We start from the raw sequence: 60948 nt of genomic DNA, 5'->3' as shown, positions 1-60948 counted from the left end.
AAACAATAAATTACTCAATTTTCTTCCCATTAAAAAAACTATCAGCTTTTTTTTCACTGACTTTTCTTTTGGTCTTTATAACTTTTTTTTGGTTGGGAATATACAGACTGCATATTTTTTATATTCCTGAATATCTATCTTTTAAAATCCTCACGTTATTTGATCAAAACCTTTAGATAGAGACTTAACTACAGGTCCTTTGAAATGTCACATCCACTGTCATTCACCCTTTTTTCTTGCTCAATTCTGCTGTAATCTTTTCCCCACTTACTGTCTACAGTAAGGGTTCTCTGTCCAGTGCCTTTGGGGTAGGGCCTCATAGCATCGCCCTGCAGCATTTTCTTTTGGCTGCAACACATGCCTCAGGTTTATAATACTTAAGATCTAGCCTGATCTATCTGCACTCACATGTATTTTGTCTTGTGGCCTTCTCTTTTTACTCAAATATATGTTATTCACAGATTTCCATAGTATTGACTTTAGTTTCTGTATAGGAGGTGGAAGTTTTTGGTATCTATTTTGAACATTTCTTTTAAAGAAGTTGTGTCAATTTACACTATTATTATTATCAATGTATGAGTTTCTAGTTTCTCACATCGTTGTCCATAATAAATCATCATTTGTAAAAAACTTTGGTAATTGATTAAATAAAAAGTACCCCAATGTTATTTGTGTTTCTTTAATTACTAGTGATAGGTTTGCTTTTCATGATTATTGACTATTAGGATTTCTTTTGTCATTAGTCTGTATATGTTTTGCTCATTTTCAAATTGGTATCCCACACGTTTTTTGTCTATTGTTTTATTTGGAAAACTAACTTTATTGAAAAATTTTAGTAATTTTTCTGATGGCTTGCAACTACTTTCTACACACATATAAAATATGACATATTTTAATATTTTGGATACTTTTCCAATTATTTTCTCCATTATTTGTGAAAATGGTATATGCTTAGATTGAATTTTCCAACTTAATATTTGCCTAAATGTCCCTATATTTTCTTTTCACTTATAACATTTAAATATTCATTTAAAATGTCATGAAGTTTGTGTTAAGAGGCAAAGATCTATGTTTGTCCTAGTTTTATTCATTGTGTAAACATCACTGGTTGAATAATTTACCCTGTCACATTGATGTGGTGTATTTTATCAGGGGTCTCCTGCTACATCACTTTAAGTCACTCTAGTGTTTTTATTTCATTCTTTATTTCAGCTTTTTTTGACACTTTGAAAATAAAACTATGATCAAGCCACTGCTTAAAATTCTCAGTATTTTTCTATTGCCCTTAGAATGAGAAGAAAAGTTCTTATGGATGCAAGATTCCATCAGCTCTAAGCTATTACTCCAGCCTCCTCTCAGTGGTTCACTCTCTTGTCTCACAGACCTCCCTGTCCCAGCATCTTTGCACAGAGCATTTCCAATGTCTGGATCACTCTACCTACTCTCTAGTAGTAACTCCCTATAGTAGAGTCTGAGCAGACACCTCTGTGATGAGTCAGTTTTACTCATAGTACTGTGTTCTTTTTCTTCATATTAATTATCAGATTTAATTTGCATTTGAAGCTATAGGTTTGTGCAAAAGTTATTCTGGAAATTTACCATTTGATGCCAGAATACATTGTTAAATGTGATTATGTTATACATCTTTTTTTTTTTTTTTTTTTTGGCTGAGGCCAGATTTGAACCAACCACCTCTGGTAAATGGGGCTGGTACTCCTTGTTATACATCATTTTAATGCATATTTCTCACTTTATTATTATTTTTTTACTAATGCTTTATTACTTGCTGTTTATTTTATGTTTATTTTGGACTATGGAAATGGTGTCAAACAAAAAGCAAATTTGAGCAATTTTCTTATTCAAGTTCAAAATGGGTTGAAAAGCAGCAGAAACAACTCACAAAATCAACAACACGTTTGGCCCAGGAACAGATAACAAACATACAGGGCAGTGGTGGTTCATGAAGTTTTGCAAAAGAGATGAGAGCTTTGAAGACGAGAAAAGTTGTCAATGACCGATGGAGGGCAATCATTGAAGCTGATCCCCTGACAACTACACAAGACGTTGTGGAAGAACTTAGTGTTGACCATTCTATGGCCCTTCTGTATTTGAAGCCAATTGGAATGTTGAAAAAGTTCAATTAGCAGATGCCTTGTGACCCAACCAAAAAATCAGAGCAATCATCATTTCCACGTATTGTGTTCTCCCCTATGCAATGATTATGAACCATATCTCAATCAGCTTTTGATGTGAGATGTACATTTGGCTTCATACAACAACTGGTGATGACCAGCTTGGTGGTTGGACCAGGAAGAATCTCCAAAGCACTTCCCAAAGCCAAACTTGTGCAAAAAAATGGGTCACAGTCATTTGGTGGGTGGTTGTCTGCTGGACTGATACACTACAGCTTTCTGAATCCTAGTGAAACCATCCCATCTGAGAAGTATGCTAAGCAAAACACTGAGATGCATCTAAAACTGCAATGCCTATAGCTGGCATTGATCAACAGAAAGGGCCCAATACTTCTCCACAACAATGCCTGACCACACATCACACAACCAAAGCTTCAAAAGTTGAAATTGGGCTGTGAAGTTTTGCCTCACCTGCCATATTCACCTGACCTCCTGCCAACTGACTAGCACTTCCTCTAACATCTGGCAACTTTTTGCTGGAAAACACTTCCACAAACAGTAGGATGCAAGAAAATGCTTTTCAAGAGTTCATGGACTCCCAAAGTATGGATTTTTTTTTTTTTTTTTTGAGATAGAGTTTCACTATGTTGCCCTTGGTAGAGTGCCATGTCACAGCTCATAGCAACCTCCAACTCTTGGGCTTAAGTGATTCTTTTGCCTCAGCTCCTATGTAGCTGGGACTACAGGTGCCCAACTCAATGTGTGGCTATTTATAGAGACGAGTTCTTGCTCTGGCTAAGAGTAGTCTGAGATATGGATTTTTACTCTACACGAAGAAACAAACTTATTTCTTGTTGGCAAGAATGTGTTGATTAGAGGGGTGGAGACAAGATGGCTGACTAAAGCCAGCTTTCCACAGAGGTTCCTGTCCAGAAGGAGAGTTAAAGGACAGAAATTTAGCAAGTAACCTGGTGGGTTAGAGCTGCACCAAGAGAGAAGGTTGAAGAACGCACATCAACCCCTCAGAGGTGAGCTATGACCCCAAGGATACAAACAAAAAGTACAAAATCCATCACCAAGTGGATGGGAGTCCCCTCCCCCATGAGAATGGCTCAAAGTGCCTCACAAACAAATGAGCAGAGTTCAAAGGTCCTCCCACTACACTCCACAGGAGAGACCCTCTAAAAACTGGACCTACCTCCCCTACTAGGGTGCCATGGGGTTCTCCTGTCAGGCATAAAACTGTATAAAACTGTATATATTCTTCACCTGCAATTCTGAGATCCCAGCACTCCCCTCTACTTGCACTCTGAGGTCTGGAGGCCTGTCCCTCAGGAGGCCAGATTCTTGTGTGATTCCTTGAAGAGTGTGGACAGGACCAGGATTGCAGCTAGTCAGTGCTGATTCTGTGGCATGGGGGTGAGGAGAAGACGGTCAGCTAGGAGGGAACCATGCTGGAGCGGAAGTACCCTGAGGCACAGAGCAGCAGCCATTTATGGCAACAATAGGGCTCAACCCTGGATATTCTGAAGCCACACCCCCTGTCTCCCTGGGCAACCAGAGGAGGCCGGGCATCTTCTCAGGTGGCAACCACCGCAGAACAGATCTGGGACTGAAACACAGGCCCCATGAGTAAAGGGTTTGCCTGAGGCGGTACTGGCTTAGGTGGAGCACGGGGACTAGAAAACACACGTGCACAGCTGTGAAATTCCCAGGGCAGGGCTGACCCAGAGGACTACTTTTCTGAGCCTAAGATGCACCTGGCCCTTAGGAGATCGTCAGCCTATAGACAAAGGAAGGCAGGAGGCTAGAACTGACAGCTAATGGGGCTACGAACACAAACCTGCAAGAGCAAAGACAGGGCCTAAGGTACAGGTTCTGGGAACTCAAAACAGCTTCTCTTCTGCAGGGGAATTTAGCAGGGACAGAAACAAATTCTCGCAACATTGTTCTGTTCTGTCAGTGACATCAATCAGGGGCAGGGCTAGAACTGAATGAACATCCCCCAGCCTCCAGCAAGCACCAGAGGTTGTCAGGTCTCACCTCCCCCTGCTGGATAGAGGCAGATAGCAGTGGCCTGGCTGAGCAGATATACATTTCCTTGTGATTCAGGCAGGTGCAAACCCCTGGAGTATCTGCTCATAGGAGGGAACTGGGTCAAACCCTGTGGGGCTATCAGTGACTGGGTGTGACAGAGGTGCAAGGTGGGGAAGGAGGCACCAACCTTCCCAGACTAATCTATTTGCTGAGTGGGTCCTCCTGACTTCACGGAGCACCGGAGCAAGTCATATTTGAGTTGTCAGCAGACCCCTGTGATCCAGTTTCCAGAGACCTTTTAAACTCTTCCACCTGAGACAGGTGCTGACTGACACAATTGATTTGGACCATTTGAACTGAGCCAATTGCCTTGTGTGTGTAGTTATAGGAAGGTTTGATTTTCCTTTTCCAATTGTTGCCTGTGGGGGTGGGGTGACTTAATTGCTGGTATTTCTCCACAGCTGAGACTTCAACCCAGAGTAACTGTTTCACTAGGGTCAGACAGAGACCAGCTGAAAACGAGACAGAACCACTTAGCCCCACCACACCGAACAGGTCCCCAGTTTCTCAGGCCATAGCACTGTATGGGTCATTTACAAAGCTCCAGAGGAAAAGTCAAACAGTGTAAAATAATCATGGGGTGCAATCAGTGGAAAAACTCTGGTAACATGAATAACCAGAATAGATCAACCCCCCCAAGGAAAGATATGCCAGATGTAACTGAAGATCCCATTCATAAACAGCTGGCTGAGATTTCAGAAATCAAATTCAGAATTTGGATTGTAAACAAGATTAATAGAAAGGAGGAAAATTTTATTTTTTATTTTATTATTATTATTTTTTCTTTGGCCGGGGCTGGGTTTGAACCTGCCACCTCCAGCATATGGGGCCGGCGCCCTACTCACTTGACCACAGGTGCCGCCCAGGAGGAAAATTTTAAATTAGAAATTTTAGGAGCAATTCAAAAGTCAGAATTAGAAATTCAAAAAGAAGCTCAAAAGTTGTCTCAATAATTTAAAGAATTTAAAGACAAAACCATCAAAGATTTTGATGCACTGAAGCAAGAATTTGCAGCCCTCAAAGATCTGAAAAATACAGTAGAATCCCTCAGTAACAGAGTGGAGCAAGCAGAAGAAAGGATTTCTGACATTGAAGACAAAGCTTTTGAACGCTCCCAACTCTCAAAGAGGAAGAGAAATGGAGAGTAAAAATGGATCATTCTCTCAGAGAGCTCTGGGATGATTCAAAGAAGGGTAATATCTGCCTCATTGGAATCCCTGAAAGTGATGAAGTGGCCTTGCAAGCTACAGAGGCCCTTCTCCATGAAATTATGAAAAAGAATTTTCCAGACATGCCAAGAGATTCTGAAATTCAGATAGCAGACAATTTCAGAACCCCAGCACAACTCAATCTGAATAAAACATCCCCCGGGCATATCATAATTAACTTCACTAAAGTTAATATGAAGGAGAAAATTCTGAAAGCAGCCAGACCTAAGAAATGCATTACCTACAAATGGAAGAATATTAGAATGACTGCAGATCTCTCTGCTGAAACCTTTCAAGCCAGAAGTGGATGGTCATCAACTTTTAATCTCCTAAAGCGATATAACTTTCAACCCCAGAACCTGTATCCAGATAAACTGAGTTTAATTTATGATGGAGAAATTAAATACTTAATGACATTCATATGTTGAAGAAATTTGCCATAACCAAACCAGCACTTCAGGATATTCTCAGACCTATCCTCCATAATGACCAGCCTAATCCTCTATCACAAAAGTAAACTCACTCAGAAACTTTTGATCAAATTCCAACTTCCACAGTGGCGAAAGGATTAAAAATGTCCACTGGACTTTCGAAAAACTCGATACCCAAAATTGTACCATACTGATCAATATTCTCCATTAATGTGAATGGCTTAAACTGTCCTCTAAAGAGGCACAGGTTAGCTGACTGGATACAAAAACTCAGGCCAGATATTTGCTGCATACAAGAGTCACATCTTACCTTAAAAGATAAATATAGACTCAGGGTGAAAGGATGGTCATCCATATTTCAGGCAAATGGTAATCAGAAAAAGCAGGTGCTGCACTTCTATTTTCAGGCATAATAGGCTTTAAACCAACAAAAGTAAGGAAGGATAAGAATGGTCACTTCATATTTGTTAAGGGTAATACTCAATATGATAAGATTTCAATTATTAATATTTATGCACCCAACCAGAATGAACCTTAATTTATAAGAGAAACTCTAACAGACATGAGCAACTTGATTTCTTCCAACTCCATAATAGTCAGAGATTTCAACACTCCTTTGGGATTGTTGGATAGATCCTCCAATAAGAACCTGAGGTGGCTGGAATTGACCGCTATCCCCGCAAAGTGACAGCTGCCATGGGCAAGAAGAAGATTGCCAAGCGTTCAAAGATCAAGTCTTTTGTAAAAGTTTATAACTACAATCACCTCATGCCCACAAGGTACTCTGTGGATATTCCCTTGGACAAAACTGTCGTCAACAAGGATGTCTTCAGAGACCCTGCTCTTAAATGCAAGGCCCGACGGGAGGCCAAGGTCAAGTTTGAAGAGAGGTACAAGACGGGCAAGAATAAGTGGTTTTTCCAGAAATTGAGGTTTTAGGTGTTTTTGTCTCAGTCATTAAAAATATATTAAAAAAAAAAAAGAAATTTTAGATTGAAACCTAACCATCCAACATTTGGATTTAGCAGACATCTACAGAACATTTTATCCCAACAAAACTGAATACACATACTTCTCATCAGCCCACGAAACATACTTCAAATAGATCACATCTTAGGTCACAAGTCTAACCTCAGTAAATTTAAAGGAATAGAAATTATTCCTTGCATCTTCTTGGATCACTATGGAATAAAAGTTGAACTCATAAACAATAGGAATCTGCATACTCATACAAAAATATGGAAGTTAAATAACCTTATGCTAAATGATAGCTGGGTCAGAGATGAGATTAAGAAGGAAATTGTCAAATTTTTGGAACAAAATGACACTGAAGACACAAATTATCCTAAACGCTGGGATACTGCAAAGGCAGTTCTAAGAGGGAAATTTTTAGCACTGCAAGCCTTCCTCAAGAGAACGTAAAGAGAGGAAGTTAACAACTTAATGGGACATCTCAAGCAACTGGAAAAGGAAGAACATTCCAACCCCGAAACCAGTAGAAGAAAAGAAATAACCCAAATTAGAGCAGAATTAAATGAAATTGAAAGCAAAAGGATTATACAACAGATCAATAAATCAAAAGTTGATTTTTTGAAAAGGTCAATAAAATAGATAAACCTTTGGCTAACCTAACCAGGAAAGAAAGAGTAAAATCTCTATCTCATCAATCAGAAACGAGAAAGATGAAATAACAACAGACTCCTTAGCAATTCAAAAAATCCTTTATTAATATTACAAGAAACTTTATTCTCAGAAATATGAAAATATGAAGGAAATTGACCAATACTTGGAAGCATGTCACCTTCCAAGACTTAGCCAGAATCAAGTAGAAAAGTTTAACAGGCCAATATCAAGTTATGAAATAGCATCAACCATATAAAATCTTCCTAAAAAGAAAAGCCCGGGACCAGATGGCTTCACTTCAGAATTCTACCAAACCTTTAAAGAGTAATTAGTACCTATATTACTCAACCTGTTCCAAATTAAAAGAAGGAAGACTACCCAACACGTTCTATGAAGCAAACATCACCCTGATCCCCAAACCAAGAAAAGACCCAAAAAGAAAAGAAAATTATAGACCAATATCACTAATGAATATAGATGCAAAAATATCCAACAAGATCCTGACAAACAGAATCTAGCAACACATTGAACATTTATACATGATGACCAAGTCGGTTTTATGCCAGGGTCTCAAGGCTGGTTCAATATATGTAAATCTATAAGTATAATTCAGCACATAAACAAATTAAGAAACAAAGACCATATGATTCTCTCAATTGAAGCAGAAAAAGCTTTTGATAACATCCAACATCCATTCATGATTAGAACACTTAAGAAAATTGGTATAGAAGGGACATTTCTTAAACTGATAGAGGCCATCTACAGCAAACCCACAGCCAATATCGTATTGAATGGAGTTAAATTGAAATCATTTCCACTCAGTTCAGGAACCAAGCAAGGCTGCCCACTGTTTCCACTGCTCTTTAACAATGTAATGGAAGTTTTAGCCACCACAATTAGGGAAGAAAAGTTGATTAAGGGTATCCATATAGAGTCAGAAGAGATCAAACTTTCACTCTTCGCAGATGATATGATTGTATATCTGGAAAACACCAGGGATTCTACTACAAAACTCTTAGAAGTGATCTAAGAATACAGCAGTGTCTCAGGTTACAAAATCAACATTCATAAATCGGTAACTTTTATATATACCAACAATAATCAAGCTGAAAAAAGAGTTCAGGACTGTATTCCATTCACAGTAGTGCCAAAGAAGATGAAATACTTGGGAGTTTATCTAACAAAGGACATGAAAGATCTCTATAAAGAGAACTATGAAACTCTAAGAAAAGAAATAGCTGAAAATGTGAACAAATGGAAAAACATACCATGCTCATGGCTGGGAAGAATCAACATTGTTAAAATGTCCATACTACCCAAAGTAATATACAAGTTTAATGCAATCCCTAATAAAGCTCCACTGTCATACTTTAAAGATCTTGAAAAAACAATAGCTCATTTTATATGGAATCAGAAAAATCCTTGAATAGCCAGGACATTACTCAGAAATAAAAACAAAGTGGGAGGAATCACGCTACCAGACCTCAGACTATACTAAAAATTGATAGTGATCAAAACTGCATGGTACTGGCACAAAAACAGAGAAGTAGATGTCTGGAATGGAATAGAAAACCAAGAGATGAATTAGCTACTTCCCGTTATTTGATCTTTGACAAGCCAATTAAAAACATTCAGTGGGGAAAAGATTCCTATTTAACAAATGATGCTGCGTGAACTGGCTGGCAACCTGTAGAAGACTGAAACTGGACCCACACCTTTCACCATTAACTAAGATAGACTCTCACTGGATTAAAGATTTAAACTTAAGACATGAAACTATAAAAATACTAGAGGAAAGTGCAGGGAAAACCCTTGAAGAAATCGGTCTGGGCGAGTATTTTATGAGGAGGACCCTCCGGGCAATTGAAGCAGCTTCAAAAATACACTACTGGGACCTGATCAAACTAAAAAGCCTCTGCACAGCCAAGAACACAGTAAGTAAAGTAAGCAGATAGCCCTCAGAATGGGAGAAGATATTTACAGGTTATGTCTCTGACAAAGTTTTAATAACTAGAATCCACAGAGAACTCAAACTTATAAGCAAGAAAAGAACAAGTGATCCCATCGCAAGCTGGGCAAAGGACTTGAAGAGAGACTTTTGTGAAGAGGATAGGCGCACAGCCTACAGACATATGAGAAAATGCTCATCATCTTTAATCATCAGAGAAATGCAAATCAAAACTACTTTGAGGTATCGTCTAACTTTAGTAAGATTAGCTCATATCACAAAATCCGAAGACCAGAGATGTTGGCGTGGATGTGGAGAAAAGGGAACACTTCTACACTGCTGGTGGGAATGCAAATTAACACATTCCTTTTGGAAAGATATTTGGAGAACACTTAGAGATATAAAAATAGATCTGCCATTCCATCCTACAATTCCTCTACTAGGTATATACCCAGAATACCAAAAGTCATATTATAACAAAGATATTTGTACCAGAATGTTTATTGCAGCCCTATTCATAATTGCTAAGTCATGGAAAAAGCCCAAGTGCCTATCGATCCACGAATGGATTAATAAATTGTGGTATATGTACACCAGGGAATATTATGCAGCCTTAAAGAAAGATGGAGACTTTACCTCTCTCATGCTTACATGGATGGAGCTGGAACATATTTTTCTTAGTAAAGTATCTCAAGAATGGAAGAAAAAGTACCCAATGTACTCAGCCCTACTATGAAATTAATTTAGGGCTTTCACATTAAAGCTATAACCCAGTTACAACCTAAGAATAGGGGGAAGGGGGAAAAGGAGGGGTGGGAGGGAGGAGGTGGGTAGAGGGAGGGGGATTGGTGGGATTACACCTGCGGTGCATTTTACGAGGGTATATGTGAAACTTGGTAAATGTGGAATGTAAGTGTCTTGACACAGTAACTGAGAGAATGCCAGGAAGGCTGTGTTAACCAGTGTGATGAAAGTATGTCAAACGGTCTGTGAAGCTAGTGTATGATGCCCCATGATCATATCAATGTACACAGCTATGATTTAATTAAAAAAAAACTTGACATAATTCCTGGCACATAGTAAATACTCCTTAGAAATATTCACTGAATGAATAAATGAATGCCTAAAATTTTCAAAACATCATATGGCTACTCATGAAGATTTTCTTTTTCTAATAACATATTTAAAAGCACTTTAAATCATTTCTTTTAGATGAATTCCTTTGTTCTTATTTTGTTTGTGGTCTTTTAGGTCACACGGGACAAAAACCAATGTATGAAGCAAATTACTCTGAGGTGTCTGAATTTGTATTGCTGGGACTTTCAACTTACGGACCAGTACAGCATTTCCTCCTGCCATCTTGACAGTGTTTTATGTAATAATTGTTGTGGGAAACATTCTTGTTCTGTTTACAGTGACTTTTGACCTTCATTTATATTCTCTTATGTACTTCCTGTTAGGAAATCTTTCATTTATGGCTTTCTACCCTAACAATTCCTAAGATGATTTCTGACCTGTCCTCTGGGTATAATACCATATCATTCCAAGGATGTGTCATCCAGATATTTGTCCTTCATGTCCTGGGTGGATCTGAGATGGTGCTGCTCATAGTCACGGCACTGGACAGATATGTGGCCATATGCAGGCCGCTCCACTACTTGACCATCATGAGCCCATGGTTATGTGTTTTGCTTCTGTCTGGTGCTTGGGCTATTGGTCTCATTCACTCAGTGGCCCAGTTGGCTTTTGTTGTCTATTTGCCTTTTTGTGGTCCCAATGAGATAGATAGCTTTTACTGTGATCTTCCTTGGTTCATCAAACTTGCTTGCACAGATACCTACAGAACAGAGTTCGTAGTTACTGCCAACAGTGGGTTCATATCCACAGGCACCTTCTTCTTACTGATCATTTCCTATATCTTCATTAGTTACTGTACAGAAACGTTCTTCAGCTGGTTTGTCCAAGGCTCTCTCAACTCTTTCAGCTCACATTATTGTGGTAATCTTATTTTTTGGACCATGTATCTTTATTTATAAGTGGCCATTTCCCCCAGTACCACGGGATAAGTTTGTTGCCATTTTGGACTTTCTGATTACGCCCATTCTGAATCCTGCCATTTACACTCTGAGGAACAAAGACATGAAGATGGCAATGAGGAGACTGAGTGTTCAAGTCCTGAGTCTGAGGAAGATCTAAATAACTTCTTTGATAGAAGGCACAGGTGGTACCTTCAGTAAGCACCACTGTAAACACAACTGTTTAAAAGGTTATGCTGTCTAAAGACAATTTGTTGTCCTTAATCCAGGAGCTCAGAAACTCTGGGTAGTTCTTTCCAAATTAATAACCAGTAACATGCTTGTATATTCAATAGCTTTTTATAGAGAATTTTACATAGTTATAAAACTTTGCATTACACTTTTTGTGTGGACCACATTTTGACTAGTGCATAGAACACCATAAATTTCTTTTTGTGAATTCCAATCCCCAAGAATATTTACAAATACATTGGTATACATGGGTATTTTCCTCTCACTTTGAGTTGAAAAATATTTTTGTTCTTATCATAGTCACTCTTTCAAAGCACATTCACATTCTTTGTTGATTCAGGTTTATTGTTCTTTCTTTTCCTTTATTTTACTAATTTTGTTAATAAATGTACTGTTACATAAATATAAATTTTGAAGGAAAAATTAAATATTGTTTAACAGTCACATAATAAGAAAATAATAAAATTAATAAAGAATATTTGAACAATTAGTAGTGCTGTGAATGCCATTTTGGGATCTGTTCACCAAGAGGGAAAGTTGTTCTTCTTCCTCCCAAACTTAGGTTACCCATGCTCTTTAAATGTGTAGAGGCAATAAAAAGTTATGAATTTTGAACAAACATTTATTCAAAAAATGTAGAAGTGAACCGAGATTGAAAAAATGTTAATGGCATTACCTCAGCTTTAATCTTGTTTAACAATGGATCCAGTTCAAGTATAGGCACCATTCTATGTTCAGCCAAACAAGCAATCTGTCCTTTTAGACTTCAAGGCCTGGAAAGTTGACCATCACATACAGCAACACAATGTTTTGTAAACCTTACCTGTTCTAATTGAAATTGTATTCTTATATTGAAATGAAATTCACTTCCCTATAACTTTCATGTTGTATTTCTCATATATATCAGGAATTGTGCATAATAAAATGACATTTATGTTACCCCTCCTCTCATGTTTAAAAATAAATATGATCCTATTATATCTTCCAGTTTTAAGGATAGCTATTTTCTTCTGAGGTCAAACATATTGAATCTTAAATCTTTTTAGGAAAATTCCCCATCTTGAAATTTTCATGATAGAATGTTTTTAATTATAAGACAATTGGAATATCAGTTTAATTTTCTAATACCCAGTAAAGTCTTTAGCAACTGCTTCATAGTATTATTCATTTTTTTCAAAAGTTGAAAGAAGGGTACATAGAGATTACAGAAGTTGTTTAGTCATGTGACCTGATATATCAGATGGCCCAGATTCACATTAATGAACTAGAAGAAAATTTACAGAACATTTTTGAGGGTACTATAGACTATGTTACAATTTGTGGATGTTTTGAATATATTTTCTGAGAGGATACTGATGGGATACTTTTGAGGTGGTAACCAAAAACGTTAAGCAGTACATTTATGGCTGTAATCTGTACCCAAGGGTAATAGCAGTTGGAAATTCTGCTATGGAATTTAGTTCTCTAGTGACAAAGGAATAAAACTCTGGAATAGCCAAGGGCAGAGAGTAGCACTTAATCATCACATTCAAAGTAGTCATAATTGTTTTAACAATTGCCGTAATAGTCTGAATCATATCCCAACCCTCTTCCAAATTCATCCTGGAAACATGGTGTGTCTAATAGATAGATACCTAGGAAAGTAGGGGGTTTCTTGTTTTCTAGAACCAGATAGAAAACTGCTGTATATATTTTTAGACATTACTAGATTCAATTTGCTAATACAGCATTGCATTTACATTCATGAGTGATATTAGTGCATAGTTTTCCTTTCTTATATTATCTTTCCCTGGTGTTGGTATGGGGGAAATCCTAGCTTCATATGAGTTAGGAAGGATCCTCTCTGCTTCTGCTTTCTGGAAGAAATTGTAAAGAATTGGTATCATTTCTTCCATAAATGTTTGGTAGAATTCATCAGTGAACTCTTCAGGGCCTGGTGCTTTCTGTTTTGGAGGGCTGCTAATCACGTATTTAATTTATTTAATAGATATAGGTCTGTTAATAAGATTACCTGTTTCTTTTTATGTGCATTGTGGCAGATTACATCTTTAAAGAGATTTGTTCATGTCATGTGGGTTATCAAATTTGTGAGCATAGACTTTTTAATAATATTCCTTTATTATCTTTTAATGTCCAGGTGTTATATAGTGGCATCTCTGTTTTATTTCTAATGTTAATAATTTGTTTCTTCTTTTGCTTTTCCTTAGTCTGGCTAGAAACATACTTGTTTTATCAATCTTTTCTAAGAAACAGCTTTTGGCTTTGTTGACTTTCTCTATTATAATGTTTCATTTTAATTGATTTCTGCTCTACTTTTTATTGTTTCTTTTCTTCTGATTATTTTGATTTAATGTTCCCTTTTATTCCCTAGCTTCCTAAAGTGGGACCTCAGATAATTGATTTTAGACATTACTTCATTTCTAATGAGTGTATATACACTCAATGCTATAAATTTCTTTCTAAGCACTATTTTTGATGCATGCCATGAATTTCAATAATTTGTATTCTCTTTTTAATTTAGTTAAAATATTTTATATATAGTTTTTCTTGGGATTTTTTTCCTTGGCCCACGTGTTATTTAGAAGTGGGATTTTTAAATCTCCAAATAGTTTGAAAATTTTCAGCTATATTTTGTTATTTTGGTATAAAAATGATCTATTAAGTATAGAGTGTAAATATCGTAACAGAATAAGTAAATGAGATTAGGGATATATTAATTAGTTCAATGTAAGCATTCCAAATTGTATATGAAATCAGCACATTGTACTCCATAAATGCATTAATGCATACATGATTTATGTGTTTGTGACCCTCGGCATATGGGGCGCCCTACTCACTGAGCCACAGGAGCCCCCCTACAGTGTGTTTCTTGTGGATGAAATGTAGTTGGGTCTGTGTGTGTTTCTTATCAATGAAATGTAGTTGGGACTAGTTTTTGATCCACCCTATCTCTATTTTTTAAATAGTGTATTTATACCATCATTTAAATTAATTACTGATGTAGCTGAATAAAATTTCATACAAGTTAATGTTTTCTATTCACTGCCCTTTTTTGCTTTCTGCTAGCTTATGTGGCCCTAACTGAACCTTTTATAATTCTATTTTCTCTCCTTTGTTAGCAAATCAATTATACTTTTTTTAAACTTAAATTTTTTTTCCTTTGGAGTTTGTAATATACATTTACAACTAATCCAAGTCTACTTTCAAATAACATTATACCACTTCACAGGTTGTACAAGTATGTAATAACAAGGTACTCCTAATTCCTTACTCCTATCCCTGGTATCATTGCTGGCATTCATTTCACTTATTCATAGCTATAATCCTGCATATAGCACATAAACATAATAATAGAATACACAGCTATTATTATTATATAAACAGACTGTTATATGTTATATTGATTAAGAATAAGAAAAATAAGTTTTTATTTAACTTTTATTTATTCTTTATCTAATTCTTTTTCTTTATGTAGATCTAAGTTTCTGACCTATATTATTTTCCTTCTCTCTGAAGAACTTCTTTTAACCTTCCATGCTGGACAATTCTACTGGCAACAAATTCTCTCAGTTTTCATTTGTCTAAGAAAGCCATTTTATTTGTCTAATAAAGTCTCACTGCATCACCCTGGGTAAAATGCTGTGGCATCATAACCCATAGCAACCTCAAACACTTGAGCTCAAGCAATCAGCTTGCCTCAGCCTCCAGAGTAGCTAGGACTCCAGGCATCAGCCACCACGCCTGGCAAGTTTTTCTAATTTTAGTAGAGATGAAGATCTTGCTTAAGAGCTGAGCTCAGGCAATCCACTCACCTGAGCTCAGGCAATCCACTCACCTGAGCTCAGGCAATCCATTCACCTCAACCTCCAAGGTACTGGGATTACAAACATGAGCCAGCGTGCCTAGCCTAAGAAAGTTTTTATTACTTCTTCACTTTTATAGGATAATTTTGCAGGACATGGAATTTGGAGTTCATGGATTTAATTTCTACATCTGAGTCTTATTTTCTCATTTATAATTTTTTGGTAATTCTAAAAGAATTTAGGGCAAAGCATATAATATAATGGCATAGACTAGGCAGTCAAGTTAAAAATATCTGCAATATTTTTATTTTGTCACTTGTGTAAATATTTTGTTCTCATATTAAGAAAAATAAAAACTGTATACATTCCATCCTTTTGGTTTATGATTTTTATTGTTTATTCTCATAAGTGAATTTTAATCATAATTTATAATTCTGGAGAAAGAAAAGAAATATTATTTAAAATGTAGAATAATTTTTAATGCCAGAAAAACTTACTTATGTATACCTTGGTAAATAAATGTTAGACATTTGAATGAAAAAAATGACTTCTATTGATATATTAAAATATTTTGAATGTTTATCATATATTAACTGGTATACCATGTATTATAGTGTTAATAATGAACCAAGTAAAGCATGGTCTCTACCTCAGGGGATTACATTTTTAAAATTTTACAAAAACGGTTAATAATATAAAGTATAAATAATAGTCTCTAAGAATGAGATAACTAAAGGGAATATCACTATAATTTATTTTATTTTATTTTTAACTTTTATTAAGTTAGTTAAAACCAAGCAGAGAATAACCTCTACTATTATGCCTTACGTTTTTTTTTTTTTTTACCATTTTATATCATCTTTTATTTACTTTTTCTCCATTAGTATTTGGGTAAGAAGCTAGAATAAGAAAAAAATAATAATGTTTTACTTTTGGAGAAAAGGCAAGTGAGGATTAGGAGAAGGTGTCAATACTACAGAAACATTATTTGTTTCCCAATGGGGTTTAGAGAAAATTCAAAATAATAGTTCATTAAGGTGCAATCCATTAGAATGGATACATGGATTTGTTGAGTGAATTACAGGAATTTGTTTAATTTTGTTAATGTTATAGGCAGACTAAGTAATTTTCTCATAATGAAGGATTATTAGTGTTTATAGTTTAGAAAAATATTTCATGGTGTTCTGTCAGTTGACTAAGAAATGCTGAAATTCCCTGAATTTTATTAACTCCATTTGTGTATGTGGAGCCAAAAATAACATGCAGTCATAAATCAAATATCCTGAATTCCCCATCTATTTTACAAGGTAAACATAGTCAACATCAAGTACTCCCATTGAAGCTTCTGAGCATTAAATATTAACATTAGAACCAGTGTAGTAGCTTCTGAATCTCTTCATAGCATTTTTCATCTCTTTATTTCTCAGGGTATAAATGGCTGGATTTAGGAGAGGTGTAATAACAGAGTAGAACACAGCAAGAAATTTGTCCACCCAGGTAATGCTGAGTGGCCATACGTAGATGAAGATGCAGGGTCCAAAGAAGAGCACCACTACTATGATGTGAGCAGTGCAGGTAGACAGTGCCTTAGATGCCCCAGCTTTAGAGCTTTGTTGGACAGTCAGAAGAATATATGTGTAGGATATCAGCAGCAGAATAAAGCAGGTCATTGCAACAACCCCACTGTCACCGTTCATTAATATTTCCAAGTTAGAGGAGTCTATGCAGGCAAGCTTGATGACCAGTGGTATATCACAGAAGAAGCTGTCTATGTCCCTAGGACCACAGAAGGGCAGCTGAACAATTACAACCATTTGACTCATGGCATGCACAAAGCCAATGGTCCAGGAAGTCACCACCAGCCCAATACACTTTTGCAGACTCATAATGGTGGAGTAGTGGAGTGGTTTGCAGATTGCCACATAGCGGTCATATGCCATTATCACTAGAAGCACCATTTCACCCCCTCCAACAAAATGCACAAAGAGTATCTGGCACATGCAACCTTCAAAGGAAATGGTCTTATTCTCTCTGAGAAAGTCTGTGATCATCTTAGGAGTGGTGACTGAAGAAAGCCACATATCAATGAAGGACAGGTTGGCCAAAAAGAAGTACATGGGAGAATGGAGATGGGAATCAGTGATGATTAAGAGTACAATGACAATATTTCCAGATACAATGATCAGATAAAGCATAAAAAATATTATTAAAAATAAGACCTGAATATCCCAAGAGTGGCAAAGTCCCAGAAGCACAAAATCTGACACTGCAGATTGATTTCCTCTATCCATTTTTATTCAGTGTCTCCTCTAAAATTACCTAGAGAGAAGATCAGGTTATCTGTTAGTGAGATGAGAAAGGATGCTTAATTTTTAGAATTACATGTTCACTTTGAAATTTAGCATTTATATCTGAGAGTAAAATGTATACACGTAATATGTGAAGAAAGATATTGGCCCTATGTACATGGTACTATGCCTCAGAGAGGATAACTGCCTACAACTGGCCTTTCAAGAAGTGAGCCCCATGTTTATTGCAGCTCAATTCACAATTACCAAGATGTGGATGTAACCCAAGTGCCCATCAACCTATGAATGAATTAATAAACTGTGCTATATGTACACCATGGAATACTATTCAGCCATAAAAAGATAGAGACTTTACATCTTTTGTATTTACTTGGGTGGAATTGAAGCCCATTCTTCCTAGTAAAGTAACACAAGTATGGAAAAGCAAGTATCCAATGTGCTCAATACTAATATGAAACCAACAGAAAACAACTACATATCCATACAAGACAAAAACACAAGTATATTCAAGTTTGGGGGGGGCAGAGGGAGGGGCAAAAGGGTAGGAAGAGCGGGAAAGGTGAGCTATCACCTCATGTGCGCAATGTGGGGGTACACAACACACCCCCTAGATGAGGGGCTTAACTACAACTTGAACTATACCTTAGAAAGGCAAAACGGTATATCCTAATCATTTGTACCATCATATTAATCTGAAATAAAAAGGAAGACGTATGCCCGAGTGGGATTTTTATGCAAATTATGTATTTACTGAGAGGGTACTCTCACAAAAAGACAATGAGGAAATCAGGACAATGAAGTGAAAGGCTAAAAATACTGTTGCATCACCCGAAAGGTAGCCATTCCACTGGTTCTGTAAAATGAATATGAGTGGGGAGCCACTACCAACCGTTACATTAAATAACTAGTAATTAGGTAATACAATTAGAAAGATGATGACAAAGTGATATTGAAATTCAATATAAATGACATGATACAACATTATAATTTCTCTATATTTCTTCCATAAGGCATCATAACATTGAAGTTTTTTTAGCTTATCATTCTAAACTATTTGTTGGGAGAATCTTTTAGAAAGAAACTACATAGAATGAATATCTGGCGTGATGATTTGGATGCAAAACCAGGCACAGAACTTACATAATTAATATCAATAATTACATGAAATTCATTTAGTAAACTTAAAGTATTAGAAAAAAAATCTAGAAATCTAAAAAAAAAATTCTTCTCTCTGAAGGAAAAGGACATTAGAGTGCCACAAAAAACCCCAAAAGCATAAATCTCATTGATAAAAGTAAGTATGCCGACAAATTTAGAATGTGCTAATAATGTAATTGTGCTTAAACTTCTCATAAATTTACTATGAGGACCAAGAGGCAGCACTATTAAACATAGAAATAAGCACGATAATTTGTTAAGTAATAAGCAATATGCAATTTGAGACATCAAAATGTAAGTGTGTGAAGTTAAAATGTAGATTTTTTTTTTTTTTTTAGACAAGAATCTCACTTTGTCACCCTTGGTAGTGTGCTGTGGCATCTTAGCTCACAGCAACCTCAAACTCTTGGGCTCAAGCAAGTCTCTTGCCTCGGCCTTCCAAGTAGCTGGGACTACAGGCACCGCCACAATGCCTGGCTATTTTTACAGATGAGGTCTTGCTCTGGCCCTGGCTCAGGCTGGTCTCAAATTTGTGAGCTCAGGCAATCCACCCGCCTCAGCCTCCCAGACTGCTAGGATTACAGGCATAAGTCATCTCGTCTGGCCACTTGTAGACTTAGTTTTGACTTGTTTCTTTTATGATCAAAGTTAAGTTCTTCTCAGTTTAAAATTACTTATTAGAACTGTAAAATATTTTTTGTATGCTTTGTGGTAACCACAAAGGAAAAACTTATAACTCGAAACAAAAAGCAAGGAATTAAAGCATGATATCAGAGAATAGAATCAACCTAAATGCTTATCCAGATGAATGGGTAAAGAAAATGTGGTGTATAGATGTAATGAAATAGTATTCAGCCATAAAAGAGAATGAAATTTTGTACTTTGCAGTTACATCAATGAACCTGGAGGATTATTATGTTAAGTGAAATAGACCAGTCACAGAAAGACAACACCACATGGTCTCACTCATAAGTGGATCTAAAATAATTGATTTTATAGAAGTGAAGAATAGAACAGAAAATGGGGAGGATTGAGGGAGGGGGAGGATTGGGAGAGGTTAATAAAGGGGTACAAAGTTACATTTGACAGGAAGAATAAGTTTTGCACAGAGTGTGCAAATAGAAATTATTAATTAAGAAAATGAAGAGAGTCACATATGATCTGGATTTCATGGTGTAGTATCTCTCTTCTTTTTCACAGAGTAATCTTTTCCTTTAAGTAACATGATGATAATAACCCTATGTAATTTCACTGAAAACTGTTAAGTTCATATGTGTTTTGTATAGAAACAGATCTGGGCCATTGGCTAGCCAGCTAAAATGTTAAGGGTAGAATTCTGTCTTCAGCATTGACAAGCTGTGTAGTTTTGGACAAGTTAGTTACCCTCTCTGAATCTCAATTTCTTCGTTTGTAAAGGGGAATAGTATCAGCACCTCCTTTAAAAGGTTGGTTGTTCTGAGAATCCAAGCACATTTTTACTTGTGTAAAATACTAACAACGGTACTTTGCAAAATGCTATAAAATGTGTTTGTTCAATAAATAATAATGATATTAATACTAAAATTCAAGTTTGTTACTATAAATTATAGGCAAGGAAACTAAATAATTTCATAAAAAATTTTAAAAAGAATGAGTTCTGGTGTACTATTAAACACAGTAGGATGCCTGTAGCAAGTAGCAATGTGGTGTATATTTCAAGATAGCTAAAAGAGAAGATTTTGAGTCTTATGACCACAAAGAAATGATAAATATCTAAAGTGATAGATGTGGTAATGATTTGATCATTTTATATGTAAAATGTATACATGCATTGAAATGTTACTGTTTACTTCATAAATATGTACAACTATAATGTGTCAATTATAAATAAATTAATCAATAAAAAATACAAGCACTGAGCTGTCTTTATACAAAAAAATTTACCTTCAATTATATAGAATGCTGAGAACTCTCTAGGCTTTAAAGTATTACCATCTCATCATAATTAAAGTTATAAAAAATCTATTATCTCTTTATCTATCATTGATACTCCTGTCTATCTATTAATATCTTTCTATCTAACTTTTCTAGGTAAGAATAAATTTACAGACTTATACAGGAAAGTACATCTATTGCTATTAGTGCTTCACATACATAATAAAGTTAAAACTTCAGTGATCCCGATCACTTACCTCCAAATATAATATAATAGCAATGCTTATAACGTTGATTCTTAAGTAAATTAAGAACTCTTCTCAAGCTGAATATTGGAAAAATAACTGCTTATGTCCCTTCCCCCTTTATTAGTTATCTTCCTTGGCATTGTTTCACTTTTTAAAATTCTCCTTTATCCATCGAAATCTCCAGGGTGGTACCAGTGAGAACAAATGAAATATGAAAACCATTACAACATCATGAACAATGCTTTCCACTTCATTTATACTGAGAAATTTGAACCATAATTAAAAATAAAAAGAAATGTTTAAAAAAATTAGGCAAAGCACACATTTGCTGGGGAATGGAGATACATGATGATAGTCTTAAATTATAAATAAATGCATTCACCACCACAGAGATTACCTAATTTCTAAAGATAATATCCTGATTTTTTAACCTAAAAGATTTATGCTCCCTGAGAAACTTGACTTATGTGACCTTTATTTGAAAAGTAATTCCCTATGTAGATGAATCTTTCTAGGATAAGTTTTCAATAACTAGTTCTATACTTATTGGGACAGGTGACAGAGAAGATAGCTAATAGCAAAAGTAGGATCAACTATGTTAGAGAAATTTGCTAAAAGGTGAACATGTACTTTCTTAGGGAACAGTTCGAAAAAGAAACAATGTTGCTTATCTCTGTTTTAAAAGTTGTTAATATTTTATAATATTTGCAGAGAAAAGATTTTACTCTCTTTTATCTTTGCTTTTTGTCTGTTATACATTGATGTTTTTTGTAGTTTTGTTGTTTATTCTACTTATGGTTTATGATGTATTTTTTATGCAGGTTGATGTCCTTTCTTAGTTTATAAAAGTTCTTAGTAATTCTCTCTTCAAATACTGCATCTTTCCCTTTTTTGCATCTTTCCCTTTCTCTTTTTTGCCTGTCCACTTGGACTTCAATTACACATCTATAAGATATTTTCATTGCATCTCACATATCTATAATATTCTTTCCTTTATTTTCCTTTATTTTGTTAGCCTTTTAATTTTGTATTTCCTATTGATTTAAACTTCCAATTCATTCTATAGCCTTTTTCTTGTTTAATCTGATTTTAAATTCATATAATGAATTTCTAACTTCAGAATTTTTTAAATGTAAAATTATTTCTATTTTTGAATTTCAGTTTTCTGGTAAAATTTTCTTTTAATTTATTTATTACACTTTTTCTATATTGAGTATGCTAGTCATTATTATTATAAAGTCATTGCTATTAGTTTTACACTTTGGATAATCTCTGGCTATATTTTAGTTATCTGTCTATTTTCATTTATATTTTTATATCTCTCAATATTCTGATGTTTCTAGTAATTTTTGTTAAATTTAGATCTTTATTGTTTAAAATTATAAGTTGTATAGGCTTTAGTTCATGTTACTTTCCCAAATGAAAATTTACCCATTTCACTGTAAGATCAATACAGTGGAAATAAATTCCGTTAATGCTACATTTCTCATTGGGGAAGATCTGCCTTTTAGAGGGCATTTGGCAATATGTAGAGATATTTTTGGTTGTTACAACTGAGTAGATGCTACTGGTACCTAGTGAGTAGAGGCTAGGGATAGTAGTATCCATACTAAACAACCCACAGTGCACAGGGCAGCCCTCCACAATAAAGTATTCTACAGTCCATAGAGCCAAGGCTGTCTTAACCTTAATAGGAATTTTGTAGAACTGAAGCTGATTTGCAGCCTTCATGACACACAACATATCTCTGGCTCATCAGTAGACTTCAATCACAATTTAAAATAGTTGAAATCAGATCTTTACGTACTTGTAAAACTTCTGATTCACTTACATAAGATTTAAATTTAGAAATGAGGGAAGTAGGCATGGAGAAAAAAAGGTTTCCATTTTGCAAGGTAATTTATTTAAGAGCACTAGAACAACTCTGCAGTACTTTCTTGATCATAGATCATGGTTCAAATACTTCAGTTGGTAGTTAAAAATGATTTCTGTATCCCCCACATTCATAATTGCTATGTGGACAGTAGCCAATTATATAGACCAATTTATTACTAAGGTTTTAAGATTTTTACGGGCCTGGGAGCAGTGGCTCACACCTGTAATCCTAGCACTCTGGGAGGCTGAGGAGAGTAGATTGCTTGAGCTTACGAGTTCGAAACCAAAAGCAAGACCTAGTCTCTACTAAAAACTAAAAACTAAATAAAAAATAAACTGAGGCAAGGGGATTGCTTAAGCCCAAGAGTTGAAGGTGGTTGTGAGCTATGATGCCACGGCACTCTACCTAGGGCAACATCTTGAGAGTCTGTCTCAAAAAAACAAAAACAAAACAAAAACAAAAAAACCCCAAGGATTTATTTTAGGATGCCAAGTCAACAGCCCTTCCAATAATTTATAAGCTTCTAATACCTTATATATTTATTTAAAAAGATAATCAGAGTGGTTTAGTTATTTGCACCCAAATAGTGATTGGTAAGCTATTAACTATCATCATTGCATTCAGTGTAAAGTTATTTGTAAGTGACTTCCTTAAAAATTCCTCTTTATAATTTTTTAGAAAGGAACATATGTATTCCATTAGTTATTTTAGTTGTTTTTTAATGGTCATTTTCGATAAAATATAAAAGCTTGCTTTTCCTCTCCCTAACAAATTAGAAAAAAAATAACTATCTCTTTTAGTGTTCACAAAATAAAATACTTAACAGTGTGATACTGTCCATTTAATGATATTTTACTACTCAAACCCTTTGGCCAGAATCTTGAGGATCCTGTTTTAAGTCAAATAGGAAATGCTAGGTAGTTACTCTCCTTCTTAATGTCTTTCAATGGTTTCTTTTAGAAATTTGAATAAATTGAACTTATTATTGCCTAAAATATTCTTTGTGATTTTTTTCCCCTGCCAACATTTTCAATATCGATTCTTAACCATTTGCACCCTCACTAACTATACTGTAGCTTTTCTCTTCCTCTTTATGGTTTCCAAATGTACCAAGCTCATAAGTCTTTAAGTCCTTGTACTAAGTCATCTTTTCCGCCTAGTATTTTTGTCCCTAGATAATTGCATGGTTGATTCTTTCAAATTATCTTGTTATCAGCTACACAACATTCAACAAGACCTTCCTTGACAACAAAAAGTAGGTAGGTAACTAATACCTCCCTAGCAATCTCTAACATAGTACTTTTTTTTTTTTTTTTTACTTGCTATAGAATACTATCTCTCTCTGATGCTAATGCTTTGTGTGTGTGTGTTATTTTTTATGTTTTTTATAAATTTTAAAACCCTTTCTGATCTTATGTCAGACCTGGTCCAACATAATGATTTTCCTCTTCCATTTCAATGTTGGAAGACATCCCACATAGTGCAACTCAAGGGAGTATGCAGCACCAAGAGAACAAAGTAAAGAATGTTAGTGAGTATGTTGACAATAAATGCAAAGGACTTTATGTACTGGGAAGAAATGTGGCCATAGATGAGAGCACAGTAGGTTTCAAAGGAAAGATTTGATTCAAGTGCTATAACCTGAAGCCTACAAATTAGGGCCTATAAATTTTTTGCCTGTGTGATTTAGAAAATGGTTATGTGTGTTCTCACATTTCCTATTATGCCAATATAACAACAGAGAGTCTTATTCATCCTGATTTGCCAATTACATCTCAAATTGTGATTCATTTGGTGCAAGTTTTGCAACCACATATGAGTGTTCAGGCTATCACAGCTATATGACCGTTTCTACACAAGCCCTCAACTTGCTCAGGAATTGCATAAAATGACAACACATATAACAGGAACACTTATGACTTCTAGGAAGGATTTTTCCAAGTGATCTGAAAAACAAAAAGAAACTTCAGGAATATGAAGTATATGTTTATTAATGTGATATGAAAATCACGTGCTTCTCATTCCATGGCAAGAGGTTAGTGACAGTGCTGAGTACAGTGCCTCAAACACAGTTGACTACTGGTTTTAGAAGAAAACAATCTGTCCAATTTGAAAAACTGAGAGCTAGTTTTAGAACACACAGAGTTTATGGGGAAGAGTGGACAGAACTGGTCAGTGCTGCGGATGTTACAGATTTAGGAGGAGGTCCTACAAATGGTGGAAAATATTACCTTTCTGAGTGATGGAAGTTGCAGTTGTGAACAGCTACATCCTTTACTCATTAGATAAGCAGAAGAGTGGAGAAAAAGTGCAGACATGTCTTTCTTAAGGAGAAATCTCATCACCCAGCTTGTGAGCAATATGAGAAACAGAAATTCAAGAAAGGGGGAAGACCATCAGCTTCTGACACTGAAGAAAAGCTAAATGGGAAGATGCATTTTATAATGCAAAATGAAAAAAGTCAGCAAAGGATTTCGTGGTTTGCAGTACAAGAAATGAGAATGGTGGAATGAAAGAAATAATTCTCTACTATGAGAAAAGAGAGAGGAAGCCTGGACTTCATACTGGAAATTGCTTGAAGAAGTTCCACACACACAAAAATTATAAACAAATACACTTTATTTTACGTAATCTAAAATAGATAACAAGATCATCGGGAGAGTTCATATTTATGTTTTAAAACTGTAGCATAATTACAAGTAATCTGCCAACGTGTATCCTGTTCCAAATAAATAAGAGCTAGGGGAGTATGGGGTGGCAGAAAAATTGGACTGGAAAGAGTAGTTCAACTTACCATTATTCACTTGAATATAACCCTGAAAGACCCGGAATCTCGGTGATCTTATTCACATGTCTAGAATAGTACCTGAACATTGGAAGTGCTTAATAAATGAAGTTATTTGCTATGTGACTGACTCAGGGCATGAATGAGGAAAATATTTAACTTATTTCAACTGGACTTTTTCCTTTCTTCTTTTTCTAATTCTTCTCTTCCATTCTGCAAACTCTGTGCTGACCTAACAACTTCCTTATGGAAGCTTTCACTTCCTGGTTGCGGAGCGTATAAATCATAGGGTTCATCAAAGGAAAGATGACGGTGTGGAAGAGGGAAACCACCTTGTCAGCCGGGAGAGAGCGGAAGGGGCGCGTGTAGATGAAGATAGCAGGTCCGAACATGAGGAACACGATGATAATGTGGGTGGTGCACGTGGAGACGGCCCTGTTGGTCCCCTCCGAGGAGCGCCCCTTCACGCGGCAGAGGATGACCGTGTAGGAGGCCAGAAGCCCCAGGAAGCACAGGAGGCTGAGCAAGCCGCTGTTGGAGACCATCAGCAGCTCCACCACGAAGGTGTCGGCGCAGGCCAGCTTGATGACCTGCGGGACGTCGCAGAAGAAGTTATCCAGCTGATTTGGACCACAGAAAGGCAAGTGCAGGATAAGGGCCACTTGTACGATGGAGTGGGCAAAGCCTCCAAGCCACAGAGCCCCCAGCAAGGCATAGCAGGTTCTGGGGCTCATGAGCGCGGAGTAGTGTAAGGGCCGGCAGATGGCGACGTAGCGGTCAAAGGCCATCACAACCAGAAGGAACATCTCCCCTGCGCCGAGAAAATGCAGGAAGAAGAGCTGAGTGATGCAGCCGCGGTAGGAGATGACCTTCTCCTCCGAGAGGAAGTCCGCCAGCATCCGCGGAGCCACGATGAAGGAGTAGGAGGCGTCCAGGAAGGCCAGGTTGCCCAGGAAGAAATAGAGCGGAGCCGTGAGGCCGGGGTCTGACCTTATGGTGAGGATGATCAGGAGATTTCCAGGGAGGATGATGAGGTAGAAAATTAAGACGAGTGCAAAGACCAGGAGTTGAGCATTTTGAGACTGGGTCAGACCAAGGAGGATGAATTCTGTCACCACTGTGCTGTTTTCTACCTCCATCACCTCACTCTGCAGAAAAATAATGAAGCAAAAGGTTATATGTTAAATGCCTTTTCCTCTGTTTCTTAGTTCCTCTCCAGATAAAAACGTTATTTGCTACAACCAACATTCCCTAGTCAAAACAACTAATGTTCCACACTCCCCTGTCCCCATATTAACCCCTCTCTGCTTCATTGTTTTGATTTTTCACTGAGATATTGTTCTTCTTCCTACACTCTTATTCCCATTTAACCATGTCCTTCTAGATAACTGCAGTCCTATGGGACTCTAGGAGACTTTGCTTGAGGGATATTAGACATTTACTGGTTAAAGTAAAAGTTAACTCAAGGTTGTGTGCTTTGTTTGTTTTTGTTGCCATTAGTGGCGATGTTTCTTCTCTAATTTAGATTAGTTGCTGAGTTTTAATTCCTTCTCTTCATTGTCACAAAACAAACTGCTTGTGAGGTCACTTCTCTCCTTCAGTTCCTATAGAATCCTTACTGCCTGGTTGTAACCCGTCTGCCTGGTCTCCAAATTTGTGCCTTGCTAGTTTTCATCACATGGTTCTGCTTTGGTGCCCTTTTGGTGCCCTTTACTTCAATCTCATAACCATAAGGCTTTCAAGCAAGATTTCTCCTTTTTTTTCTGGATTTAACTTTGTCTAAATAGGAACTCTATTCATGTTGGAAAAATCCAGAATTAAGGTTTAGAGTATAGTAGTCTCCAAAATAAGATGGAGGCTTAGGCCAGTGGGTGCACTAGATAATCCACTGGGGTGCATAAAAATAATGAAATTTCTCCCCATAATACTGCAAGGTTTGTTTTAAAATTTATACATTTGTGATTATTTTCTAATTTTTATGCTAATACAGAAATACAAACATGTTATAAATAAGTGCTCACAATACTATGCAGTTCACTCTTGAATGATTTACAAGATGAAATATTGCTAATGATAAGAAAATACTGTAACATATATAAATGTTAGTCTTGATGTTTGATTACATGTCACACTTATTTTTCAGAAGTGCTATGGATACAGAAGAATGCAATTTGGCAACAAAAAAGGGATGAAGTACTGATGCATGTTACAACATAGAAGTGAAGTACAAGGAGCCAGTCACAAAAGAATACATATTATTTGGTTCAATTTATGAAAAATGTCTAGAAAGAAAAATTTATAGAGGCAGAAAGAAGTAGAATAATGGTTGCCTGAACCTAGAGGTGGGATGGAGATTGACATAAAGAGTTTGAGGTATCTTTCTAGTGTGATGAAAATGTTCTAGAATTATATCATGTTGATACTGCCACAATTCTAAATACACTTAGAACTATCCAATTGTATATTTTATTTTAAATGATGAATATTATGATCTGTTGATTATATTTCAATATCTGTCTTAAAAAACAAAACAAAACAAAACAGTCCTGTTGAATGTGAAGGAGGGAGAATGGCTGGGGATAAATTCCAAATTGGAATTTGACAGAAACTATTAATGACTTCCCCAGAAAGAAGAGCTAGAAAGAGAGATAGTAGGAAAAGGACAAAGAAAAATCAGCTATATAAGGAGAACTCATGGGAAATTTAGGCAATACATTGGCATTTTATAGCATGGCTATTAGGAAATATTAGGACATTTGTTTTATGTGATTATTAACATTTGAACTATCAGCCAAATGTTGTGGCACAAGTATGCACAACACATGAGCACATATTTGTGTACACAAATACACATTCACATCTGTATAAACGTGTAATGGTGAGTCTAAGCAAATTGAAATCGGAAAAAAAAAGACCACTTTGGTCCCCTTCAAATCATAATAGCTTGGAACTCCCTTTTCTCTTTTACCCACGTAAATACCTATTGTGTACACATTCATACCTCACTCTGCCTCCAGAAACTGGTGCTTAGAAAAGTAACCAAAAGCTCCCTCTCCTATTCTTACACTGTGTGCACTTCAGGAGCATGCTTATAGTTAGCTCGTGCTCTTTCAGGCTGATGACGCCAAGACATAGGAAGCACCTGAGAGCTACTTTCTCCCCAGCTCCCTTTGCTTTTATTTCCTACTATCATCTTCTAGTTCCTGTTACCTAACACGGACCAACTTTTTATTCCAGTAAGATAAGGCAAAGAAGCACTGTCATTATTGACAAACTTTTTATTCCAGTAAGATAAGGCAAAGAAGCACTGTCATTATTATAGGCCAATATAGAAACCTAAATGATTTAATCTTCCTTCTTACCCCAACTGAGAGAAAAACTCACCTGGTGCTGAAGATGCACAGGGAGGGTTCCCACACCTCTCTCCTCCTCAGCGCGCAGATGGGCAAGTAACACTGTGCATGTCTGGACTCCAGACTGCTCTCACTCCAGCTCCTGAAGCCCGGTGTTTGGGGCCTGATCACTATTCCTAGCAGCTCATTCTAGCATCCTTCCCCATTCATTTACTCTTGCTTCTTTCTTATTTCTCATGTTTTCCTATTCTTTTTCTGCTAATTCTGTCTTCATATACTCATTTTATAAACTTATTTTATTTGCTGTTAGCTTTTTGGTTTCCTGTTACTTTCTCTTGTTTTTTTCTTCCAATTTTTCTTCCTAATCCGTTGCTTTTCCTCTTTCCTTCCTTCTTGTTCTCTTCCTCCTTTCTTTCAAAGTAGGTTTCACTTTGTTGTCTACATATGTCCTACTCAATGTACTCAGTGGCTACCCTTCCACTGATTGTACCCACTCTAAGGTACAATGAGCACAGTAGGTAGGTGCTTCCCAGGTAATCCATCTCAATGCATTTTTCTATAGGTTGAAAAGGATTTTCTCCTTCTCCAGTTTTTCTTCTTAAATATTGTTCTCTTTGAAGTGTACTCAGTCTGCATCACTCAGTAATTACACCACATTTCTCACGTATTTTGTCATTTTTAACTTATCTTGATAAAAATATAGTGACTTAACTTCGTGCTGTAAAATGGATCACTGGTTTGAGAACCATCTGCCTTGCTGAGTTATTGCACCTGCAATTGGGGAACTGTATATAGGCAAGTCATTTAGTCTCTTGATACCTATATTTTGCATTTATAAAAGAGAAGAAACATTTCTATTCTTTTTACTCTACAGGATAGGCAGTGATTTTCAACTCATGTTGAAAATCTCTCTCTAAGATGAGAGCATCTTAGACGTGCTTCAAAACATTTTAAAGATCATTAAGTTATTTTTGAAAGAAGTTCAAAGCATGGTATTTCTCCCTTCCTTCCTTCCTCCCTCCCTCGCTTTCTTTCTCTCTTTCTTTCATTTCCCTCTGTGCCCTGGGTAGAATGCCATGGCGTCACTGCTGACACCAACCTCAAACTTTTGGGCTCAAGTGATCCTCTTGCCTCAGCCTCCCAAGTAGCTGGGACTACAGGTTCCTGCCATAATGCCTGGTTAGATTTTTCTGTTTTTAGTAGAAGTGGGGTCTCACTCGGGCTTGAACTCCTAAGCTCAAGTAATCCACTTTCCTTGGCCTCCCAGAGTGCTAGGATTACAGATGTGAGCTGCTGTGCCCGGCCGTGTTCTTTTCTTTTCTTTTTTTTTCCTTGAGTGTGCCATGGAAGTCTAACTACAGTTCAAGTGCATCATGAGATAAAAAAAGATTGAAAAACTGAAGTAGAGAGAGATTATGAAGATCAAATGAGACGATTAGGAGCTAAACTACGTCTGTTTAAACTGAATTAAGAAAACAAGCATTCAGTCATTAAATAAATTCTAGTGAAAAAAGATAAATAGACACTATTTAGTAGGTGTTTTGTTACCATTTTGGGATTAATCCCAGGGAAGATTATTACTACTTAAATCTGAGGGGCTTTCAGGGTATAAAGTTGTGAGGGTTTTGGGAAGGGTCTGTGTCATAAAATTTTCTCATTTAATTCAGCCAGGGTTTGAGAATCAAGTCTTTCCTGTTTTAGGATCCCTAACTCAGAGCTTCATGTTGCCGGATCATGTACAGGAGAAGAAACATATGTCAACTGAGAATTGGCAGGAGGTTTGCAAACTTGTGAAGTCAATACAGTTGGTTTCTCTGAGACTCCACTTACCTTTTTTGACTGATGGTGACTCTCGATCTCTTCCTCCCCTTTACCTTTGGTTTAGGTGTGAGAGGAAAATCAGCCCTTTTTATGATGTTCAAATTAAAATCCAGATGGTGAATCTCCCTAAGCCATTGGTATATTTATTTTTGTATAAATGTGAAATTTAAAGTTTTAGCACCTTTACAATAATACTAGACATCAGGCAAAGCATGAGGTTTACTTGAGAAACAAAGTAGACAGTGCTGTATGTCCAGAGTTAGAACTCACACTCACTCAGTTTCTGTAGCATTATTCTTTTCTCATAAATTTCAAGGCAGCAGATGTCCCAGACGAATAGTATGACTTTCTCCTGATTTCTTCTTTTTCTCTATTTTATTCAAATATAAAAAATGACCTAAAATTTCACTTGTCCATGAGTCCAATGCTGCTCTAAAACTGATGTCTATTCTTTTCTGTCTGATAAAAGGAAAATTAACTGATCATTCCAGAATTTGCCCTTAAATATATGCTCTCATGTTGGAATATTATAGATTGTGAAATCTCCTTTGTTAGTATACGGTGTAATAGAGGAGGTGTTTTGGGGTTTTACAGCTAAAGTCTGCAGAGTTTTACCGATGGGAATTATTAGACTGTCAACTAGGATTAGACGAAAATATTTAAAAAATTGAATATTCCAAACACATGTCAGTGAAATCCCCACTGAATCCTGTCAGGGTTTTGGATGTAACATTTTATCAGTGATAGTGATAATGGAATGACTCAGATGTTTACTAGGATTAATGAAAGTAGCAGGCCTGGAGAGCTTATTTTAGTTCTTGTTATATTATTCACATAAGTGACAAGGAACCACTGCTGTTTTTCATAAGAAATTAAATAATGAGACAAAGTCAATGATCAGGATGTTAATATCTGCATATTTTTGGTGCAGAAGAGTTAGAGAATATATGTATTATGCTCAAAAATATTTTTTAGGGATAATGTTCTTCAAACAAGAGAATTTTATAGTGTCTTGTATTCCCCTTTCTCTAGTAGTGTTCCTCTCAAATAATAGTGTTCTTTTTTCTTTGAATATGTGGCTCCTGAATTCTGCTAAAGCAAAATGAAAACCTTTCCATTTTAAAGAATGTAACACATCTACATAATTTAGCTTTTTGTAATACATTAAAAAGATGGCTTCACTCTGAATCATATTAAAGTTCAAGTATCAAACAAATTTTATAAAATAAATACAATACACAGTCAAACATACTTTCATTCATATTTATGTGCAGGTCAGCCAGAGATGCAGAGGGAGATGTTGAAAAGTGGAAGAAAGAGGTAAAGAGAAGGAAATCATGTTTTAGCAGTTTTTTTCCTATTATAATCTGTGGTGCAATTTTAAACATATGTTATTTTCCACTGGTGAAAGTATATTTATAGGATAAATTCCCAGAAAGATGGAAAGTTAAAAGAAAAGTGAAAAAGAGAGAACACAAGAAACAAATGGAAAGACATATATAAAAAAAATAGAAGAAAAAATGAAGAGAAAGAGAAACAATACCCACAGAGATGCATGTACCACAAGGCCACATATACAGGCACAGAAAAAAGAGGAAAAGGACAGAGATGTAGAAATATTTATATTCTAAATAAATATATTTCATACCTCAAAGAAATGCAAAGTCCTTAGTTTTTTTACATTTTATTATAGTTTTGTTTTACCCGATTATAGACTTCTTACGGATGTCACATATCAATCAATATTTACCACAATGCTTTAGAATTAGTTAAAAGTAATAATGAAATACTGAAATGTTAACTAGTCCAAACTAGGCCTTTCTCGCTGCAGAGAAAACTTTTTCATCTTAGATGATTTTATAGTATTAAAGAGAAAAATGCACATTTCTGATTTGCACGTGTGTGTATGTGTGTGTGCATTCATTGATGCACCTCTGATTAACCTGAACTAGTTTACTAAACAAGGCATCCTGTCATGGTGAAACTACCACAAGACTAAAACTTAAAAGACAAGATTGTAGCCCTGGGTTTAACTTATAATAGTTCTGTTTCTTAGGGGAAATGTCACAAACTTCCTCAGATATTTCCTCCTATAAAAGATTGGAGATATGTTTCTTTATTTTACAGAAAGTTTTAATGGTTTATAAACTTACTTTATGGGTTAACAATTAGGCACTGATTGTGATATACAAGATCTTGGCCTCAGGGATTTGGCAGCCTAGCAGGGAGAGCCAGCAAAGAGCAAACTAAACAGGCAGTAAAATACCTGAAAATGAAAGAATGTTATAGAGTACTGTGTTGGAGAGTGAATGGGGACAAGGGGGTGCAACTTTAGATTGGGTTGTTAGAAAAAGTGTTTCTGAAGAGTTCCAAGTCATGAAGGAAGAGCATTCCAAGCCTTGATGAACAAGGGCAAAGATTGTGGAAGAGGGTAGAGCTGGTGCCTCAAGGAACAGAAAGAAGACCACGGTGGTGAGAGTGGTGGGCATGTGGAGGGAAAGTCCAAGGCAACCCCAGAGAGGTAGGCAGAGGCTGCTCGAGGTATATCACTTGGCTATTATTCTCTGTGTGCAATCATAATGCGGATAGTTCAAGTCTGAAAGACATTCCAGTTATTAGGTGGAGAAGGAATCTGAGAGAGGCGAATTTGGAAGCAAGAACAGTAGGGATTTTGCAGTTTCAAGCACAAGAGATGGTGACTCAGCCTGAGAGTGGATGGGAGGAGGAGTGGGTAGTAGAAAGAATTAAGAGAACCTGACATGCATTTTGATGGTAGTGATATTAGGACTTGCTGGTAGACATGTTTGAAAAGAAGAATCAGAAATAACTCCTGAAATTTTAGATGAAATAACTATATATAGCAGTGCAATTTAATAAATAATATGGTGATAACTTAGATCAAATGAGGTGAATGATTAGAAAGAAACTATGCTGTTTTAACTATACATTTAATTTTTTTTAACTATACATTTAATTTTTACATAGGAAATATTTTTGCATGGTTAAGCATTTTTTTGTTGTTGTTGTTGCAGTTTGGCTGGGGCCAGGTTCGAACCCACCACGCTCCATATATGGGGCTGGTGCCCTACTCACTGAGCCACAGGCACCCCCTGGTTAAGCATTTTTTAAAGTAGAAAATAAACACAGTGAAAAGTCTTCATATCCCAGTCCCCTTTATGTAAAGGAGGAAATTGTGAAATTTTGTGTAAATTTTAAAAAATGTAACTATATAGTGAATACATAAATAAATTTTGTATTTTTCCTCTCTTAAAAACAAAACAGTTCCTTCTTAGATTCTTTCTCTCTTCTGTGCTTTATCACACACAGATGAAAATCACCATCTGACATTGTCAACATTCTACCTAGAAAATTCCTGAGCCATATCTTAAAGAAATGTGTGCATTTTTTTAACGTGCTGTATTAATTTAGGTGACAGCATTGGCAAACATTTCACTATAATAGAAAATGCTTTCTTCCACCCTCCCATTAGCAAGTTCCAAGCTCGTCTAGCCCCACTAATGACTTCCTCAATCACCTTCATGCTTCTGCCTGTTGTTTGGCCCCATAACCAGTGACATATATTTTTGGTTTTTGTTATAGCATTATCCTAGTACTGATGCCTATTCTGGTGCCTATTTCTATTACAATTATTTATAAGTGATTAAAGATCTATTCATGTGAAGAAGTAGAGTCCATTTCCCCAACTCCTTCCATCTGGCTGGCTTTGTGGCTTAATTAGACCAATGGAAGTGTTTCATATCATAAATTTCTCCCTTCTCTATGTGGTGAATTTTTGGTAATCTGACAATGCCATTCCTATAATCAAAAAGTGAATTTTGTTTCTCTAGTCTCTTGAAGTTTGACTGGCTTTGTGACAGCTGTGATTAACAGAATGTCGTGGAAGTGGCATTCTTAAAATTTCAATTTAGGCATTAGCATCATTGAACAAGCAAATAATGAGATTTCTATTAATCTCAGACAGCCAGAGATCCTTTCTCCTAGGTCTCCTTTGACCTTGAAGAATATAGTCAGACACTGCCTATAATAATTTATAGCTCAATAGAAACTCTCCCAGAGGTATATACGAAGCATCTGGTAAAGAAACAAAACAAGAAGATACTGCTGTAGAATAAATAATACATGTATCATTTCTACAATGTGCATTTTTTTTCTTTTCTTGCCAAGACCAATGAAAAGATACTATTCCCAATACTATTTTAAATCACTTTGTTGCTTCGGTATTCTTTTTTATCAATATAAAAAATCATTTGCAAATGATAAGATACATAAATCTTAAATGCATAGATTGAAGTTTTTTTTTCATGTACACAACTGTGAAATCACCACACTTATTAAATTACAAAATGTTTCTCTTAAACTTGAAATTTCCTTGGACCTCTTTATAGTAAATACCTCTAAAGATAATAAGTATTCTCATTTCTATCATTAAATATTGGTTTTATCTATTTTATCTATTTACTCTATTTTAAAGAGTAAATCTTATTTACCCTTTTGAGTGAATTATTATATTCTATTTAACATAAAAATATCTCCATTTTGTTTAATGTATGAGTTTTATTTTTGATCTTGAGTAGTGTCTCATGGTGCGAATCTACTCTAATCCCACGTTGGTGGCTACTTCCCAGGTGACCAAATTAACACAATTGGTAAAAGGAATGATCTGACCAAGCAGGTGATAAATGGGAATTTGTGTCAGGGTCACTCATCAACCTGAAGGGAAAATAGGACTGATTTCTATTGGTAGATAAGATATAGATGAGCCCTTATCTTTCTAATCATAGATGCCTGACTGCTAAAGATTTCACTGGTAATGATCTAGGAAAACATGTTGTTGAAGAACATCAGCAATTCAGGTATTTGAAAGATAAAGGGAGAAATAGTCCTATAAACAGGGGAGTTATTTGTTTATTGCTAATTTGGACTGACTCCTTTGTAGAGGAATAATAAGTTGAAGGCCACTAACAAGCAGTTATTTGTTGAGTGTGAAAACTTAAGGATTCTTTGGTAATTTACAAAGAGAGCCTTATTTCCTGTAAGAAGGAGTAGACTTCTACAAGAAGTAGAAGAGTTGCACAGCTCTGGAAATATATAAATACTCAGTCAAGGCATGTATCTTATGCTAAGGTCAGGGTACTGATAGGAAAAATCTAGAACCCTGAAATATGGGTTGGGTGCATCTAAATGAATGTCCATGAGACCTGGAGACACCTTAGTAAGAGCTCAAATTTGCTCCTGTTCAAAGACACTTCACCTCCCTTCTACAAGGCAGTAGATGACACTTTTGTCCTGGCCTAACTTCTTTACAAGATGATAACTAAAGTCTCAGTAAAACCTCTGGACATGCTGGCTCTGATAAAGGAGAAAAGAGACAATACACTGAAGCAGTTGAAAGAAATAGTTTTCATGTACTGACAAGACCCATGGGACACTCCTAGAATTAGAATTTTTCTTATAGCCTTATTGAGATATAATTAACACTGTAAAATTCACCTACTGCAAATGTACAATTAGATAGCATTTAGTATATTCACAGGACTGTGCAATAATTATGACAGCATCAATTTTAGAATATTTTCATCTTCCCAAAAAAGAAATCCCACAATTTTTAGCTGGGAATGTTGCATACACATATACAATGGAATATAATTTGGCATCAATATTGATACACACTACAATAAGGATGAATCTTGAAACCAGGGAATTAGAAAAAATAAATAAAAAATAAAAATACAGTTACAAAAGAACACAGTCTTGCCCCTCTGCTCCAGTATTTACTTTTTGGACCTTATGATTAAAGCAATATTACATTTCCTTTATTCACTTGTGAATTGATGGGCACTTAGGCACTTAGGTTGATTCCATATCTTTGCAACTGTGAATTGTGCTACAATATGTAAACATAAAATGCACATATTGCTAGGACTACAACTTTAAAGCACTCTGTAAAGTTGTTATGGGATACATATTGCTTAGAAGGAGTAAAGGGGAAGCATTAGGTACAAGCCTATAAAGGATTGCTAGGTGTCTGGGTAAAAGCAGAGCATTTTAAATTTGATGTCAAAGAGCTCATAGAATGTCAATTTAGTCAAACCCCCAAGGACCAGCGATCTAAATTTATAATTTAGAACACTTTAAGGCTTTCTGTATGTGATTCTTCACCTTGAATACTTTCTATTTTGTTGTGATATAAATGCCTGGAGTACCTAGAGGCTTTTAAAATTTACTCTTTATTCATGTGGATTAAGACAATAATAATGTTCTTACTTGTGTCTAGAGAGATATATGGGAGCAAATATGAACACAACATGAATAAAAGAATAAGGCAAAATGTGCAAGGGAAGGGGGGAGGCTAGGTGGAGGGAGGGTAATTGGTGGGACCACACCTATGGTGCATCTTAGAAGGGTACAGGTGAAACTTGTGAAATGCAGAATATAAATGTCTGAACAGAATAACCAAGAAAATGCCATGAAGGCTATGTTAACCAGTTCGATGAAAATATTTCAAATTGTATATAAAACCAGCACATTGTACCCCATGATTGCATTAATGTACAGAGCTATGATTTAATAAAAAAAAAAATGTGCTATGTGTAACTTCTTTGTCAGGTGAGATTTCTGTTTTCTTAAGAAAAAAGTGTATGCCTCATGCCAGTAAGTGAAAGTTACTGTATGCATCTATTTGCTTCTAAAAACTAACCTGTATGCCTTATTAAAAAATAATAATTCTTTCTTACATTTGGAGCCACAAATATGTGTCAATGTGTATGCTTGTGGATTTAGATGTGTTCACACAATTTTGTTTATATTTGGTTTATCTAGAGCATTTAGCTGAAGATCCCTAATTAAAAGTAGACAATTTATATTTGATTTCTCCTTATTTAAAAAAAGTTAGTCTTGGATATAGATGAATTTCTAAACATGTTGGTTTCCCTTAGAGCTCAGACCAAAGATTTAATTCTCTCATCATTTAAGTGGATTGTGAATTCACCAAGTTGTGTCAGTTGTGTGAACTTTCTTTAGAATGTGCTTCCTCTGGAAGCTCTAACTCAAGAGGTCTGGGTGATGGCAGGTAAACACAACAATAAAAAATTAAACCATCATAAATGATATTTGAAGCAATTTTAATTCTCTTCATTTGATTACAAGGATATGAATGTTTATAAGTAATGTGTTAATTGAATTTTTATTCATATAAAATTAAGATAAATAAAAAAATTTACACTGAGCGAGGCTTATAAGAAAATTCAGTGACCATTGATGAGTTCTTAATATAGATAACAATGCTTTACTATATATGTATGTGATTATAGAGAGAGGGAGGGTGGTTATTACTATTCTAATTACCTTTATTGATTAATGGTAATCAGTAAATTATTGGAGTTTAGCAATTGACCATTCAGAAACATTAGAATTTCACTAATCCTTTACAATTGTGTAGATCTTCAAAACAGCTCAATAATATTAGAGCAAGATCATGGGAGGTGACTCTAGAATAATTTTATGGTACAACAATGTGATTAAGCAAAAATATATTGACTAACAACACATTAGAGATGAGTTTATGTTCTAGAAGAATTTTTATATGTTTGTTTTTATATGTAACCCTTCCATGATTTTCCAGCAATTATAACTTCCTTAAAAACATTACAAAGAGATGAGTGTGGTAAATCTGCTAGTAGATTTCTCACCCGCTCTGACTGAAGATGTGAATGTTTTATAATTTAGTGTGCCGCCTAGCCATTAGCAATCAGTCATAATTGCCATGAATAATATAGCCTTTTAAAATTTGTCTTCTGAAGATACATATGCATTTTACATACAATACAAGATACATACAAATACATACAAGATACATACATTTTACATACAAATACAAGATACATTTTAGTATTTTGTTACTACTGAAAGAGGTGTACAAGAAAGGAAAGTATTCTTAAATACAAAAATTAGGAATATAGAATGTGCACCAATTGGATGCCCAGAGATGATTATTCAAGTCAACTGATGAGCTGTCATACATAGAATTTCCCAGAATAAAGATGCAATTTTTAAAGGATATAGTCTAGGGCCAAAATTAAGTAGAGCAGAAGTGTTCAGAAAGGAAGAGGGGGATAAGAAAGGAACACAGTTTGATTTTCAAGATACATTATTCTGTTAAACAAGACATTAGGAAATGGTCTGGTATATTTTTGCATAAATTTATTTTTGTACTTGCATTTAAAAGGACTCATATAAGTTTCAATAAACTCACTGCTAGTATCATTTAATAAATTTAGGCTAACTATGTGAAACAAAAAAACTATTCTTTCTGCTTTTATTTTTGCTACAGTTTATCTCCACTTACAAGAATAGAGCTCTAACAAACTTTAACAGTATTTTGAATCTCATACTTCCCATTCCAAAAACCTTTCTTAAAGGATTCATTAGACCTTCATATTCTAGTCTACCACCTTCTTTAAAATCTCAGGATCAAATCAGCTCCCGTAATCCACCGACATCCTTCATAAAGTTTTACCTTCAGTTACCTACAAGCTCTTTCTTACTCTGCAACATACTGGCATTTGTACCTGGAATGCTTTTTCCTCTCTAATGTCTAACTTTCTAGATTTTAGTACTTGGTTTAACTGTCCCCTCCTTGGAGTGGTCTCCTAAGACCACCATGCCTGACATAGATACCTCCCCTTACCTTGTCATTCTCTCCAAGGCAGGGTCCAGATATACATATATCTCACTATCAATGTAGGTGTATTGCTTGGAAAAGAGTCTGCTACTTAGTAATTGCAAAGAAGATAGTTTCACAAATGAATGAATTCATTTAAAAGAACATTGGCAAATCCATATTGTTTGGTATAGGAAGATAGAATAAAAAGTACACAGTTTTAATTTTTAATATTTTAATTGATGTTGAATTTTTACAAAACTATTGGGTACTCAACAAAATACTTGATGTGTTTATTTCTAAACAAAATTTTTATACTCTACTAAGGATGATTAGTCCTTTGAGGCCATAGAGTAAAACAAATGCTCTACAAATCCAAATTCAGTTTCCAATTCCAGTGAGATGCTTCTTTAGACTTAAATAAATAGATATTTTTAACAAATAAGATTGAAAAACAACTTTGCAAATAAAAATGTATGCTAAACACCACCTTGGGGGTGATCTCACTAAAGTTTCTCATTTTGCATCCTAGTTCACTGGATTACACAATTTTTGAAAAGAGCCATTACTTTTATATATGTTAAAAATTCTAAGAAAATGAGGTTCATAGTAAGAGCCTGCTATTCAAGGGATTATATCTGTGTTATGAACATTTTCTATTAAAAATCTTAAATCAAAAATACCTTAATAATTTCAGGAATTTGGAGAAATGAAATTGATATTATTTAACATTTTTATTTTAATTATTTGAATAAATAGTTAACACTCAAATCCAAAAAGAGCAGAAAACTCACACAGACACACACACACACAAATCAAATATTATAAACAATGTTTAAGGGACTAGCCAAGAAGTAATATGTTGGCTGCTCAATCTCTTAAAGGCTGCCTTCATTTCCTGATTTCTCAGAGTGTAAATAATTGGATTAAGGAAGGGGGTGATTACAGAATAAAATACGGAAAGAAACTTATCTACAGAATAACTGTTGAATGGAAAAGCATAAATGAAGATAGCGGGGCCAAAGAAGAGAGTTACTACAGTGATATGGGCAGACAGTGTGGACACAGCCTTGGAGGACGCGCTGGAGGAGTGCTGCCAGATGGTGACCAACATGATGATGTAGGATGCAAGCAGCAGAACGAAGCAGAACAGGGCCAGGAGCCCACTGTTCGCAATCACCAAGAGCTCCAGGACATAGGTCTCCGTGCAGGCGAGCTTGATGACCAGGGGGAGGTCGCAGAAAATGCTATCCACAACATTGGGACCACAGAAAGGTAAACCTATTGTGAAAACCATTTGGCTTGTGGTATGTATGAACCCAATTGTCCATGAGAGCAGTATAAGCACGATGAGTACTCTGTGGTTCATGATGGTCTGGTAGTGCAAGGGTTTGCATATGGCAACATACCTATCTACGGCCATAGCTATTAGGAGAGACATCTCACCACCCCCAAAGAAGTGCATAAAAAACATCTGGGCCATGCAGCCCCACATGGAAATGGTCTTGTGTTTTCTAAGGAAGTCTGCAATCACTTTGGGAATTGCCACAGAAGAAAGACATAAATCAAAGAATGATAAATTTGCCAGAAGAAAATACATAGGTGAGTGAAGATGGTTATCAAATATCACTGAGAGCACAATGAGGAGGTTTCCCACTATGATGGTGACATAGACAAGCAAGAAGATTGCAAAGAAGAATATCTGGATTTGTGGAGAACTAGAGAGTCCCAGCAGGATGAACTCAGAGACACTCGATCTGTTATTCGGGGTATACATTTTTCCATTTGCATGGGTTTGTCACAAGTTTTCTAAAGGAGGAGAACACACAAAATCACAGACACTGACAAGACAGTAAACCTAATCATTTTATGCATTGTATTGTTTATTCAGGGGCCTAACCCTTTTGGCAGTGTGACTGTTTTGTAGCTATTCCTTGGTGTTTTGCAGACCCAGATACTCACGTGATCCCAGACACATTAGAAAATGTGGTGGATGGAATACTTACTTAGATCAGGTTTGCCGCTTGGTTAATACAAGGCAAGGCCAGAAGGATAGCTGAGTAAACTTGATATCCTTTCATTTTCAGCCCCAAGCAGACTGTGAATGAACACTTAGTTTATTAGAATGATAGAGAAGATTTTGAAAAGCATCATGAGAGTAGATTTTCATCTTTTTGTAGCTCTCAGAAAATACAGTGACAGACACACTTTTGTCACTTTCTCAGTATGCACTAAAAAGTCTGTGTACTACATCATATTAAAAAGTATACATATTAAAATGTGCATTATGCATTCCTCAAAGAAACTAGAAAATAATTATTAGAGACCGTGCCCTCGTTGGCCATGTATGCTCGAATGTTTTTAGACAGTTACATTGTTGATTGAGATTAAACCTAATCATTAAGAAAAGATTAAGGTTTTAGACCTGAACAACCCAGATTGATTCTCAAACTATAGGTGTTTATTCTACACATTCTTTAGTCTGTGCAGTTAATGAAGTAAGTGTATTCTTTTCTTATGCAATTGTTGCAAAACTGGATGAAAAGACCATTCATATCTGACATATCTTTTTAATGCATATGTAAGGTGTACATTAAAAAATTCTAAAATTACCACTTTTGAGGCTAGAACTTTGTCTTGGTCAACTTTTCTCCCTCAAAAAAGTATAAAGAGTGAGGGGAATAATTAACCTCTATTTACCTAAAGTTAGCAAAAAGGACAACAAAAAAAACAGCTGTATTGCTTGAACGGTATCTTTAAGAAAGTTAACTGTCCTCTTTGGATATTTATTTTCTCACATGGTTTTCTTCAGGTTTCTTTAACCTTGACTTTTTCCTGCATGGCTGTTTACAGACACTGAGTCACTGATGAGGTGAACTCAGCTAAGCTAAGTGAATTTTTTAAAGTAAATACTTACATTTAAAGATGACAGGGTACAACCTACATCAATCCATTTAGTTCAGAGTCTCCACTTTTTGACCTGATGTAGATCTGCTATCCAATTCTTTATTATGGGCCTGTTGTTCAGATTCAGTACTTTTCTTATTTTTATCAGAGTCTGAGAGCCAGATCCAGCGATGCCTATGAAGGAAGAAAATCAGATATATGTGCTTTCTCTTTGTACATTTTAACCTTTGAATCACACAGTCTAAAAATGCACTTTCTCTAGCTAACAATAATGAACATCTTTAGGGTTCATTGTACTTGTTCTCATGCAGTGAGACGATCATGTTCAGCTACTGCCTGGGAATTGTCTGTGTTTCTACAAAGTAGGCACATGAGTAGATTTACACGAAGAGCACAGGGACCTGCAAAGATGGAGCCTCAAATTACGCAGTTTCTCTAAGATCTTTCTGGCTGAATAAGTGCTTAAATATTTGGCCATTTTAGGCTGTTTTCATAGGAATATTATATTTCTTCATGTATATTTCTTCTCATAAGATTAAAAAGTGTAATGATAGCATCACTTGTGCTTTATTGTCAGCAGTAATATTCTATGATGTTTTATCATAGAAAGAATGATGCTATAGATCAGGCATTTTATTCTTGCAGTCTTATTGCTTATCTGACTCTAAAAATAATTGTATACCTAACAGCAACTAAGTGACTTTCTTTATGTTAAGTAATAATTCAAAGAATAAAATTATCCAATCTGATCAGTGTGTAGCCTAATCATTTGAATATACCTAGATCTCTATTGTCTAATGATGTCTTATTTGGTTTAGAGTGCTGATTATTTTCTTAACTCAAAATACAAAAACTTAAGTTTTTGATTTTTTTCTTTCCATCTTTAACAAAGTCTAATTCTTTCTAGTTTAATTTTCCTGTGTCTAGCCCTCTCCTGAGTTGTGATTTGGCATTTATATTTTGTTACTTATGGTCCTACATAACAGTGGAAATGCAAGTGGTATGATAGATGAAGTATATTGGTCGAGTATTGATATATCTGAGTTACATAACTTACCGGTTTGAATTTGGGAAGTAACACCAGTATGAAATTCTACATGCTTACTCTTCTTCATCCAGTGATTTTATTTTCTGATCTGAATTCAAAAGACAACAGTATTTAAATACATCCCTTGATAAGAGGCATAAAGGAGAAAACTAATTTGATTGTTATTAAATCCCTCAGAGACTGGTAGTAAAAAAGCAATGGAGATTGTTAAAATAGCCCTCTGCCATTTTAACAGAGGCTATTATTCATCTGTCAAACTGGTCACATTTTAAAGGCAACCCTCAGTACTCAGGAGGTTGTAGAATGAGAACCATAGAGGAATTATGAGATTTTTGTGTGACGGTCATATTTGAATTGGAATTATTTTCTATAATAAGGATTAATAATTATTTTATCCAGAGAAAATATTCATCATAATTTTAGATTACTCTATATTAGATTAGTAATTAGTAATTTTATTCTAGATTCTAAATTAGTAATTTTTTTCACATTGACAAAATGTATGAATTTATGGTATACAACATGATATTTTGATATACGTATAGAATAGTAAGTCAAGCTATTTAACATATGCATTACCTCATGTAAACTTTTTGTGGTAGGAACACTTAAAATCTACTCATTAGAAATTTTCAAGAATGTAATATATTTTTAACTACAGTCATTGGGATGTACAATAGATCTCTTGAACTGATTCCTCCTATCTACCTGAAGTTTGTGTTCTTTGACTAAAATCTCCCTAAATCCCCTAAGAACCCCATCTCTGGTAACCACTGTTCTGTTCTGTTTCTTCGAGTTTGATTTTCTTTTCTAGATTCCACAGATACATGTGATCATATGGGATTTTTCTTCCTATCTCTGGCTTGTTTCACTTGACATAATTTGCTCCAGGTTCATCCATGTCATAAATGACAGGGCTCTCTTCATTTTAAAAACCTGGGTAGTGTTCCATTGTGCAAATATACCACATTTTTTTTTATGCATTCATCCCTTCATAGACATTAAGGTTGTTTCCATATCTTGGCTGCCGTGAAAAATGTTGCAGTGAACATTGTGTCTTCACCGATGTGTCTTTGACATACTAATTTCACATCGCTTGGATAGACTCTCTATATTAAGTAACAGGATTCCTGGAACACTTGGTAGTTCTGTTTTTAATTTTTGAGGAACCTCCATACTATTTTCCATAATGATTGTACCAATTGACATTTCCACCAGTATTGTACAACAGTTCTCTTTTGTCCACATCCCAGACCTACTCAATACTTACTAACATTCCTCTTTTTGTTATATGTAATAGTCATTCTGTGAGGAATGAGTTGGTATCTCCTTATGGTTTTAATTTGCATTTTTCTGATGATTAATAATGTGGAGCATTTTCGTACACTTTTTGGCCATTTGTATGTCTTTGAATGTCTATTCAAATCCTCTACTAATTTTGTAACTTAGTAATTTGTTTTCTTGCTATTGAGTTGCATTAAGAACCTCATTATTTTTATTTCATTTTTTTGTAGAGACAGAGTCTCACTGTACTGCCCTTGGTAGAGTGCCGTGGCATCACACGGCTCACAGCAACCTCTAACTCTTGGGCTTACGTGATTCTCTTGCCTCAGTCTCCCAAGCACCTGGGACTACAGGCGCCCGCCACAATGCCTGGCTATTTTTTTTGTTGCAGTTTGGCCAGGGCTGGGTTTGAACCAGCCACCCTTGGCATATGGGGCCAGCGCCCTACTCACTGAGCCACAGGCGCCGCCCCTGAACCTCATTATTTTTGATATCAACCCCTTATTAGGTATATGCTTTGCAAATACTTTCTCCTATTCTGTATGTTGTTTCTTCACTCTGTTAATTGTTTCTTTTGCTGTTCAGAAATTTTTTATTTCAATGCAATCTCATTTGTCTATTTTTGCTTTTGCTGCTTATGCTTTTTGGATCATATCCAACAAACTAATGCCCAGACCAAAGTTGTAAAGATTTTCTTGTAGAAATCCTACTGCTTCCAGTTTGACATTTAAGTGTTAAATCCATTTTCAGTTGATTTTTGTATCTGATATGAAACAAGGGTAGAATTTTGGTTTTTTGCATGTGGATATCCATTTATCCAATGTGTTGATTTATTTCTTGCACTTTATTCTGTTCCATTTGTTTGTGTGCTTGTTTGTTTTTATACTATAGCATTGCAGTATAGTTTAAAATCAGGGACTACGATACCTCCAGTTTTTTCTATTTGTTTAAGGTTTCTTTGGCTCTTCAGGGTTCTTTGTGGTGTCATACAAATTTCAGGATGAATGTGAATTTTCTATTTCCATGAAAAATGTCATTTCAATCTTTCTTTTCTTTTTTCTTTCAAAATATCAGGGGATATAAATGTTTTTGTTATATGGATACAGTGTACAATGCTGAAGTCAGGGCTTTCAGTGTGCCTGTTACTTGGACAGTGTTCATTGTACCTAATAGGTAAGATTATATCCCTTACCTCCCTCTCCAGATCTGCCATCTTAGTTTCCAATGTCCTTGTGCCAGTGTGTGCCTACCCTTTACCAATCACTTCAATTTTGATAGGGATTGCACTGAATCTGTAGATATCTTTGGGTAGTAGGAAAATTTTAACATATTAATTCCTACAACCTGTGATCACAAGCTATCTTTCCATTTGTATCTTCTTTTATTTATTTAATCAATGTTTATAATGTTCAGAAAACAGATTATTTTGGTTAAATTTTTTCCTAGTATTTTTTTAACTATTGCAAATAAAATCTTTTTCTTAATTTCATTTTTGAATAGTGCAGTGTTATTATATAGAAAAGCTACTGATTTTTGAACATTAATTTTGTATGCTGTAAGTTCAATGAATTTGTTTCTTAGATACAACAATTTTATAATGGAGTCTTTAGGGTTCTATATAAGACACGCACATATAGATATATAAGAAAAAAATATATATCCTTTAGAAGATACATAAGATCATGTTATTTGCAAACAGAGATTATTTAACTTCTTTTCTGATTTGGATGTCTTTCATTTATTTTTCTTGCCTAATTGCTCTGGATCAGACTTCCAGTATTAGGTGGCTAGAGTAGACACTCTTGTATTACTCCTGATCTTATAGAAAAGACTTTCAACTATTCTTCATTGATTATGATATTATCTGTATTCTTGTCACTTGTGGGCCTTTCTTACATTAAGGTACATGCTTTCGAAGCCTAATTTTTTAAGAGTTTTTTTAAGGTTTAAAATGTTATTGTTATTTGACAAATGATAATTGTATGTGGTATTTTTGAGGCACAATGTGATGTTGTGATATATGTTTCCAAGATGAACTGATTGGATCAGGCTGATTAACAAATTCATCACTTCACATACTGATAATATTTTTTGGTGGTAAAACATTCAAAATTTACTCATAGTAATTTTGAGATATAAAATGCACTATAACTCATTATAGTCAGGGAGATGTTGAGGATTTTTAATCATAAAATGTTAAATTTTGCCAAATGACTTTTCTGCATCTATTGAGAAGACCATATGGTTTTTGTCCTTCATTCTGTTACTGTGGTACATCACATTTGTTATGTTGGACCTTCCTTTCATTACTGGGACAAATCCCACTTGATCATGGTAAGTGATCCTTTTAATGTACTACTGAATTCAGTTTGTTGATATTATATGGAGAATTTTTTCATCTTTATTTATCAGGGATAAAAGCCTGTCATTTTCTTTTCTTTCAGTGTCATTGTCTGGTTTTGGTATCTTGGGTAACGCTGGCTTTATATAATAAGTTTGGAAGTCTTCTGTCCTCTTTAATTTTTGGAAGGGTTTGAAAGGATTCATTAGTTCTTTTGTAAACGTTTGGTAGAATTCAGCAGTGCAGTCAGAAATAGAAGCCAAGATGAAGAACATAGGCTTTCACAGAAGTGTAATGGCTCCAGTGATGGATCAAGGTCTATGTCTCTGGGACAGTGAGTGCCCAGAAAACGGGCACACTCTGAGAGATTTTGGCTATAAGGCTCAGAGTGTGAACTAACTCTGAGACATGTGTGGGTGCAGTGAAGCAACAAAGAAAGCTAAGTCTAGAGTTTGGACATTCATGGAAAAGCTGTGGCTTAGGTTCAAGGCATGTGCAATATTGGGCAAGGAGATGGCTGCAATCTAAACGGGCATGATAGCAGCTACTTCTGAAGGGGGTCTGGGCTGAAGTTGCATCTTTTTCTCAGGAATGGTTATTGATTACATCAGTGGCAAAAAATGCCAATATCCTCTTATTATTTTATTTCACTAACTTGAAATTTTTGAACAGTGTTGGGTAATAGTGGTGATAACTGCCTATGACAGAACATGTTAGTTTCCTAGGCATGATTTTTTTTTAAATTGATAATTGATACAGCATATTCTTTGGGATAAGTAAGCTATATCCTTCAATAGAGGCTCAAACTCTATCCAAAGAGGGCTAGTCTAGGCCAATCAAAGCTGAACTATTTTGCTTCTTAGATATTAGTTATCTTAGATATTAAGGTTATCAATGGGCATAAACAAACTTGTGCCAGAGACTTGTAGTCTTCTGAAAAGGTATTCACACCTTCTAGGGGCAAGACATGATTGCTAGAGGGACTTTACCTAACAAATGCAATCAGTGTAACCTGGCTTATTGTACCCTCAATGAATCCCCAACAATAAAAAAGAAAAAAGAAAATGTATTCACTCATCATTCCTTAGTAATGGACACTTAATTTAGTATGGAAATACTGTGCCGCCTACCTTATAATTAGAAGGAGCAAATTTAAAAAAGGCCATGTAATTGACTAGCTCTTTGGGGTAAAGTCTTTATTGCTGATGAGTCAGTGGAGAGTTATTCCCTTTGCCTCTCCCTATTCCTGTATTTTCTGGCATCTAATTTGGACAAGAGAAATAACTTTTTTTGTTTGTTTGTTTGTTCTTTAGTTTTTTTGCAGTTTATGGCCAGGGCTGGGTTTGAACTCGCCACCTCCAGCATATGGGGCCGGCGCCCTACTCCTTTGAGCCACAGGCACCACCCCAAGAGAAATAACTTTAAGTATTTAAAACAGAAATAATTTAATTTGTTACAGAAGTGACAGAATGTCTGAGATTTGGAACAGGATATGTTCAGAGAAACCAATGATTACCATCAGCTGGAATCCTCCGCCACATCTAAGCTAGAGGGGCAAAAGAAGGGTTAATCCTACCAAGGCCCACGATCAGGGGCAGGTTCATGCGTTAGTTTTCTATTTTTTACCCAACAAATTACCACAAATTAACATGCTTTTATGTAAATCCCTTGGAAGGGTATATCTACATGGAATATTATGAAAAATAAGGAAACATGCTTTTGTTTTTATTTTTGTTTATTCCCATTTGAAAGCTTTGCATACTTACATTCCTTAGCCTGTCTGGTTTCAAGGACTGCTCTTTGACAGTAATTCTATTGATTTGTTCTTCCATTGGCTTTTCCCTCTGGCTTCCTGTATTTATATTCAGTATAGTGTTGAATTTACTGATTCATTCTTATTTTTTGCCTTAATGGTCTAAGAAATTAGAATATATTTTTTCCATTATTAAAATTATTTAAACCATGATTTGTTCATGGTTACCTTGATTTAAACATAGTATAAATTTATGAATGCCATTAATTATCAATGCCTATGAAATCATCTCTAATGATATTCATATAATTTGACAATTATTTATTTTCTAATGAATACATATATTGAATGTCTATGGGAAAAATACTCAATAATTTTATGTATCTATTTTTCTGTAGATCTCTAATTATCCTCATATATTACAATAGACTTAATTGTGAAGTAAATAAAGGAATTTAGTCTTACTTTTTCCAGCATTGGTCATGATTCTAACATTTAAAAAAGCAAAGTACTGCATTCTTCACAATCTATTCAAATGATCATATCACAGTATCTGAAAGTTGTGCTAGTTACATAGTGCTAAAGTCTAGAAGTTCTACACAGAGCTAACATGTTGGAACCATAATTTTCTCATGGCCCCTTGCATTTTCTTATTTCTCAGGGTATAAATAATAGAATTCAGTAAGGGTGTGATAACAGTGTAAAATACAGCAAGAGTTTTATTGCTTGCCAAACTACTGAATGGCCAGGCATATATAAAGATACAAGGTCCAAAGAACAGAGTGACCACAAGGATGTGGGCAGACAATGTGGATAGAGCCGTGGAAAGGCCACCCAATGATTTTTGTTGTACAGTGACCAGAATGACAGTGTAGGAGACAAGCAAAAGGATGAAACAGATGAAAGAGAGCAGCCCACTGTCAGCAATAACAAATAATTCCAGGGCATATGTTTCAACACAGGCAAGCTTGATCACGAGGGGAAGGTCACAAAATATGCTATTTATGACGTTGTGGTGACAGAAAGGTAAGTTCACTGTTAATACCATTTGGCTCATGGTGTGTATAAAGCCAATTATCCATGAAAGTATCACAAACCCATTCAGCAACCTGTGGCTCATGATTGTCCTGTAGTGCAGGGGTTTACATATGGCTACGTATCTGTCAAAGGCCATGACTAGCAAAAGAGTCATCTCTGCTCCCCCAAAGAAGTGCATAAAGAACATCTGGGCCATGCAGCCCCATACAGAGATGGTCTTGCGTTCACTGAGCAAGTCTGTGATCATCTTGGGTGTGGTAGCAGTGGAAAGACACATGTCCAGAAAAGAGAGGTTTCCAAGGAGGAAGTACATGGGAGAATGAAGCGTCGAACTAAACATCACCGTGACCATGATGAGAGTGTTTCCCACCACAGTAGCACCATAGATTAAGGAAAATGTCACAAAGAAGAAAATCTGAAGTTCCCATCGTCCAGAAAATCCAAGTAAAATAAACTCGGTCACTAGAGAGCCATTTTTAGGATCCATTTGCCTAATTCAGAGAGGTTCCAGGGGTTCTTATAGGCAAAGAGAATGAAAAGTAAGCCATAGTTAGCAGCAATATTTTCTTACTTCTATTAGTTGCTGATAATAACGGTCAATTCTATAAGAGAACACAATTTTAAATATATCAGTACATTAATGTTTATAATTTGAGATTAGTTTATGTATCACATCACTTTGAAACAATATTCTTAAGATACAGAGCAACTAAAAAGTATTTGAAGAAGTGGAAACTCCATTTTCTAACATCTGATTCTATAAAATGATACACATATCTTAATTTCTCACTAATTTGCTCACATATACAGATTAAATAGTAATAAATTACTATCTATGTTGACTTCTATTATTATAGTCTTTTGTACCTAAACTCCTTGAAATTGTTATCTCAATCTATAAGGAATATAGGATTTATATAATTTACTGAGGAATTTCATTGTCCTCTATCTGTGAAGTAGCTTATAAAGGTCATTCTGTGGTTCTAAAACACTTACACAATTTAGAGGCTAATTTTCACATGGAAGAAAGTCTTTGAATGCATTAAAAATAATTTTGGTTTTTAATTTCTCTTGTGTATTCCACAGGCTTTTTTTTTTATTGTGCTTCACTTTATTACACTTCACAGATAATACCTCTTTTCTCTCTTTCCTTCCTTCCTTCCTTCCTTCCTTCCTTCCTTCCTTCCTTCCTTCCTTCCTTCCTTCCTTCCTTCCTTCCTTCTTTCTTTCTTACAAAGTGAAGATGTGGTAATCCTGTGTCCAGCAAGTCTACTGGCCCCATTCTTCCAAGGTCACTTGCTCATTTCATGTCTCTGTGTCACATTTTGGTAATTCCCATAATACTTCAAACTTTTTCATTATTATTATACCTGTTATGGTTATCTATGATCAGTGATCTTTCATGTCATTATTTGAATTGTTTTGGGGCACCACAAACTGACACAGAATAAAGAGAACTTAAGTTAAATATTGTATGTGCTCACACTGCTCCACCCTCTGACCATTCCCTCAACTTTCCCCTTCTCCTCGAGCCTCCCTATTTCCTGAGACACAATGATATTGAAATTAGGCCAAATAATAGCCCTAACAATAGACTTTAGGTTGTCAAGTGAAAGGAAGTGTTAAGTATCTCCCGCTTTAAATAAAAACTAGAAATGATTGAGTTCAGTGAAAAAGAAATGTCAAAAGCTAAGATAGGCAAAAAGCTAGGACAATCGGGCCAGTTAGCCTAGTTCTAAATTCAGAGGAAAAATTCTTGAAGAAAATGAAAAGTGCTAGTCCAGAGAACACATGAAAGATATGAAAGTGCAAGTCTTTATTGCCAATATGGATAAAGTTTTAGTGGTGTAGACAGAAGATCAAATCAGCACAATATTCCCTTATGTCTAAGCCTAATCCAGAATAAGGTCCTAACTCTTGAATTCTAGGAAGGCAGAGAGAGGGGAGGAAGCTTCAGAAATGTCTGAAGTCAGCAGAAAAAATTGCAAAAGAAATCAATATAATTAAGCATAAACTAAGAAAGCTTTGTTTTGGACTTCTACTTTATTTCAGAAGAAAAACAGGCATTTATTTATTTACGTTGATGGTTTCCCACCATTCATTTCTTTTATTACTCTCCCCCCTTTCTGAAGCAAGCTTTCTAAAAATATTTCTTTAGGTCTACACATAAAACAGTACATTTTATGTACACTGTTATGTTTTTAGTGTACAAAGGCAGTGTAAGTGAAAGGAAATATATCATGGCTACAGGAATTCTATTAGTGAGGAAAATTTTCTTCCCCTTCAAATAATCAATTACATGTTTTACTATAATTGCTTCTACTCAAAAATTTATGACAAGTTCTAGGGGAAATAGAAGGTAGAATATTAATGTTAGAGCAAGAGGGAAAGTTTGTCATCTCTTATTCTTCACATCTTATTTAAAAATGAAAAATCAAGACCCACATAAGTAAGTAAATTTTTCCAAGTTTTAGAGGCAGAACCACTCCAAAAAGATGTGGTATTAGGTGAGATGTGAGCACAAGCTCCTGGCCAGCCACAGAATAAACACTAAAGAGTATTTGTTGAATCTGAGTCACTCCTGTAAATCCAAGACTACACTCCCAAGAGATTTTCATATAATTCCCTAATAGCAAAGAAATAAGCCAAGACTTGTTTGACTAGTAGTTGGATATGAACATTTCTGCTCTTGCCTATGTTTATACAATATATATTACTTAATGTAAAAATAACTTATGCAAGCCAATATTTGTTCTGTTTTCCATATAGCCATTTGAAGAAAGTAATTTCAATCTTGTCTGATTTTGTGTTTTGCAAAAATTATCGTACTTATGCTAAAACAGGAGTAGACTTAAAAACATTATGCTCAGTAAAACAGCCTGGCATGAAATGCTTTTTCCATTTATATGAAAAGTACAGGGAAGGGAAATCTCTGAAGACGGAAAGTACGTTAGAGGTCACGTTGGGTTGATAAGTGCCTGCAAATGAGCATGAAGTTTCTTTTTGTGGTGACAAAAATGATTTAAAATAAGATTGTGAGTGATGGTTGCACAACTATGTAAATATAGTCTAATAATAATCATTGAAATGTGTACTTAAAAGGGGTGAATTTTATAGTGTATGAATTATATTAATAAAATTTAATCCATTATATTGGTTTTATTTGCTTTTTTCTTTAAGTTAAATTCTCGTAAATGAATTAATTTAATATTTTTAAATACAATTTTCTAGTACTATCCACCTGTTTAAACTCAAATGTACACAGTACTTCATGACAATCAAGTATATACTGTAAATCTAATCCAATCCAGCGTTTCTTAAAGTCTCCTGTTTTAATTTGTATTTGTAGATGCCTTGGAAGCTTGCTATTATTCTTTTCCTTCTATTTAGAATACTCATATAAAATTTGTAACAAATTAGCACTCTTCAATATTTTTCACTTACTTCTTTCAAAAGGCACAGGATAAAGAACATGCTCTAGATGAATTGTTCAAAATATTAAAACTGCTGTTTATTTTCTGTGATGCTTTGCATGTTTCCACTACTTTCTGCCTCTTTTAAAAAGATGTGAACCACTTTGGGGGCAGATTTGCTGGAGCTTTGGGAATCCAAATTTCACTGGGAGTTGTTAAAACACTGAGCCGTCTGCTCTAGTATGACCAGAGAGATGTACATATCTAATGTACTGTCCTGTAATATTCTGTGGTTTTCTCTGAGTGATGCTTGATTAAAATACCCATGAGAGTCCTGGTTTACTGACTGAAATAGTCAGTGCAGACAGCTTTGATTTAATAGAACTTCCTTTCTCTCAAGTTAGTCTCAAGTTATCCTCTTATTTTCCATCTAGCCACTTTGTGAGTAATTTTAACAATAATCTCCAAACTTTTAAGACCACAATTTCTTTCTTTCTTTCTTTTTTTTTGAGACAGAGTCTCAAGCTGCACCCTGGGTAGAGTGCAATGGCGTCACAGCTCACAGCAACCTCAAAATCTTGGGCTTAAACAATTCTCTTGCCTCAGCCTCCTAAGTAGCTGGGACTACAGGCACCTGCCACAATGCCTGGCTAGTTTTTGGTTGTAGTTGTCATTGTTGTTTGGCAGGCCCAGGCTGGATTTGAACCCACCAGCTCTGGTGTATGTGGCTGGCACCCTAGCCACTTGAGCTATAGGCGTGGAGCCAAGAACACAATTTCTTAATATAAATAAGTTATGTGTGCATGTTATAAATTTACTATTAAAAGTGTATATTAGTACATTATAAAACATTAAGAAAGTAGAAATTTTAAAGGTAAATTAAGTTAAATAATTAAAAATTGGATTTATAAATGATACGACTGTTTTGTGTTCATTAAAATATGAGCAATTTTTTTAAATTTAAGCATTTTGTTTTGAGATATTCAGAAAATATATATGGCACAAAATAGTTTCACAATAATTACCCATTTTGTTATAAAACATAATAAATACATGTTTCATAGGTTTTATATTTACAAAATTAATCAGATTGATAATTCTTGTATACTTTTACCGCAAGCTTCAAATTCTCTTTTTATAACTTGCCAACAAAGGATATTATGAATAAATGCAAATTATTTGACATTTGCCATTTATCCCTAGTTCTTTTTTTTTTTTTTTATTGTTGGGGATTCATTGAGGGTACAATAAGCCAGGTTACATTGATTGCAATTGTTAGGCAATGTCCCTCTTTATCCCTAGTTCTTATTTAGTTACAGTTAAATTCACAACTTAACTAATAGGTCATAGTTCGTTCTCATATACATTGCTATTATTAAAGTAATTACAGCTGATGAGAAATTTTTTATCTACAAATATTAGAATCATTTATACTTTATATAGTATTGATAGTGTTTGCTACCAAGAAATAAATTTTGCTTATCATCACATTGTTCATTTTAGCAATTTTTATAGTGGCAGAAAACACAATTACTTCCTATGAATATTGTTCTTTTACTATTTGGTAAGGAACATAAAAATGCTTTTTATTATATTTAGGAAAAATTTAAATCTCCCTATTGACTATCACATAGCTAACAATATTACAAAGAAAGTTGTATAGATTTATTTTGTTTTATATATTTCTTTAAAAATTGTTTTCTATTATTATTTCAAAATATTAAGGGTGTAAGAATGCTTTTGGTTACATGGATCATTTTTATAATGCTTGAACCCCATCTCTAGCTGTGCCTGTCACCCAAATAGTGTTCATACTACCCGTTAGGTTGGTTTTCCCCTTTCTCCTACTTGATTTCCATGGCAAGTAGAATAGAATTTCTTCAAAGAACTAAAAGTAGACCTACCATTCAATCCAGCAATCCCACTATTAGGTATTTACCCAAAAGAAAAAAAGACTTTACATCAAAAAGACACCTGCACTTGATTGTTTACTGCAGCACAATTCACAATTACAAAGATGTGGAATCAATCTAAGTGCCCATCAATTCGTGAGCGGATTAATAAAATGTGGTATATGTAAATTGTGGAGTACTACTCAGCCATAAAAAGATTAATTAATACATTTCAGAATGATCTGGATGGAACTGGAGACCCTTTTTCTAAATGAAGTATCTCAAGAATAGAAAACAAATGCCATAGGTATATTTAGTTTTTAAATATTTTCTAACCATCTTGACTTCATAGCATTTTTAGATAATACATCAAGACACAATATAGATTGTTAATAAGAATGGAAGTAAATTCATATAGTAAAAATGCTACTCAAAAATTTAGAATGTGGTTAGCTTGCTTATTGTCAATTCTGACAGTTCAATGCTCTTTCACTTTGTAATTGAGCTGAAAGAGTTCCTACTATGTGTAGAATTGTTGTTTTGCAATTTTATAGTTAATTTATGTAATTTTAATATTTCAAATTATCTTCAATCCAAGGTTTACACATAAAAATCCTTTTTTATAGATTACTTTTAAGATTTTTGAGAACAAATTGAGTGAAAATAAGATAATACAATCTTTAATTCTTTCTCTTTGCCTTAATTGGGCATACCTAAATTGCAGTAGATAGCATTATGTTTAAAGCAGATGAATGTGAAGATAACTGCTTTCAATTCCTCTGCCTTTTGGTTAACTCACCTTTCCTCAGAAAACTTCAAACACCATGTGTGATATATGACATGACCAGGTAACACCCAGATTGAATTACGTCTTCAGAAATAATCTGTCTGTTAAATATTAGTAAGGCTTTTTGTTTTAATTTATCTTTTCTCATACAAAGAGAAATAAGTAGATATTTTTTATTTTTGTTTCCTTACTTGATTTTTTGTGGCCAGATTTAAATATATTTACCCTACTTTGAAAAATAGATTTAAGTAACTCAGTCTTCTCTTTTGGATCAACTATGGATTCTGACCCAACACATATACCCCTCTATCCTTTACTGCCAAGATTAATAGTTCTTAATTTCCTGTTTAAATAGTCTCCTTAAGGCATTGAATAAGCTAAAACGCTATGATTTTAAAAATATTTTTCCCCGTCCTAAATGTTTAACACTCTCAATTTAATTCCCTTTACTGTGTTTTCATTGGTAGCCAGGATTGTGTTTATTATGTACTTCTACCCCCAGTTTAATTTCTTACTCTTGGATTTGGTGAATTTTCTTTCTATTCATAATGTTCTTCAACTCTTTGGTATTGAATATACTCTTCTTTGATTTCTTCTAAATATTTTACTGGGGGACAAATTTAACCTTTCTAATGTTAAATTAGTTTTCTGTCATCGTAAGTACTCACAGTGTAGATACTGGTCTATGAAATAACAAAACTATTTGTAAGCTGTTCACAAAGAGGTTAAAATGAACACTTGAAGATAAGTATTGGATTCGGAAAGTCTCAAACCTTTATTTTATTTTTTTATTTCAGATTAATATGAGGGTGCAATTAGGTTACATTGTTTGCATTTGTTAGGTAACGCCCAAGTTGTAGTTGTGCCCCTCTCCCGGGAGATGTGCCGTAAACCCTGACATTGTGGTAGTTAGGTGGGAACTTACCAAAACTCCCCTCTTCCCCTCTCCCCACCCCCCCCCCCCAGTTGAGTTTAATAGTGTTTTTCTCATGTGCGGGCACATATTTGTTCATCTACTGGTTTCTTTAGTAGTGAGTACATTGGATACTTGCTGTTCCACTCTTGTGATACTTTCTTTACTAAGTGCAATGTCCTGCAGCTTCATCTAGCTTAATACAAAAGATGTAAAGTCTCCATCTTTTTTATGGCTGAATAGTATTCCATCATATACATTTACCAGTTTATTTATCCATTCATGGGTTGATAGGCACAAACAGATCACCTCCTAGAAACATTGTAATGAAGCTGGCCAAGGTCAAAATGAAAGAGAAAATTCTGCAATCATTCAGGAGTAAGCACCAATTGACCTACAGCTTCAGGGGCAGATCCATCAGGGTGATAGCTGACTTCTCAGCTGAAACTTTACAAGCCAGAGGAGATTGGCAACATAGTTGCATAACTGATGACAGTGTATACAGAGTTTGAAAATAATGTCTGAAGATTTTCTGCATCAGAATCAAATGTGTTTGGAATAAAAAATAAGGACTTGGAATGGCATAGTGAGAAGATGGTGGAAGCTCTCTCCGATCCAAAGCAAAAATATGACTAGAAACTTGTAAAAGAAAATGTTTACAGTCTCAGGAAATTGTCCTAGGGTATACAGAAACTGGAGAAGCATTCCTTCAAGAAAATATACTAAATCTTGATGAGACCAGTAAGCCCATGGTTTTAAGCCAGCACTGTTACCTCCCCTCCTGTCTCTTTCTCACCCCCCAATATGAAAGCTCTGCCCTAAGCAGATGTCAGCCAGAAGACAGGACATCTTCTCCCCCACAGCTTCCAGTCTAGGCTATAGTTTTAGATGTGGGTTACTATGAAAGTTTTGAGACAGACCGTGTTACGGTCCATTATTTAACTCCCAAGAAACACAGTCAATAGCATCCTTTCTGATTCACTGGAGCAAGTTCTGATTCACCCATGCAAGTTTCAACTTGCCTGGATTATCTGCCTTGCCTGGAGGGCTTCATTTGTCTGCACGGATATTACCTTTCTTGAGATACCTATTTTGAGAAAATATTCAAAATTTTCCTAATGACGCACGTACTGCGAAGGGTAGGTCCTGCAGAAGCTTTGTTCCTTATGGACTCCAAGGAGAGGACTGAGATTATCTTTCCCCACTTGGCACGTGGAGCAGAAATTACTTCAGATGTGGCAGGCTAAGAATAGCAGGACTCTGTCATCATCTCTGACCTCTAGCTTGCAGAGCAGAAGTTCATGCCAGAAAGGGCAAACTGAGATGACCAGGGATTCTGGTGCCCCATTGCCCACTCACGGAGAAGGGAGATCACTTTGGGAGAAGCAGGCTGCTGCAAGAAACAAAAGCAGAGAAACATAGGATTTCTCCCTTTTCTCACCTTCCAAGTTACGTGTCTTTCACTAACAGAAGCTCATAGCCATAGGTGAGCCTGGGACATGTAATTTCCCAGTTTATGGCTCTCTATTATGGAAAGGAGACTAGAAGTAATGTGGGATTGAAAATCAATGGGTAAAGAGTCAGAATGTTCCCCTTTGGCTACACAGTATCTGTATCTAAACTTCCAACGAATGGTAAACTTCAGTCTAAAGATGCATCTATCCTGCATACACATTAAGACTTTCTTCCTCCTTTTCTCCAAATGGAAAGACAGAAATTCTCCTTGCTTACTGTATCCATTTTGATGTAGTATTGGTATATTTTCTAATTTGGTCATAATTACACATGAAAATTCTGTAACTTAAAGAGCAAATTTTAAAGTTATTCACCATCTCCTTGAAAGGGACAAATAAAAGGCAAAAAAAAAAAAAAAAGAGGAAACTAGGAACTTGTAAACAAATATACATAGGAAAAAATGTTCTTGGCCCTATAGTCATTTTATTAACGGATTATGAGACTCAATATTCACGGATTCCCTCTTTTAGTGCCCATTGCAATCTTCTTTACCTTCATTCAGATCTGTGACGATGGTGATTCTTCACTTGTAGAATGAATCAGATTTTTATTATTCCTGAGTTGTAATTTTCACTTACTTTTACTACTTGATATGCAAATACAATGGGGTACAGAAAAACACATAGCTTTCGGATATGGTCTTCCTTACCCTATTGTATAATAACAATTCTGGTACACCTTGGTAATTGGGATCAATTATTTTAACTAGTTTAATAAGTTATAAGCTATTTTCTGTTTAATCAGAGGCAAAAGAAAACTGAAAATCTTGATAAATGTTTTCACTTTCAAAGTAACGGAAAACTATTTCATTCTCTAGTTGAAAAGATTTATTTATTGGAAATATGATCTGTAAAGAAGTACAGAGAACAAAAATGTATAAATGTTATTTGAAATGTACATAGAAAAATATTTTTAGTTTAAAAAGCATATATTTTATAGTTGTATTTGATCTGATTCGAGGTCTAATATTTAAAATTTCTGTGGGCAAGTCTGTTAAATTTCCTAATGCTCAGTTTTGTTTCCTATTAATAATATTACATAGCAGTAATACTCTCTATTTTCATCTTGTGAAGATAGGTTCATGCAAAGTGCCTCATATATGAATATAATTCAATAAATAATAGTTAAAATATAATTTAATTGGTACACAGACATAAAATTACAGCAAGGAAAAATGACACATTGGAATAGTTTATACTTAGAGGAAAAGTCATGATCTTTTATTGCATATATGCTTATGTAGGGAAGAATTGTAATATGGCTTATTTTTGGTTCTATAATCATATACCTTGATGTCTTCAATAATTACATTGCTTTTCTTATTTAAAAAATTTTTTTTATTATTTTTAATTTTAGCTTTCTTGTTCATTCTTTGTTTGAAGTATTCTTTTTTTGTTGTTGTTGTTCATTTTCTTTCTTCTTCTTTTTTTTTCTAATGTTCTTCCTCTGGCCATGCTCTGTCCCATTGCCTCCCCACTACCTGGGATTACAGGCGCCCAACTCAACATCTGGCTGTTTTTGATGTTAGTAGAGACGGGGTCTTACTCTGGCTCACTGCTGCTCATACTGGCCTCGAACCTCTGAGCTCAGGCAATCCACCCGCCTTGGCCTCCCACAGCACTGGGACTACAGGTGTGAGCCACCACCCCCGGCCTAATTACATTGCTTTTAATGATTATGATATTTTAGTTAAAAGGTTGATCTGCAACTCTCATGCTTGGTCTTTACCTTTCTCAATGCTTTCTTCATGTCTTTATTTCTGAATGTGTAGATGATTGGATTTAAAAGAGGAGTAAAAATTGTATAAAACACAGAGAGGAGTTTATCAATGGAGACACTGCTGAATGGCCCCATGTAGATAAAGATGCAAGGTCCGAAGAACAGTACCACCACTGTAAAGTGAGCTGAAAGTGTAGACATAGCTTTAGAAAACCCCCTGGAAGAGTGACGCTTGACAGTCATCAGGATGACGCCGTAGGAGATGAACAGAAGGGTGAAACAAAACAGAGAGAGCGCCCCACTGTTTGCAACGACTAATAGGTCCAGGATGTAAGTGTCAGTGCAGCCAAGTTTGATCACTTGAGGCAGATCACAAAAAAAGCTATCAACAACATTGGGACCACAGAATGGCAAAGTCATCGTGAAAGCCATTTGACTGATAGTGTGTACAAAGCCAGTGGTCCAGGAGAGAAGTACAAGTCTGATGCAAACACTGTGGCTCATAATATGTTTGTAATGGAGGGGCCTGCATATGGCAAAGTATCTATCAACTGCCATAGCTACAAGCAACATCATCTCACTTCCACCTAAAAGGTGAAGGAAAAACATCTGAGTCATGCAGCCTTCATAGGAGATGGCTTATATTCACTAATTAAGTCAGAGATCATCTTAGGAGTAGCAAAGG

At 35.3% G+C, this 60948-nt stretch overlaps 3 protein-coding genes and 1 pseudogene across 3 annotated transcripts; 1 reads left to right on the top strand and 3 right to left on the bottom strand.

The window, feature by feature from the left end:
• Positions 1–10710: 10710 nt before the first annotated feature.
• LOC128588654 (olfactory receptor 4F6-like) lies at positions 10711–11635 on the top strand (annotated as a pseudogene).
• Positions 11636–16861: 5226 nt separating this feature from the next.
• On the bottom strand, positions 16862–17800 carry LOC128588652 (olfactory receptor 4K14-like). The gene has a single exon (XM_053595531.1). The coding sequence runs from the start codon at positions 17798–17800 to the stop codon at positions 16862–16864; it is 939 nt and encodes a 312-aa protein (XP_053451506.1).
• An 8193-nt stretch (positions 17801–25993) lies between these two features.
• Positions 25994–26938, bottom strand: LOC128588651 (olfactory receptor 4N5). The gene has a single exon (XM_053595530.1). The coding sequence runs from the start codon at positions 26936–26938 to the stop codon at positions 25994–25996; it is 945 nt and encodes a 314-aa protein (XP_053451505.1).
• A 22643-nt stretch (positions 26939–49581) lies between these two features.
• On the bottom strand, positions 49582–50511 carry LOC128588650 (olfactory receptor 4L1). The gene has a single exon (XM_053595529.1). It carries the CDS (start codon positions 50509–50511, stop codon positions 49582–49584), a length of 930 nt encoding a protein of 309 aa, XP_053451504.1.
• Positions 50512–60948: the final 10437 nt, after the last annotated feature.

Source organism: Nycticebus coucang, chromosome 6 (assembly GCF_027406575.1).
Source record: "Nycticebus coucang isolate mNycCou1 chromosome 6, mNycCou1.pri, whole genome shotgun sequence".
NCBI classification, from domain to species: Eukaryota; Metazoa; Chordata; class Mammalia; order Primates; family Lorisidae; genus Nycticebus; species Nycticebus coucang.
Note: the sequence above shows the minus strand (reverse complement) of the source record. Positions and strands in the feature narration are given on the sequence as shown.

What these genes read in the sequence shown, in the direction of transcription:
- LOC128588651 (XM_053595530.1), bottom strand. Translation starts at nt 26,938, where the DNA reads ATGGAGGTAGAAAACAGCACAGTGGTGACAGAATTCATCCTCCTTGGT.
- LOC128588652 (XM_053595531.1), bottom strand. Translation starts at nt 17,800, where the DNA reads ATGGATAGAGGAAATCAATCTGCAGTGTCAGATTTTGTGCTTCTGGGA.
- LOC128588650 (XM_053595529.1), bottom strand. Translation starts at nt 50,511, where the DNA reads ATGGATCCTAAAAATGGCTCTCTAGTGACCGAGTTTATTTTACTTGGA.